Source organism: Pelobates fuscus, chromosome 6 (assembly GCF_036172605.1).
Source record: "Pelobates fuscus isolate aPelFus1 chromosome 6, aPelFus1.pri, whole genome shotgun sequence".
NCBI classification, from domain to species: Eukaryota; Metazoa; Chordata; class Amphibia; order Anura; family Pelobatidae; genus Pelobates; species Pelobates fuscus.
Genome location: NC_086322.1, coordinates 204,829,907 through 204,901,995, shown reverse-complemented (window position 1 = coordinate 204,901,995; position 72,089 = coordinate 204,829,907). Strand labels below are relative to the sequence as shown.

At 41.5% G+C, this 72,089-nt stretch overlaps 1 protein-coding gene across 2 annotated transcripts; it reads right to left on the bottom strand.

The window, feature by feature from the left end:
- Positions 1–31,611: 31,611 nt before the first annotated feature.
- LOC134565678 (cytochrome c oxidase assembly protein COX18, mitochondrial) lies at positions 31,612–59,002 on the bottom strand. 2 transcript variants are annotated; one of them, XM_063425312.1, is made up of 7 exons: positions 58,919–58,989; positions 51,377–51,861; positions 41,369–41,469; positions 37,685–37,851; positions 35,084–35,205; positions 33,210–33,317; positions 31,612–31,817 (listed from the first exon to the last, which is right to left on the bottom strand). In XM_063425312.1, the coding sequence occupies exons 2-7, from the start codon at positions 51,851–51,853 to the stop codon at positions 31,644–31,646; spliced, it is 1,149 nt and encodes a 382-aa protein (XP_063281382.1). In that variant the 5' UTR covers positions 51,854–51,861; positions 58,919–58,989; the 3' UTR covers positions 31,612–31,643. The 2 variants fall into 2 exon arrangements, with proteins under 2 accessions (XP_063281382.1, XP_063281383.1); XM_063425313.1 differs by lacking the exon at positions 51,377–51,861 and having other exon boundaries at positions 58,919–59,002.
- Positions 59,003–72,089: the final 13,087 nt, after the last annotated feature.

The window sequence follows — 72,089 nt, the reverse complement described above, 5'->3', positions numbered from 1 at the left end:
CACAATACAGTTAGAACGAAATAAAACACATCTATATATTTTTTAATTATTTTTTAAGTGTTTACATATTTATTTTTTTATATTATATATAAATATATATATATAACAATAATTATATATATATTTAATCAGTATCAGTCTACGTGTAATTTGATATTAATATATATATATATATATATATATATATATATATATATATATATATATATATAATGATATATATATATATATAAATATATATATATATAAACTAAAGAGTTTAATGTCGTAGTTCCTTACATGCCTTTACCTTAACCGTTCATGTATTATGTTATTCACTAGTCTCATCTCATGGGGCGACTCACACTTGATTTATAACTAGTGGAGGAGCTGCTGATATAAATACACAGTTGATAACGTGCAAGCTACACCCTAAACATGACACCCATCTTTCACAACAATCTACTGCTATATACTCATACCCTCAGTGCAACTAGCCATGATATACGCACGTTCAGCCTAGCATGCTCAACTATAACACACTTCTGTCTAAAAAAATATAATAATAAAAAAAAAGAATGCAGCTTCCGAATGAATCTAAAATGGATGCTGTCCAGGAGGTGGGAGGGTCTGCTGCTGATTGGCTGGAATGTTTCTGCAGACTGTGAGATACAGGGTCAAAGTTTACTCAATGATGACGAATAGGGGGCGGACCGAACATCGCATATGTTCGCCATCCGTGGCGAACGCGAACAAGCTATGTTCGCCAGGAACTATTCGCCAGCGAACCGTTCGGGACATCTCTACCAATAACCCAAAACAATGGGTGCAACTCGAAGCACTCTGTTTCCCTGTACCTATACATACCATACCTTGGCATGACAACGGCAGAACTCTTATCAACCACCCAACCATAACACCAACACTACGCACATGGCAGCAGATTAGACCGCTGCCAGATATCTCACCACACCCATCCCCTTTATACCCACTAACCTACAACCTGCTATTTTGACCTGGTATGAATCCATCTACGTTAAAAAAATATACACTCATCTAGCTATCTTAGGCTGGGAACCTTACTCAACGCCCAAGGGATAAAACCACCAGAGGAGATCATACCCGACACAATAGCCTCACCTCTATTACGCTTCAACGTTAATCAGCTAACACACTTCATATCAACCACACCACTCCTCCGCGGTGCAACAAGAGACTTATCCACGTTTGAAAACCTGTGCAATAGCGTAGGCCTCAAATCGAAACACATCTCAAAACTCTATAATCTACTTTAGAACGACACGTCACCCTAGTCCCCCATTCCTAGCCCAATGGGAAAGGGAACTCAACATTTCCTTCTCCGGCTCCGAATTCAAAGGCATCTTTACGAACATATTCCACTCCTCAATCAGCAACACCACACACGAACACAACTAAAAACGCATAGCTAGATGGCATTATACCCCATCACACTTAAGCCGCTTATTCCCTAACCTCCCGGACTCCTGTTGGAGGTGCCACCAACCAGGAGGCACCCCGGGACATATCTGGTGGCAATGCCCAGTCATCCAAACATACTGGCAAAGGATCATGACCTTGATCTCGGGGATAACGGAAACTAACCTTCCCCTATCACCCAAAGTATCCCTATTTCTCATATACTCACAACCGATGACCAAACCCCAGAAGACGCTAATCAACCACCTAATCATAGCAGCCAATATGATTATCCCGATTTACTGGAAAAAACAATCACATCCGACAATAAGGGAATGGATTCAAAAAGTGGAATCTATTAGATTAATGGAAGAGCTACATCTCTCACTGACCCACTCATATTCTAAATACACAACTTGCTGGTCGCAATGGCTAAACTTTATGAGCACATACCCACCCATACTGACCCCACCTAAGGGCAGGAACACACCCCATCCAAACCGCATTACCACCCTGCTACAAGAACACACCTGACGACCGAAGAGCACCCGACAACCGGACCTACAGAAGTAATTAGACGCACCCACCTGAACACATACAGAAACATCCTACTACTACACTCTGTATAAATAAACACAAAAAGAATTCAGCGCTAGTAATCACAAATAGCAACCCAAATGAAGGAAAACCCCTCGGGTCCTTCGGTGGATAGATATGTAGGGAGGGGGTCTCCGTCAACACCGTCTGGTAGTCCAGAACTCGGAAAGGAAAGACAGAAAGCGACAATAGTGCTCTCAATTTTGATGTGGTTCAGTGTGCAGATAAGAAGAGGTAAAAAACTCACATTTGAGGGAGCTATGGCCAGCTCTGGTGTGGATAGCGTACAGCGGTATAATCCTATAAGCGGGGATTACATATCCTATAAACGGGGATTATACAGCTGTACGCAATCGACACCAGAGCTGGCCATAGCTCTCTTGAATGTGAGTTCTCTACATTTTGTTACCTATCACACCCTGAACTTTCATACTATACCATTAGTCGCCTCTACCTCTCTTGTATTTTCATATACGGAACGGTCTACACTAGACGCATCCACAGAGGAACTCTATCAAGTATCCTAGACCATCTATTGGCACCCTATCAATACTTTACTGGACTATCTACCCTTATTTGGCGCAGCCCTTCCATATCTTTTTGTACACTCTGTATAACATGGGACACACTTATCTCCCCATACTCCCTTTGTCTGCCTAAGCTCCAGCTAATTTACCAAAGTTTCAAGAACCTAGACCATTAGCTAATCTATGAATATGCATGTCTTCACCTGACATTATCCTAGTAAATGTGATATGTGCAAACCTAATATACTGCGCTATTGTTATGTTATGCCTACAAATTAGAGCCTGGTGACGCTATTGTGGCGATACAGGCACTGTTGTACCTACTTACTCTTTACTAATAAAAACATATAAAAAATAAATGATGCTGAATTCTCTAACCAAAAAGGTTGTCATCAAATTCTGTAGATATATTTTTTTTTTTTTTTAAAAGGCCATGCTTTTTTGGAACAGTGGAATATTCAAAGCTATCATAACATGTATGAAAAGGTTATTGATTCAAAGAGAAATCTGATTGCCAATATGGAATTGTATTTCCTTTTTGTGGCATATTTGGGCATTGCTTCAAATGTGTTTTTTTTATGGTTTCAAAGAAGCTTTATTTGTGCCGTCAAACCAATTACAGCAGTATAGCAAGGTAAAGAAGTAACGTATGAGACACACAGGTCTCTCATAAAAACAATCAACAGTGTGATATAGCTTAATACAATCGAGTGGCATTGCTATTAAATCTATTAGAAAGCTTTAGTTCGTACAAGCAGAAATTACCACCAGGTAGCCTTACTGGATTGGGTGTAACGCATGCTGCATATTCGATCAATTTAATACAGGAAGGGATATAAGCTGTAGTCGAGGTACGCAGGTCTCATTTGTAATCACTCGACCTTATATAGTGACATATAGTAGTCGAATAGCCCTATAAGGTAGAGAAATGTTAAGGAGTAGCTTGTGTAGGCTTAAATTTGAACTAGTCCTTGGTGCCGATGTTGGTGTGAAAGGATGGAATCCTTGATGGGATAGTTAACTGTGGAGCCCGCCCAAGGTGTATCGTGTGTACAGGCTACTTACGACATAGTGAAGCCCTAGATGTATGCGTGTTCGAGTCCTATTATGTGTTTCGGAGGGTCAACCCTACAGGGCTTCGAAGATCCAAGAACCGGGATATTGTTAGTAGTTCGAGAGTGTCACAGATCTTGTGTTAGAGGTACCGGAGACTTCTAGCAGTAGTGTGAGTATAGACAGCTTTTACCTCACGCTAATCTTAGTGAATTTGTAACATCCTGAGAATGGGAATCTTGAATTAAGGTGATGATTACGTGTATCGTGATAATGGTATTTACGTAGATGTTGCTACCTGGGTTCAGCCGGGCTCGGCAGAACGAATGCTTGCTAGACATGGGGAGTGTGTTTTAGGGTAAGATAGTAAGAGTCAGAAGGAAATGGATGATAGGAGAGGTAGAGATGCAGCAAGGAGCGAGACCTGGGGAAACACAGCACGCGCAACATCCGCCCGCACCACATACCCGAACCAGGGTCGCCAGCGTTCTGTGTGTTTTGTGTAATTTCCTGTCAATGAAGCATGCAGCGCTTCTGCGGACTGGATCTCCACAACTCTATCCAGCCATTGTTCTACTATCGGGGTCTTATTCTGTTTCCAGAGGGCAGGTATTGTGGATTTAGCTGCATTAAGGAGATGATGGTAAATAGATTTTTTTTGTATGTTGCCAATGGAAAAGAGGTAGCGTGCAGAAGTGCATGTTCAATCTCGAGGGCTTGTCTCCCCTAGAATTTCTGATATCTCAATGTGGACCGCATGCCATAACAGGGTTATTCAGAGGCAATCCCACCGGATATGTGGGATCGTGCCCCTGGCCTCTCCACACCTCCAGCAGGCATCTGGGTCCGTGGGGAAAACCCTATGTGAGTATTCAGGTGTTCTGTACTAGGATAAGAGGCGTTTGTAGTTGGTCTCCTGGTCTCCTCTAGTGTTTACTGAGCTTTTGTGGGCCAATATCAAGATTTTCTCCCACTGAGGATCTGATAACTCTTTACCTAGAATGGTGTGTTTGAAGGCATGATTGCCTTTTAGATGTCCCACCAGTAGGTGCTGATATAGTGTGGAGATCGCCCCATCAAGGTTCGTTTTGTCATTGCATAGGCTTTCGTACCATGTGAGTTCACAGTGTATAGCAGTTCTGTTTGATAGGGTAAGGTAGAAATGTTTGCGTTGCGAGTACCGGAATTTGTGTAGCTGCGTCGGTGCGGTACCCTTGGCGAGTTCCGCGAGCGGTTGCAATCCGGCGTTGTGCAGTACTCTATACATGGGAATGTAATCTACAGCATCTAGGAAGTCCCAAGCCCTTGGTTAAAGGCATACCTCCAGGAGAGGATTATTCGTTACTGGAATCATTGGGCTTGGTTTCGGAGAGATGTGTGGGGTTCTGTAGACTGCATCCCATATGTTTGGGCCACTGGGCATGTCTGATGGTGTATATCCGGGCTCACCGGTCGAGTGTTCCACATCAGAGCGTGAAAGGGATGTTCCAGGTTCCTTGTCTAGCGTGGTCCAGAGTTTTTTCTTCGTGTGAGTATGCCATTCCAGTGTCATTTGGAGGGCCGCAGCCTGGTGATATCTATGGAAATCGGGCAGAGCTTATCCACCACCGTGTTTTGGGAGGCTCAAAAGATCATGTTATATGCGTGGCGGTTTATTGTCCAGGTGTACCATATGATCTAAGGACATGGTTAACGCGAGGGGGATTGTCTGGATTGTCTGGAAAAGGTACAGGAGTCTCGGCAAGATATTCATCTTAACCACCGCTATGCGGCCTGGCCAAGAAAGATGTGGGTATTGCCATTTCATGAGGTCTTGCTGTATGCGGAGTAATAGGGGTGCAACATTCTTCTGATAGAGAGCTAAGGGATCAGCTGTGATCCAAATGCCCAGGTATTGCATGTGTGAAGGGCACCAATGGAAGGGAAGCTAGGGCCGGAGGTTCTCCATCTCGGTAGTGGATATAGCGACCCCCAGCACATCTCATTTAGAAGGGTTGAGCTTGAGTCCTGCAAGCAGTTCGTAGGAGTCCAACAGTTGTAGTGGATGTGGTACTATAGCGTCCGGTCGAGTGACAAAAAACACGAGATCGTCAGCGTAGGCCGCCACTTTGTGGATTTTGCTGTGCCAATAGAAGCCCTCAATGTCACCCCTTTGCCTCACTGCCTCCAATAGGGGCTCTAAGGATAGGGCGAACAGAAGTGGCAACAGTGGACAGCCCTGGCGGGCACCATTTCAAATCGAGAAGCTATCCATCAAGGCTTCATTCACCCATACCCGTGAATTCGGCGAGTCGTATAATGCTCCAATCCAGTCCATCCATCTCATCTCGAAGCCATAGCCCCATAGGGTATGCATGAAGAGTGACCAGTCCACCCAGTCAAAAGTTTTCTCTGTGTCTGTGGAGAGGAGAAGCAGGGGTATCTCAGCCCTCTGTGTGAGATTTCGAATGGAAAGTACTCGTAGCGCGCTATCTCATGCTTCCCTGCCCAGGATGGACCCCATTTGATCCAGGTGGACTAGGCCAGGGAGCTTTGCTCCTAATCTTGTCGGCAAAACATTTTAACATTGACGTTAAGTAGGGAAATCAGCCTGTAGCTTCCACAGGATTCCAGATCCTTGCCCGGTTTGGGTAAGATAGTGATCGTAGCGGACAAGGATTCCTGGTTAAATCTTCCGCCAGAAGTTAGATTGTTAAGATCTTTGGTGAGTTTTGGGATCAAAATAGTGACTAATTTGTTGTAGTAATGAGCGTCAAGCCATCTGGTCCCAGAGCTCGGCCTGATCTCGAAGTTTTGATGGCTCCCTGAAGTTCATCTTCAGCGATTGGGGAATCGAGCATCTCGGCATCTTCTGTTGGAAGGGTGTTGTTAACGTATTGCACTAGGACTTCGGCTCTCGCCTGTTCTCAAGTGCCATCTTGGTCTCACTCCTGTGGTGGGATGTTATATAGAGAGGAGTAAAAGGAGCAGAACTCTGCTTGGGTATTTGGGTCGTTTGTCTGGAGGCGGTTTTGATTCTATGGTCTTGTGCTTGCGCCTGATGTCCTCGAAGCATGTGTGCCGACATTTTACCACCCTTATTAGCCTCTGGGCCACTGAATTGTTCGGTAGTGTTGGCTTGAGAGAATTGTGAGTAGTTTCCCTCTGGACTCTAGAAGCTTTTTATAGGCCGACGCAACTTGAGAGCATTTGTGTTGGGATCCAAGGCAAGAAATTGTATCCACCCGTTCTTTGATTCGTAGCCTAGACTCCGCCTTCTTCAGCGATCTGAATCAGAGAACACCTGATGGCGCTCTTGTGTGCCTCCCGTATGGTGACATTGGATTACTCACCAGGGGGATAGTTCTCGAAGTATGAAATCAGGACTTGTGAGATTTTCCAGATCCAGTAGGAGGGAGTCATTCAGTCGCCAGGACCGCAACCAGGGTCGGGAGGCAGGTGAGTCGATCACCATCTGGACCGGGCTATGATCGGACCAGGTGGATATTCCAATATGGGTGGACTGCAGGTGAGATGCTCTTGTTGGAGAAACAGCATATCAATCCTAGACTATCTGCAGGGTGTTTCACTCTCCAGCAATCGATGAGCCGCAGGGCTCGGAGGGAGTTGTGTATGCTCTGAATATGCTCTGAATATTCTCAAGCCATGTTTTTTTTATAGTGGCTATTTGAGGGAATACAGCTGTTGCAGTCTACAGATTTCTTAAATATCTTAGTATGTATCACATCTTTTATGTAAATTTCCAGATCCAAGAATTCTACTGCTTCCTTTGATTGAGTTAAAGTAAATTTTAAGTTGTAGGGATTAAAATTAAAATATCTTTTGAATTCTTCCAAAGAGAGTAGATCACCTTCACAGATAAAAAAAAATACGGCCATCGATATACCTCTGCCATAGGACCAGGTTTGCACTAAATGGGGAGTTACTCCAAATTAACTCATCTTCCCATAAATAGGTTTGCGTAAATAGGTGCAAACCTGGTTCCCATTGCGTTACCCTCTATTTGTAGATAAAACTTGTCTTGAGCCCAAAAGAAGTTGTGACTGAGAATAAAAGCAATAGATTGCACCAAAAAAATAATCTGGTCATTCTTTAATTCTGAGTATGTTGCAAAGGAGTATTGAATGGCCTCACAGCCTTGTAAATGTTCTTTAACTGTGTATAAAGAGGTCACATCAGCCGTCACCAAAATATATTCCTTTTCCAACTAATCGTGGGTAGGATCTGAGATGATTTGAGATGTATCCTTAAGATAGGATTTAAGTTGAGTTACCATTAGGGTATGGTTAGTGGTTGGGGTAGGGTTAGGGGTTGGAGTAGGGGTAGGGTAATTGGGTGGAGTAGGGTTAGGGGTAGGGTTAGGTGCAATATACATATAAGATTTTGAGTTTTATTTTTTATGTCTAATTTTAGACTTTATGTCCATGATATAACGGTTTAGTAGATCTAACACACACACTAAGGTCTATTTCTATTGTTTCAGTCTTGTTATATCCTATTGTTTATATTTTGCACGTTAATTTTCTATTTTCACTATATCTACCTACTCCTGGTCAGTTTATTGTGTTTTTTTTCCAGTAGAGTTTTATATTTTTAGGTTTGTTAATGCCAATGATTGTGGCATTACTTTGACTTCTCAATACACTAACAAACAGACTTTGTAGACCTCTCCATCTATATAGAGGATGACTTAATTAAAACAAAGACTTTCTTTAAGGCCATAGATGTAAAGTTACATCGAAAATAAACAGCTGTCACTTTAGTCCCTGGCTTGAAAATGTGCCCAATAGTTAATTCATTAGATACAGAACTGCACAGAACAAGGAGTCTTCATGAGCCAGACAGAGGTTATAGTGACAACTCGTTATGAAACCTTAGACTCCGTATATCAAACTGAGAGAGAAGAATTATTAAAGTATAAAATCAGAGATCCTAATGTAAAGGTTGATTCAGTCTCTTTTTTTTTTAATGCCAGTTTTAGCGTAACCAAAATGGCAAAGTTAGATGTATTATTAAAACATATTGGCATTTATTGTTAAATGACCCCGTTCTTAAAGAAATTCTACCGGCAACACTAAAAATTATACATAGGGGTCTGCCCAATTTCAAAAGAGTTTTACCTGATAATACAATTTTAAAAAGAAAAGATGTGACTAATAGTAAAAAAATTTTAATAACAATATACAGGTTTTTTTTGGATGCTCTAGATGTAGAGCATGCCAAATTATCAAATCAAAGATTCCACATCTCACAATTTGTAGTTAACGGTAAAAATGACACTATTAAGGACTGTATCACCTGTTATTCAAGTGGTATTGTGTACATGCTCACCTGCCTGTGCTGCCTAAACCAGAGGCGTAACTAGAAACCACCGGGGCCCTCCATGTGTCTCATTCCTCCGCCAGCCACTCCATGTGTCTCATTAGTATGCTGGGGCTGGAATGACGTCATATTCCGGCTCCCGGCATCACAGAGGGCGCTCAAGGGTGGGGAGAGGAAGTGACAGATCATCCTCCCTCCCCACCCCAGAATGCCACTTGCCTCCTCTCCTCCACTTGCAGGATCTATCGGCAGAGTAGGCACCTGCCATCCAGGTAAGCAGGTGCCTACTCTTCCTCACTTCCATAGTTAATATATGGTCTAAATAATATCTGTGTATGATTTATAATGCACTATAGTCTATTTGCATGTTATATTAATCTACATGCGTTTTCTGTTTTGTAGTTTGTTTAGTCTGTATAAATTGTTATGAACACAAAGATAAAGCACCGCGCTTACAGCAGTGTTAGTATCCAACAGCTCAAAATACATAGTAAAACCAAAGAGAACGTTACCTGCGCTCTGGCCTAAATCCCTATGTACATTTAAACAAAATGGAGGCTCTTTAGTTTTAATACCAATGGCCATTTGAATATAAGCTCACCTGCCACGTCAAGGCAAGCCCCAAAAGGTGAGTCCTACTCTAGCCATTAGATCCTTGGCTGCTATCAGCCAAGAATCTCCAATGAGGCAGGAAGGGGTATTTTATAAACCCTTTCAGATTTAATCCTTTATAGGGCTTCTACACATACAATAAACTTTGCTGGTATCAGACAAAGTGTAAACATCTCTAATGAGACATGAAGGGGTGTTTTTTAAACCCCTACATACTTATTAACCCTGAATAGGGCTATAAAACAAACAAATCACCTTGCCGGTATCAGCTAAAAGGCAAATTTCTCTTTTGAAACAGGAAGGGGTGATGCCCCTACATACTTATAAACTCTTAATAAGAAACAGTGGGTGGCTGGCAGCAATGTAACATAGCTGTGTGATACAAACATCATATACAAAGATAAAGCACTATCATATAAACAGAGGTTTGAAATTCCTTTATATTTTTGTGCTCCACATATTTTCTCTTCGGAACCATTGTCATTTAGGGGTCCCCACCTGCCGCTAGTGGGTGGGAGCTGGGAGTGACAATAGGTCCCCCTTTCTATTACTTAGAACTCCCTCCCACTGCTAATGGGTAAGGTATGGGGCGGACCCCGGTTGTCATTTAGGGCCCCCACCTTCTACTAAAGGGTGGGGGCTGTGGAGGTGTCCCCCATTGTGTGGAGGAGCCCCCACCCACTACCAGGGCTGCAATCAGACATTTTGGGGGCCCTGACACAGTTCAAGGTCTGCGCCCGCTGGGCCCAGTCCCCACTTCCCCCACAAGTCCCATTCTGAGTTTGCCCAAAAGGATGCCGTTTGTGGATGTGGTGTGTATAGTAGATAAAGATTGCACATTTGTGTAATGGATGTAGTGTTTGTGTGTTTTAGACATAGTGTGTGTTTGTGTAGTGGATGCAGTGTTTGTGTGTATTAGATGCAGAGTGTGTGTTTGTGTAGTGGATGTAGTGGGTCTACGGTGAGTGCTGTGTGTGTTTGTGTAGTGGATTTAGTGTGTGTATGATTAATCGAGTGTGTGTGTGTAGTGGATGTAGTGTGTGCATGGTGAATGCGTAGTATGCGTTGGTGTACTGGTTGTAGTATGTCTATGGTGAATGCAGAGTGTGTGTTGGTGTAGTGGATGTAGAGTGTGTATGGCGAATGGAGTGTGTGTGTAGTGGATGTAGAGTGTGTATGGCGAATGGAGTGTGTGTGTAGTGGATGTAGAGTGTGTATGGTTAATGGAGTGTGTGTGTAGTGGATGTAGAGTGTGTATGGCTAATGGAGTGTGTGTGTAGTGGATGTAGAGTGTGTATGGCTAATGGAGTGTGTTTGTGTAGTAGATGTAGTGTATTTACTGTGAATGCAGTATGTGTGTAGGGGATGTAGTGTGTCTATGGTGAAGGCAGAGTGTGTGTTTGTGTAGTGGATGTAGTGTGTATATGGTGAAGGTAGTGTGTGTTTGTGTAATGGATGTAGTGTGTCTATTGTGAATGCAGACTGTGTGTTTGTGTTGTTGTTTAATGTGGGGGGGGAGAGCATTTTTGGTGGAATTTACATTTATTTTAACACACTTTATTTTTTTCCCTCCCTCCCTGCTTCCTTTCTGGCCAGGGAGGGGGGAGATTGCATCCTTGGTGGTGCGGAAGTATGGTGGAGGGATCCAGCTTCTGTATAATATTTATCCCTCTTCTGGCTCCCCTACTCGGCCGATTGCTCCTAAAAGCTTTCTTTTGTTTGGAGGTGTCTGGGTTGTCAGTAGGGTAGAGAATTTGTTCCTGTGAAAACATAAATTTGGGCTCCGATGGTAATTGCCTCTTGGGCAGTTCTCTAACAAACCACATACCACAGGGCAGACTTTTTTTTACCACAATCTGTCATGTTTCTAGAAATTTCTCGATGTCTAACCACTACATTTGCATCTTCATTACTTTTATTTCTTATTGTTTTGGGCCCTTTATGTATTAGTTCATTATTTCAAATCTCTAATCTATTCTTAGTCCTATTTGTATTCTGACCGAGCGAAGTAGCTGAGACTCCGCCGAGGCCCCCATGCCCCAGTGGGGAATCCAAAACTCATCCCAAAATTCCACCAGTAGCAGTGCCACTGCATTACGATTCCCATACCTATTTAACCACGGGAAAATCGCAACGACATCCACCACCTTTGGCCCCAAGGCGTCAGGCTTCTCCCCCGCCTTTCCGCGCTTGAAACACTGGGAAGTGGGGTGGGATCTCCGGCAGACTGAGCATTCATGCTTGAACTCACAACTTGCTCCCCACTTGCACTGGCTCTCATTGAACTGCCAACAACCGAGGTGACGGGAACCGGCCGACGCAGACTGTGTCCCTGCCACGCCCGCTCCCCCCCCCCTCCCAAGAAAGGACGATAAGCCCCCTTGGTGCGCCCCTGGGCGGGTCATAATCGCCAGCCACAGCCCAATACCCATCTGGTCCCACCCCACCAGAGGGCGCACCCCAGGCCCCTGTACACATGACACGCATTCCAAATTGTATCCTGGTAGCAGAAGAGGGCCAAGCACTTGGCAGGGGCCTTCTCCCCTATGAACCCAGTTACCAAGCAACTTCGTGAATCTTCCAAAAACAAGCCTTTCCCTCTCTTTCTCCGATTCCTGAGCATCCTTGTCCACACCTGCAACCAGCAAGGGCATATCCAACGAGACTGTCCATGCAATCGACCCAGGCTCAGCTGGAATAATGCAGCACCAAGCAACCGAGCAGCTGTACACTGTGTGCAAGCTGAACTGTATGGAGCACCTGAGACCGTCACTCTAAGGGAAGAACCGCTGGGGACACTGCATGAGGTGAACCCCATGCAGGCCGCCTCAGATAATTGGCAAGGACATCGACAGGAGGTATATATGGAGGGGAAAAAGGTACAAGGGCTTCGTGACTCTGGGGCTACCTTAACACTAGTCCGGAACCATCTGGTACCTAAACACAATTTAACTGGAGACTGTGTTGCGGTACGGGTGGCAGGGGGAGCAATTTACAAAGTACCTACTGCCAAGGTACATTTGAATTGGGGAGCAGGGCACGGAAATGTGGAGGTGGAGATGATGCAAGACCTACCCGCTGACGTCATTTTGGGCAACGACCTGGGGGAGACTTCAGCTTTTGTTCCTCAAAACACTGTACAGGAAGCATATCCGGTTGTTACCTGGCAGCAGGCCCGCACCACAGCTCCGCCTAACCACTCTGAGGCTCAGGTAAGCAATGTACCCCCCATGTCCACTGTCATGCCCTGGGCGTCCCCCCTAAAATTTGGTTCTGAAGTGGCCCTAGATGCCTCCCTGCAGATCTACAAAGATCGCATAAAAAAAGACCAGGCAGGATTAGAAGGGGAGAGATACACCTGGGACAAGGGGCTGCTGTACCGTCACGCAGAAAAGGTAGTGTCCGGCTCCATACCCCTACCCATTAAACAACTAATAGTGCCTCGAAAGTATAGACTGGAGCTATCACTAATCGCCCACGACATTCCCCTGTCTGGGCACTTAGGGATCAGCCGTACTAAGCACAGAACTTCTTATGGCCAGGTATCTCACAGGACGTCAGGCGATATTGCCAGACCTGTGATACCTGCCAGAGGGTAGGGAAGAGGGGAGACAGATACAAAGATCGACTCTGTTCTCTTCCCATAATTGAGGAACCTTTCCGTAGGGTGGCGGTAGATATTATAGGACCCCTATCCAAACCCAGCCCCTCCGGCAAGAAATATCTCCTGACAGTGGTGGACTATGCCACCAGATACCCTGAGGCAGTGGCCTTGACGAATGTGCACGCAGAGACAGTAGCGGATGCCCTGATGCGAATATTTACCCGTGTGGGATTTCCCAAGGAAATTATTTCGGATAGGGGCACCCAGTTTACCGCCGAAGTCGCACAGCAACTCTGGAAGATATGTGGGGTACAGCAAATATTGAACTCCGCTTATCACCCCCACTCTAATGGGCTCTGTGAACGGTTTAACGGAACACTTAAACAGATGATCCGTACGTTCATAGACACTCAGAAAGACTGGAAAAGGTTTTTACCCCACTTGCTATTTGCCTATAGGGAAGTACCCCAATAATCCACCGGGTTCTCTCCGTTCGAACTATTATTCGGGAGGAGAGTGAGGGGCCCCCTTGATTTAATCCGGGAGCACTGGGAGGGAGAAGAGACTATTAACGGCACCCCCATCGTACCCTATGTGCTAGAAATTAGGGATCGCCTGGAGGTGCTGACCCAGACCGTACGCAACAACCTCCAGGCGGCAACGGCAGCGCAGATGGTACGATAAGGGAGCCAGGGACCGCAGCTTTCAGGTGGGGCAAAAGGTGCTAATCCTACGACCCATCCACAAGGACAAGCTGCAGGCTTCTTGGCAGGGCCCATACAAGGTGGTAGAGCAGATCTGTGATACCACCTATGTGATCGGTCCGGTCACAGGCACGGGAGGCAAGCGCATGCTCCATGTGAACATGCTCAAACCATACCACGAGCGCACGGAAGAGGTAACCGCGATCTGTGCACCTGCTACCGAAGATTACGATAATTTGCCACTCCCAGATCTCCCAGACCAAGAGGGCCAGAGCGAAGACCTGGGAGAAGTACAGTTAGGAGAGCGGTTAAACCCCCAGGAGCCCAGGTCCAAAGACTAATCCAGGAAAAGGGAGCCACTTTTTCCAACCTACCTGGGTACACTCCGTTAGTCACTCACAAGGTAGAAACCCTAGACCAGATTCCCCTTCGCCAAACCCCTTATCGCATACACGAATCAGTTGAAGGAGATTGAGGAAATGTTGCAGTTAGGGGTGATAGAGCATTCTGACAGCCCCTGGGCCTCCCCAGTAGTACTAGTAGTACTAGTACCGAAACGGGACGGGACGACCTGTTTCTGTGTGGACTACCGGAGGCTCAACGATAAAACAACCTCGGACACTGACCCTATGCCCCAGAAAGACAAGCTCCTAGACAAAATGGCCAGGGGCCAGTACCTCACCACAATAGATCTGTGCAAAGGGTACTGGCAAATTCCGCGAGCTGAGGACGCCATCCCCAAGTTGGCATTTGTCACCCCGTTTGGCCTGTATCAGTTTAAGATCATGCCATTCGGGATGAAAAATGCCCCGGCTACCTTTCAGAGGATGGTAGATCGGCTACTGGATGGGTTTCAGGAGTATGCGTGCGCCTACTTGGATGATATACCCATTTTTAGCTACTCCTGGCCCGAACACCTGACCCACATAGGAGCCGGACTAGACCGGATTAGGGAGGCCGAACTGACCTTAAAGCCCAGTAAGTGCCATATAGGAATGGCAGAAGTCCAGTACTTAGGACACAGGGTAGGAAGCGGGCTACAGAAACCAGAACCCGCTAAAATAGAGGCAGTAGCCAAGTGGCCAACCCCCTGCACTAAAACCCAGGTCCTCGCATTCCTGGGTACCGCAGGGTACTACAGGAAATTTGTAGCTAACTACAGCACCCTAGCAAAACCCCTCACTGATTTAACCCGTAAAAACCTCCCCAAGATAGTAGTATGGGCCCCAGAGTGTGAACAGGCTTTTCAACAGCTCAAGACGGCGCTCATTAAATCACCTGTACTTTCTGCTCCTGATCCAACTAAATGCTTTCTCTTCCTTACAGACGCTTCTATGTTTGGATTGGGAGCAGTACTGAGCCAAGTCGGAGCAGATGGCGGCGAGCACCCAGTAGCTTATCTAAGCCGAAAACTTTTACCCAGGGAAGTGAGCTACGCCGCTAATGAAAAGGAGTGCCTGGCTGTAGTGTGGGCCCTCAAAAAGCTGCAACCCTATTTATATGGACAACCGTTTACATTACTCACAGATCACAACCCGTTGGTGTGGCTGAACCGGGTGTCAGGAGACAATGCCAGGCTGTTGCGCTGGAGTTTGGCGCTGCAGCCTTTTGACCTTACGATCCACTATCGCCCTGGGAAACAAAATGGCAACGCTGATGGGTTATCCAGACAAACAGACATTGAACAGTGATCTGTGAGTACTCCTCCGGACATCCCCAAGCCGATCCGTTGGGATAAGACTGTGTATGCCGGCTTGGTTCTGGGGGAGCATTGTGGCAAAACTAGCCACTTAAGACTGTATTTTCTTAAATGTGTGCCTATAGCTTTAAGAACCAAGTGTATTTCTGCATAGTGTATTACATGCAAACAATAGCGTTCGTATGCTGGCGGCATGAAAGCCACCAGCATTCATATAATAGTTTCACAAACAGTGAATGTCAACACTCTTCGTGAAACGAACAAACTACCGAAGGGAGACCACACACAGGAAGTCGTGTGGCTCCCATTAAGGATTGCAACATTGTTGCAATCGGTAATTAGAAGGATTCAGGGTGGCCGCCATTCGGCTACCGATCACGCGGCGGTCGGCCATCTTGGATCCTTTGTTAGCCCAGCGGTATTTGGTTGTCAAGCGTCGAACTAAAATTGGCTACTCGACGGCACGAATACCGCTGGACTTCCAAGCCGTTCAGGAGCCCCGGTCCTTCGGTAATGTGTTTCCCTAAGTTCAATCGGTAGTTTGCATGTAACTTGAAAGTAATGTTTTTTTCGTGCGGCGTTCGGTTATTTATGCTGGAATCTGAGCGGTACTTTCACGAAATGTGCGCTCAGACCCCAGCTATCTACCGAACGTCCATTTGTTTAAATATAATGAATAATGTAAAAGTTATGCATTTTCATGTGAAATATTGGTTCTGCTGTACGGATGGATAATCCACTTAACTGTATATTCTAGTGGGAGTATCCCTCTCGTACAGCAGTGCATGATGGGATAAATGTCCAGGTTGTTCAGTTCCCCATGTAGTCCTCTACTGTACAACCCCTGTAATGTCAGTTGGGAAACCCCTTGCATGGGGAATCCCATAAATACTGTGACCTGTGATTAAAAGCTCAGTTGACTCCCAGCCTATGTGTCGTCTAGTTCTTGGGAAGGAAGGATTCTTACAACGCTACCGGGATTATTGTATGCTGTATTTATTTACCTGGATTATTTTATGCTGTTCCTGTTACCCAGCGGAGATACTATGGATTGTACTACCTCTCCGCTACAGGGGGGACCTCGCGATCACATGGCCGGAATAGCCGGCTTGTGCATTGCCTGCAGGGGGACTGCCTGAGCTCCCCCCTAGAGCCTGTACAAAAGTAAAAAAAAGTTGAAAAAAAAAGACAGGTGTCTCATTCCAGGACCCTATTTAGCCTTGACTTGCAGAGAGTCCCAGTAAGGAAGCATTTCCCAAGTAAGTGGATTAATCTCATAAGAGCAAGCATTAGGCTGCTAGAGTAGGACCTGCCAAGAATGGGGTACTTTGATGCAGTTGGCAGGCTTATGCAATGTATGATCATATAATGTAACCAAACCCCCATTATTTTCTACCTAGGTGAGGTGTTTTTAAATAGTACTATTTAGGATTTGAAATCTCTGTTTAGTTAATAAGCGAGTGCACTGGTTTGTATATTTTTTGTATTTTGGTCCCAGTAGCACCCTGTAATATATGCATGTTTAGGCGAGTGCAGCCCTCCTGACTTTGTATATGTATGTATATATATATATATATATATATATAATATTTGTGTTCGGGGCATTCTCATATGATATGGAATACTCTGGTGGAGAGAAATACAATAAAAGGAAATAGTCGGTTGAGGTGTGCCGAAACCGATGTATGCTGTAGGCCGGTAAATAAAGTGGGCTTACATACAAAATATAGTTAATGGGAGTGGAGGGTGGGGCTTTTCGTCTAGACCAACGAAGGTAAGTGAGGGAAAGGGGGGAGTCCCTTAAGTAGGTCTATAGCCCCTCCCACAACTTCAGGCCATGCCTTCCAATATACTGTACCTTGCACTCAAGCTACCAATTCTTTCAAGACTGGGTGCATTACCAGGGCCAAAACATCATAGATTCAAATAGTATGGCTGCACTCACGGATATTTCTTTAAAAATTAACTTTTATTCTGGTTCCATTAAAGTTAATCGACGTTTCAGTCCAACTTGTGGACTTTCATCAGGATTAATAAACATTAAAAAGCAAGGAGTACAATTATTGTGATAAATGTGCATAACTCACCCCAGGTGCTGATCGTGAGACTACCGGCGTCCCTCCCGATGGAATCAGATATAACAGGCTTTTTGTTCTTGCTTGTATAGAATGCATATAGCTTTTTGTGTATAGTGTATTAATATTTTATTAATTTTTATATTTTTATCTCTATAATATATAAATGGTGGCTTGTAATAGAGGTTCAGTAATGATTTAGATATGGAATATTAAATAGCTGCACTTATAACCAAAGATATATAATTGTTTTTTTGGTTTTAATTAAGTAGCAGATGTCTGTGTATATACCTTTATATTCCTCCCAGCCATCCATTCGTTATATTATCAATATTTTATATTTATTTATATGCCAGTATGTGTGTGTATATATATATATATAGTTATACGTTATTTGCACCTTAAGCACTTTAATTGTTACAATCACTTGTCACTTTATTTATTAGCACTTTAATATACTCACATTTCGATTTTGTATACCTTATGTACTTGCCACTTTATGGCACTTCTTTATGAAACCTTTAGATAGTTGCCTTATCAATATCGATCACCATGGATATTTAGATATCTTATATGGGTGAGAGCACTTACACTGTACAGTGATAATTAATAAATGCACACTATATCACATTTTTACACTTTCGATCAAGTCCAGCACATGCTTACAACTGTTATGCTTTAGAACAGTTGCTTTAGCATTGTGACTTACACGGGGTGAATGCTAAGCGTCTAATGTTGTCATAGTGACGCCTTTTGTTGCACCGCGTTTCCACGGTAACGACAGTAACGTAACGTGATGACGTCACGTAAATGGGAGGGGACACTGTTGCACATGCGCACTCCATCAGGAGGGACGCCGGCAGTCTCACGATCAGCACCTGGGGTGAGTTATTCACATTTATCACAATAATTGTACTCCTTTTATATGTGACATGTTTTTTAATGTTTATTAATCCTGATGAAAGTCCACAAGTTGGACTGAAACGACGATTCATTTTTTTTTTGTAAATCTTTATTTTTGACGTGCATATATGTAATACAAGCTGGCTAGAGGTGCCCCAAGAGCAGTCCTCTGGCTTATCCCACGTAAAACATGTGGGGCACACGAGTAATAAGCACAATTTTTATGTTTTTATCAGGCTTCAACAATTGACTTTAAACATAGCTTGTGAGTATAGTTAGGTTAGATCGTTGCAATAAACATGTTATAAGTCATCTTATCAGTGTAGTAATAGGTTATCTCTCGCTTTAGTATGTGTGTGACAGGTGATCTCTCGCTTTAGTATGTGTGTGACAGGTGATCTCTCGCTTTAGTGTGTGTGTGACAGGTGATCTCTCGCTTTAGTATGTGTGTGACAGGTGATCTCTCGCTTTAGTATGTGAGTGACAGGTTATCTCTCGTTTTAGTATGTGTGTGACAGGTTATCTCTCGCTGTAGTATGTGTGTGACAGGTTATCTCTCGCTTTAGTATGTGTGTGACAGGTTATCTCTCGCTTTAGTATATGTGTGACAGGTTATCTCTCGCTTTAGTATGTGTGTGACGGGTTATCTCTTGCTTTAGTATGTGTGTTGTTCTGTTAGACTGTAAGAGGGTATACAAGGCTTATGCACATAGTTAGTGAACAATAGGTGAGGCCTAAGCAGTAAGGATATTAGTGTGAAAAACCATAAGCAAAAACATCACACAGGTTAAAACGATAACATGTCATAAATTCAAGGCTAATAGGCTATAGAAGAGTAACATTTAGGCTATGCAAAACTTAGGCACATAGTAAATAAGTAGTGTGTAAGGCCACCGCAGAAAAAAAAAAAACATAAGTAATCCTCATCTTGGCTGTACAGTGAGGGCTTTCATAAAAAATTAAACATGCTTAATGAGAAAACTGACGGCATAAAGGTGTAGTTGCTGCACATTCTTAAGTGATTATGGTCAGGCTAAAGAAGATATCAACTTGTAAAAATATAGGTCACCTGCAGTTTGGCTGCTCGTTATGTGGTACGGTTGTCTAATGCTATATCTATATAGTGCTCTAGGTGAAATAGCTTAGAAAATAAACTAGACTAAAGCAGAACAGGGGAACACAACATTACAAGCTTAACTGAGGCCCCTAGGGTCTCTCAAGGTGACGGACTCTGTCCCCTCGGCCCTTCACTCCGCACGAATATGGTAAGGTATTTAACTCAGGATTGCAGTGGGCTAGTAACATTTATAAGCAGGCGTGTAGTGCCCTAGAAAATAGTACAGGAAATCTGCTAAAATGCTAGGGCACGCTTATGGAGTTGTCGACATGCTTGGCAACATAAAAAAAAAAAAAAAAAAAAAAAAAAAAATTAACAGTAAAAATTAAGTAAGAGGTCAGGCCTAGGTAGCGAAGTTAAGAAAGGCAAACGTGACTCTAGGCTGGCATTCTCATGGTATCATAGTAGTTAAGGAGCGTCCAAAGTCCATAATGAAATATTAACTGAGTCACTATACATAATAAGAAAAGCAGTGTGCAGGGTCTGTACGGCATAGCGGCTGCAGGGATGTGTAGCAGGCCTGCAAGTCAAGTGCAGTCCGAGCTTCAAACAGTTCAGTTATATCCCCGAAAGGGGTGGTTGCCAGCAGGTGGGTGCTTCATACCTGGTGTAGGTAACCCGGCGACGACATATAACAGGAATGCAGGTTTGTTCTCAAGCTTGGGCCGTCCGCCAGTGTCCCCTACTAGTGTGTCAGTTCCAGTCCCGAGTCAGCCGACTCCACACAAGGGCCATGTGGGAGAAACAGTCCCTGCAACTGGGGGAGGCCGCAACTCTATTCCGGTTTGTTCGCGTGTGGCAAGAAGCTGTATTGCGGACTGGTGGGTGTTTGTGTTCCGGGATTTCGTAGCATAGGCATGCTGGTCAAAGGTGTTGTGTATGTTGGCCCCCAGGGTCAGGGGATCGCCTCTGGTGGCAATCAGTTGCGGATGTGTGGCGGCCGCCTGCCAGCCCCAGGTTTTTGTGAAGGCCTGCACCATTAATCCACCAACTCGGTAACTCTGTGAGGCCGGGTTGATCCTCAGTCGGGAGCCGTGTTGAGCTAGGGTGTTACGCCACCGCCTGCGGTGGCTTGCTCTGCGGCGGTGTGGTCGATGCTTGGGAGGGTAGCTCCTATCGGTCTTCGGCCCGGGAAGGCTTGTGGGGCGGCTTTTGCCAGTTGCCGCTGTAGCCCCTGGCCACTGTCCCCTTTGGGGGTGGTTTGGGAAGTATGCTTGCTTCGTTGGTGGGCCATAATTACGTGGGTCGGGGATGTGGAGGGGGTTAAAGCCCTGTGGGGTCCCCTTCTCCCTCTTACCCGCTTGTGGTTGCACGCTTTTCTGTTCCCCAGTTGCTGTCTTCAAACGTTCCTCTAGTTTCTCCCAGAATCGGGTGAAGTGGTCATCGATGCGTTGTAGCACGCCATCTATTATAGTGTTCCCGTCTAGATTGGGCTGTTGCCTGTTTCTGACGGTAAATGCGTCCGTCGTGTTGTGAGGGCTCGCTGGGCGGATAACTACCTTAGATGTAGCCATCAGCAGGCTGTGCGGTAGGTGAGGAGTGTTAATGCGGACCGAGATAACCCCCGTCGGTCCAGTGGGGGGGGGGGAGGTGTTCCCCGAGGTGTCCAGCTGCTGTTAGTGAGTCCGGGGAGCGGCCGTCTCCCCAGGTCTCTTCCACGTGTAGGCCGCAAACTTCTTTCCAGTAACGATTTGGTCGGGAAAGGTACCGTTCGATTCGGCAGCCTCTCCCGGGTCTCGTGGGATAGTTTGCGGTAGGCAAATGTCGTTTTTGGGGCTGGATTACCCCGGATTGTGTCCCCAGATGCAGGAGCCCTAGTCGGGCACGTCTGGTCTGCTACGCGGTTAGGCTCCGCCCCCCCACGACGATTCATTTTAATGGAACCAGAATAAAAGTAAATTTTTAAAGAAATATCCGTGAGTGCAGCCATACTATTTGAATATATATATATATCTCTATCTATCTAATTACTTTTATATACACATACACAATCCATTATTCTAAGTGTATTTTAATACTTACCTTATATACTCTAGTATAAGCCGACCCGAATATTAGCCGAGGCCCCTAATTTTACCCCAAAAAACTGGGAAAACGTATTGACTCAAGTATAAGACTAGGGTGAGAAATGCAGCAGCTACTGGTAAATCTCTAAATAAAATTAGATCCTAAAAAAAATATATTAATTGAATATTTATTTACAGTGTGTGTGTGTATGAGTGCAGTGTGTGTGTGTGTGTGTGTAAGAGTGCAGTGTGTGTAAGAGTGCAGTGTTTGAGTGTGTGATGCAGAGCCTTGGTGGGGGGTGGGCATTTTTATAATTTTTTTATTATTTTATTTTAATAGTTTTTTTGTTATATAATTTTTTTTAATTATTATTTTATTATTTTGTTATTATTATTATTATTAATATTTGTATTTTTTTCGTCCCCCTTCCTGCTTGATACATGGCAGGGAGGGGGGCTCTCACTCCCTGGTGGTCCAGTGGCAATGGCAGTTAAGAGGGGGAGGGAGGGGGGCTGACAGGAAGCACTTACCTCTCCTGCAGCTCCTGTCAGCTCCCTTCTCCTCTGCGCCGGTCCATGCAGCTCCTCTGTCAGCTCACAGTGTAAGTCTCGCGAGAGCCGCACTATGACCCCGCGGCTCTCGCGAGACTTACACTGGGAGCTGACAGAGGTGCTGAAAAGACCGGCGCGGAGGAGAAGGGAGCTGACAGGAGCTGCAGGAGAGGTAAGCGCTCGCTGCCAGCCCCCAGTCTGTATTATGGCAATGTAAATTGCCATAATACAGACATTGACTCGAGTATAAGCCGAGTTGGGGTTTTTCAGCACAAAAAATGTAATGAAAAACTCTGCTTATACTCGAGTATATACGGTATATTAATATTCAAATACACATAGAATGATGTTAAATATATATATATATATAAATATATATATATATCATTATAATTATATATAATAAATTGAAAAGAATATATATATATATATATATATAATTATATACTGGTTTAAATATGTTCTAACTGTATTTAGAAATACATACTATATACATACATACATACATACATACATACATACATACATACATATATTCATTCAATTCTAAAATTATAGTTATAAAATATTTTACATAATTAAGTCATTTTATTGTGACAGTTCACCAGGAGTTGGAGCCCAGTTGCAGGAGATGGCACAGGAAGGAGGTAAACACCAACAGCGCAGTACAGATTAAGGGGAAATCCAAAGGCAGGGTCAGACAAGAAGCAGAAGTTAGGGCTGGCAGCGGAGTAACGTAGTCGGTAAAGCAAGCAGAGGTCAGAGTCCAGAAAATCAGTCAGTAGCGAAGCAAAGATCCATCAGGAAAAACTAAACAGGCAAAATTACCAGATACTAGGTTTTAGGCAGGGCTGGCTTTTACAGCCTGCTAATTAGATGCAGCTGACCCTAATTGGAAAAGGGCAACAGGTGGATCTGCACTGCTGATTCCAAGCAAGGGGTCAGGAAGCAGAATAATGCTAACAGAAACTGAAGCCCCCTGGTGGATATCAGAAAACCTGACTGGGATGCTGGAGCTGTGAGTTCAAACCCAGCCAGGTCTCATAAAAGGGAAGTCACACCTTGCAGTCTGCAGGGTTCAGGCTGTGCCCAGGCAGAAAGTCCAGAGTATTTGGTTTGCAAGCCCTATATTTAACCCTGTAATTTTCCAGGACATCATAAAACCTGTACATTGTGGGTTAGTGTTTCAAAACAGTAAAACCTATAACATCGATGATATCATCAGTGAAAGTGTTTTTTTTTTTTTTTTGCATTTTTCACACACAAACGGCACATTCACTGATGATATAATTGTTGTGATACATTTTACTGTTTTGAAACACTAATATTTGTGTTCGGCAGAGTCTCGCGAGTAAAACCGTACCCTCCATGTACAGGTTTTATAGTGTTTTTAAAGTTACAAAGTCAAATATAAGGTTTGCATTTCCTTTTTTTTCACATTAAAATTTGACAGATTGGTAATGTTGCTATGAGACCGTATGGTAGCCCAGGAATGAGAGTTACCCCCATGATGGCATACCATTTGCACAAGTAGACAACCCAAGATATTGCAAATGGGTTATGTACAGTATTTTTAGTAGCTACTTAGTCACAAACACTGGCCAAAATTAGGGTTCACATTTGTTTTATGCATTTTTCACACACAAACAAATATAAATGCTAAATTTGGCCAATGTTTGTGACTAAGTGGCTACTAAAAGAGACTGGACATACCCCATTTGTAATACTTTGGGTTGTCTACTTTTGCAAATGGTATGTCATCATGGGGGTAATTTTCATACCTGGGCTTCCATTTGGTCTCAAAGGCAACATAACCATTCTGGCAAATTTCAATGTGTATAAACTGAAAAATGTAATGTGCTATAGGCATGTGCATGGGGAAAATTTTTGGTTCGGTTCGGCATTCCGAAATTCGGGATTTTCACAATTCGGGACTTCAGGAATTCGACACTTCAACACTTCGGAACTTCGACACTTCAGAATTTCGGAATTTCGTGACTTTGGCACTTTGGGACTTCTATTGCAGTCGCTTAGTAGATAACTCCCTAATACCGTAGGAATTAGGGAGTTATCTACCAAAAGGCTGAAAGACCTAAATTGGTCTTTCAGACAAATTTACTAATACTAAGTAAAAATTACTTGGTATTAGTAAATTTTGCCCCTACTCGCTATACCGCGAGTAGGGGAATGTCTAGTAAACAGTGAGCAGCCTGCTCACTGTTTTAAAAAATAAATAAAAAAATAGGGTCCCCCCTCCGGAGCACCCACTGCTTTTAAACTAAAGGGGGACCTATTGCCCCACCGGTCCCCACCCCTGAGCGCGGGTGGGGGCCCTAAAGTAAAATGATGGGGGGGGACCTATTGTCCTCCCCCTGGCCCCGACCCCTGAGTGGTGGGTGGGGGCCCTAAATACTAATAGGGGAGGAACCTAATGTCCTCCCCCTTGACCCCCACCCCTGAGCGGCAGGTGGGGGCCCTAAATTGGAATAAGAGGGGGACCAAATGTCCTCCCCCTGGCCCCCACCCCTGAGCGGTCTGTGGGGGCCTTAAATACTAATTAAGTAACCAAATCAGAGAGTTATGAGTCAAATTACACAGCGTGGGAAAATTCCAAAGACCTTTCCCACGCTGTGTAAAATGACACAGAGCACTCTGATTGGTGGATTTCAAACCAACCAATCAGAGTGCTGTGACAGGTAAATGTAGAGACTTACCTGTCAGTCTCTTCATTTACCTGTCAGAGCACTCTGATTGGATGGCTTAAACCCACCAATTAAAGTGCTCTGAGCCTAATTGCAGGGTGGGGCAAGGCTTTATAAGCCTTCCCCTGCCTTGCAGAGCTCAGTCTGCGCCTAGCCCTCCATGGGTGAAGAAGGATTATGTTTTTGGGGTTTGTTTTTTAATTGCGTCGGTTATTATGGTTTTTTATTTGGCCTTTTTTGGGGCTGAAAAAATAATTTTAAAGATTTTAGAAGAAAGAAAACATTGAATGGTAAGTTTTTTTTTTTGTTTTTTACAGGTTCTTGGTTAAAGGCCCCCCCCCTCATTATTTTTAGGGTGAGGGGGGTAGGTAGAGGGTTATTTTTGGGGGGGGGGCAGGGGGTGACTAGGGGTTTGGGGACCCCTAGTCACCTGGGAGGGGGGTTGATATTTTTTTAGGGCCCCCACCCGCCGCTCAGGGGTGGGGGCCGGGGGGGAGGACAATAGGTCCCCCCCCTTGGTATTTAGGGCCCCCACCCGCTGCTCAGGGGTGGGGGCCAGAGGGGAGGACATTAGGTCTTTCCCCCTTATTTTACTGTAGGGCCCCCACCCACCGCTCAGGGGTGGGGGCCAGGGGGGAGGACATTAGGTCCCCCCCCTTTTAGTATTTAGGGCCCCCACCTGCTCAGGGGTGGGGGCCAGAGGGGAGGACATTAGGTCTTTCCCCCTTATTTTACTGTAGGGCCCCCATCCACCGCTCAGGGGTGGGGGCCAGGGGGGAGGACATTAGGTCCCCCCCCATTATTTTACTGTAGAGCCCCCACCCACCGCTCAGGGGTGTGGGCCAGGGGGGAGGACATTAGGTCCACCCCCCTTATTTTACTGTAGGGCCCCCACCCACCGCTCAGGGGTGGGGGACAGGGGGAGGACATTAGGTCCCCCCTATTAGTATTTAGGGCCCCCACCCACCGCTCAGGGGTGGGGGCCAGGGGGGAGGACATTAGGTCCCCCCCCTATTATAATTTAGGGCCCCCATCCACTGCTCAGGGGTGGTGGCCAGAGGGGAGGACATTAGCTCCCCCCTATTCTGATTATTTTACATTAGGGCCCCCACCTGCCGCTCAGGGGTGGCGGCCGGGGGGGGCAATTGGTCCCCCCTTTAGTTTAAAAGCGCGGGTGGGGGCTCGGGAAGGGGGACCTTTTTTTTTTTTTTAAGTGAGCCAGAGGCTGCTCACTGTTTAGTAGACATGCCCCTACTCGCAGTATAGCAAGTAGGGGCATAATTTACTAATACTAAGTAATCTTTACTTAGTATTAGTAAATTTGGCTGAAAGACCAATTTAGGTACTTCAGCCTTTTGGTAGATAACTCCCTAATTCCCACAGTATTAGGGAGCTATCAACTTATTCATTCCTGTCATTACACTGACTGGCCAAGTAACTTACATTTTATATGAATGTATGTTACTTGATTGTTGTAAGTGTTGCAAATGCTTACAGGTGAATCCTGGCTATGTTTGTATACTTTTTATTTAAAATTGTATACAATGTAACATTCTTCTTCTTTCACTGGGTAAGTATATTAGTACTTAGACAATACTGTGCTTCGGAACTTCGACACTTCGGCAACTTCGGAAATTCGGTAATTTCGGAACTTCGGAAGTACCCGAATGTCCGAATTTCCCAAAATTCGTCCGAATTCATATTCGGACCGAAACGAATTGGACATGTCTAATGTGCTATATTTGACCCTGTAACTTTCCAAAACACCATAAAACCTGTACATTGAGGGTACAGTTTTACTCGTGAGACTACGCTGAATACAAATAAGTGTGCTTTATTACAGTAACAGCTAACAGTATTGTGACATTCACAGTTAAAATGCCATGCAGAACTAAAAAAATTACATTTCTTAATTTTTCAATTGTTTCTATGTTTTATTCATATTACATTATGTTTAATATACAAATATTTGATGTGACATGAAATCCCTGTTTCTCCTGCACAAAATGATATATAATAAGTGTGGGTGCACATAATATGAAAGAGGTGAATTACGCCTGAACAGACCTATAGCGCAAATTCCAGGTTTTGTTTATATTTTGTTTTGATCACAACTTGTACAACTGCCTCAGTAATTAAGGGGTTAAAACCCCTGTGTGATATTCAGATTCCAAAGTTATTGGGCTAAATTTTAGATTCACTTTGAATTGTGTGTTACTTGAGTGTTACTAGATAACCCTGTAAATGTCATTGTAATTTTGGCTGTAAGTTCACCAATGTTGCTTAATAAAATTGAACACTAGATGGCACTGTTTTACCATTCAATGTATTTTAACTTACACATGCTTACTAAAGCGGAATGCAATGTGTCCCACACTGCAATCTGTAAAGCAGCGCTCGACTGATAAAATAACTTTCTGCAGTTGTTATAAGTGACTGTGATTTTTTTAATACAGACCGTATTATTGCCTATCTGATCATATCGGACTGTAACAGCTATTCATACAAAGAGATTGCTTTCCTGCTTTATTCTGATTGGGAATGAAGAGCTGTCTACATAGCTTGTTTGCTGTTAAAGCGGCACTGTCATAACCGCATCTGTTTTTTTTTAATCCCCCCCTCCAGACTCCACTACATCTAATTGCCCCTCTAGTCACCTCCAAATGCCGCCGATATTACTTATTTTTTCATCTTTATTTCATGTCCGGAGCTAGGTCCTGAGAGCCGCCATCTTTGTGTGGGCAGGTGAAGACCCTGTGGGACACGTCATCTGCCCAAGGGAGATTGAATTCTCCCGAATTCCCCTACTCGCTATGCCGCAAGTAGGGGCATGTCTACTAAACAATGAGCAGCCTGTGGGTGCTCACTGTTGTAAAAACAAAAGCCCCCCCTTCCAATAAATGGCCCAAAGTGGGGCATCTATTAACTAGCTGGTGAGGGACATAGTGCCCTCCCAAGTAGGGGCTATTCAACTAAATGGGGGACATAGGGTCCCCCTTGGCCCCCACTAATGAGTGGTGGGTAGGGGCCCTGAATGACAATAGGGTGGGGGGACCTTTTGTCCTCACCCCCCGGTCCCCACCCACCGCTCATAGGTGGAGGACCTAAATGCCAATGGGGGGGGGGGGACCCATCTTCTTCCCCCCCGGTCCACAACCATGAGCGGTGGGTGCGGGCCCTAAGAGATAATGGAGGGGATCTATTGCCCCCAACCATAAGCGGCGGGTGGGGAAACTAAAAGAGAAAGGGGGGAGGACCTTTTGCCTCCCTGGCCCTTCATCCATGAGTGGCAAGTGGGGGCCCTAAAAGACAAAGGGGGTGGAGGACCTATTGCCATCCCTGGTCCCCACCCATAAGGGGCGGGTCGGGCCCTAAAAAGCAAAAAACCCTTGGGTTGACAGGTGGGGGCTAAATGAAAAAATAGTCCCCCAGGTGACTAGGGGTCCCCAATCCCCATTTACCCCCCCTCCCCCCCCCCCCCCACCACCAAAAAAAGCCATAAAAAATTGTGAGGGACGGACGGACAATAAAACTAAAAAATATATATAAAAAGGCATATGCAACCAAGCCTAGGATACTTGAATCCAGCTGATTGATTATTACATAGGCTTGAGGAACACTTCGATTGCCATAGGGGTACTTCATCATGGCTTCAAGGTTGGGGGAGCGGAGTCTGGGCAGTATTCGGGCACTCACTCAAATACTCCATGACCACACACAACTGCCAGCCTGCTCAGGCCAACAGGGGCAAGGCCCCAAGGCATCATCCACACAGATGGAGCCACACCATCCAGGCCCTCTGTCTCCTTACCAGAGATGGACTTGGACTCTCTGTGTGTTCCGGTCTGTGGATCAAGGTTGCTGGCCTATAACCTGGCCTGGGGCTACAGGGATGTCTCACGCTGCTTCCTGAGAGTAGACACCTCCCAAGCTCTCCACCTTCAAGTTCTGTGCTTCCCGGCTCAGGGAATAGGCTAAAAGCTATTGGGCCATCAATTAGCATAGCCCCTTTTATGCCTGAGATGTGGTTTTGCACACTCTTAGTGGCCGCCACCTTGATTTAATGTTTTAATTAATTTTGACATGTCTTTTGCCTTTATTTTGTCATACATAAGTCTGATAGATTTTTTTTTTTTACGGAGATGAGGTGCAGTCCCATTGGTACATTCCCTATGTGTGCACCTCAAACCTGTTGCTACGCCTGTGACACCTTATACTGATGCATATATGACGTGGTTAATGCTTTCCAAATTGCACACTGTATCTTCCTTACATGTCTGTCCATTCCGACCTAAACTTCCCCGCAAAGCTTCAGACGTGTAAATCAAGCCTGTTTACCTTTATTTCTCTAATATAAAAAGTGCTGTACCATCGACATTTCGTAATCATTTGGTTATTCTGCCTTGGCATTTATATTGTGAATTGGTTGTGCATTCTTGACTGTAATCCTGAGCACTACAAAAATAAGGAATATAAAAAAAAATCCTTTTTTTTTCCAAACTAGAAAACAACCAACACTAAAGTGAGAACTCAAAATGAATTCAACGTTTATATAAAATTTAAGGTCAAAGTAACTGAACTGAAAGCTTAACAGACTTCTTCCAGTTTTACTATTTTGACTTTAAAGGGGCACTATAATCACCTGAACAACTACAGCTTAATGTTGTTGTTCTGGTTGGTATAGTCAATCCCTGCAGGCTTTTTGCTGTAAACACAGTTACATTGACTGCCACCGGAGGTGTCCCTTAGGAACAGACAGTCACCAGAGGTGCTTCCTGGGTAAATGCTGCACAACGTGCATGGAGGCACTATACGTTCGCCGTAGGGATGCATTGAATAATTGTGAAAGCATTGGATTGGCTGAGATCATCAATTCTGGAGGCAGATCAGAGATGGGCACAGTGCTGGTGGACCCTTGCGGTGCAGGAATAAAGATGAGTTTTCTACTTATTTAATGTGGCCAGGACATCAAAATAGTGTTAATGATGTAGGATCACATTTGTTTTTCTGACCCTATAGTGTTACTTTTAAGGGACACTGCAGGCCCCTAAAACACTTCTGCTTGCTGGAGTATTGTATGTGGGAAGAGTGTGTCCGCTTATTTCATGGTACAAAAAGTGCAGATTTCAATAGATAATTAATTGTGACAACTCACTGGCTGACAATCATAAAAACAGTCTTATCTGGTTTGTATAGCTCAGTGGAGCTAAGCTCAAAAAGCAGGCAATTGCCCAGAGTATCTGTCTTTACAATACTTCTCATTGATCTGTATTAGTAAGTTTGTGACTTCAGAGAAGATATCTACATTTTTTTAAGCTGTTTTTAGATATACCCACCAAATAATGCATAAATAAATGCATGTATATTTTCATTGGGGGGACATCACTAAACACTTATTTTTATTTAGGCAATGGAGTTTTCCTTTAAATTTGAAAATCACCGCTGGTAAAAATGCCATGGAGTCTCCAGGTTTGCCTGGTGAATAACTTCTAAGGCTTTGCTTGCACGGTAGGACTTTGAATTTTAAGTCCTATAATTATTTCAGTTTACAAAAATACTGTTGAAGAGAGCATAATTATTGAAAACACAGAATTAGGAAAACCCCACAGCTTGCAGACCTACTGCTCTCTGCTCAGGTCTCATGCAAAGTGTATAGATGGCTGCAGAGGTACTAAGTCCTAATGCCCCAATTTTGTGTCTGGACTAACCTGCAAGTCCCATCTGCACAAGATTAACTACAATTGTGGTATTTTTATTTTTTTTGCCTCAAAACTTTGCTGAATTCTCGGAAAAGCAGGCTAAATTAAATAATGGGATATACCTACAAATCATGAATCTATGAGGTAATGATGTATTGAATTTAGACATTTTTGGGAGAAGTTTGATAATTTGCAAATGTATAGCCTAATTTATTTTGATTAAATAGCAGTTTTATGACAAATTCTGATAGTTTACAGGTCGGTGGAACATTTGCAGCTCAAGATCAACTCCATGATATATAAATTAATTTGTAAACTGACTTGAAACCTACCCGATGTATATAGTTAATATATTCTTGACACATCTTGTATAATCAGTGCGTGGTATATTTAACATTTACATTAGAAAGGAAAACCATTATGAAGAGGACTTTTTATTTTTAATTAACTAAGCGAATCCAATTTGCAAGTGTCTTGGATTCTTTTCAAAATGTAGTAAAACTCTTTTATGGCCAAATGAAGCATAGCATGATATGCGTGTGAGCATAATTACATGCCTTAAGTATCGGTGCCAGCACGTACCTAAGTAGTGCAATTTAATAGCACGCATGAAAACACTTTTACTAAAGGCAGAAATTAAAAACTGCGTGTTTATCCAGATGTTTGTCTGATGAAAGTTATGTCTGTTGCTTTTCCATTAGTCTTCCAGTGTGCCTTAATCCACATACATACGACAAAATGTTATAGGAAGCCAAGAATAATGCTTGGCTAAAACCATAAAGCAAACAGTTGTCAATTTGGGTTATGTTTTGGCTTCCTGGGAAAGAATTTGCTGCAAACATTTTACATATTTGTATATGAAGATGCAAGTGTGTTTTTACCCGAACGTTTAAAATGTAGATTGCCTTTGAGCTGATTTGGACACCCACCTTTATTTATCACACAGTAAATATCCAAAGAAAAAAAAAAAAAAGTACCTAGAACAGCAAGCAAGACAGGTCTCAATAGAAATAGAGGCATGTATTTATTTTTAAATGTATTAATGATAAAATATATCATTTCTTTTGAAGGTATTTGCTAACAAATGCAGACAGTATGTCCTTGTAGGGAGTGTCAGAATCTGACTTCAATTTTGGAATTTTGAAAATCCGCCGGAGAGTTGGGGATCGGAGTAGAAGATTGTGTGTCAAGCCTACGCAACTAGAGGAGAACCAGTACAGTGCCATGGACTGAAAAAGATGACAGGAATGGTTTCAAATCATAAAGCACCTTTACCAATAATTAAACAACAAAAAAACATATATATATATATATATATACACACACACACACACACCTCTCCAAAGCATTTACAACCTCGTATTTATAACACTCGGCATACACAGATTACATTTATAGATTACTAGTCAGTCTTCTGTGTCAATCTGATTGCATGTGTTTTTCAGCTTAATTTCGCATCAGTTACATACAGATTTTTTTGTTCCATCTTACACTGACTTCTAGTACCATCTTTATTCCCCTACTGCCTCACATTTGTAAGATGTCCAGTAAATATATCAAACAGCAATATGACCATCCCCTCAACATCTCTATTAACAGTCTCTTCTGTTGCCCTCTCCTCAGACTTAACTACATCTACCCGAGTAGCTCCCTCCCAATACACGGCTTGTGATGCTTACAAGGGAGAGGATCACTAGAGGCCTGTGCTCCATCCTGCATAGACTTCATCAATGTTATTCTGGCCATTGTGTATTGTGCAGTAGTGCTAGTGAAACTATAACAACATATTCCTATGCTTTCAGTCTGCACTGAGTGCCACAATTGTAGTTGTTAATTAGATTGTGCATGAAGAGGCTAAATTAAAGGTTTCCAATAAAGTTACACCAGGCTAGTGTATGCCATGTTATATATGTTGTGGGGGTACACCTCAGCCACAGGACTTTTGTAACTACTGTTGGCAACAATACCTTAAAATAAAGAGTCCTGATGCCTCCATCCCATAGCTTTCAGCAACAACTACACCAATGTCATGTCAGAAGAGGAAAGTATTAGCCGTCACTCACTATTGCACTGTTTAAACATATACACATGTGCCCTGCGTAAAAACTAGGGATGAACAGATTAACAGTTGAGCCAAAAAAATTCGGCTGGGGGTAACAGTGGGGGTTGTCCACCTCTTGTGCCACTCATATTGAAGAGGGGGCACCTGTGACCCAGCACACACTATCTTTTGTTTCCAGCTGTTTATTTCTTCAACTCTCGTGAGCTCCGACCGTCAAAGCATGGGTTAACACGACAACTGTCTCCGATGCATACCAGGCTGGAGAGAGGTGCTGCCGGAAACATAAGATAGCGTGGGCTGGGTCTCAGACGGTATGCCAGCTGCACAAAGCCACTGGACCACCAGGGAGTGTAATGTCCTCCTCTCTGGCCACTGGTAAAAGGCAGAGAGGGGGGAATAAAATAAATATGTTCTCAATGATTTATTAAATATAGTAATAATTATACAACCAAAAAAAAAAAACAAATTGGCCCACAAAAATGCGACCAATAACTGGTATTGGCACGGATATGATATGGGGTCTATCCCTAGTAAAAACACTCAATTTCCAATAACTTACAGAAGGAACACTGGCAGCAACTGGGACCATTAAAATGCATATTATGCGAATAAAATTGGTCAATATTTTCTGGAACTTAGACAGGTTGATTTTTCGTAGAGCAAAAATCTGTAGGGATAAACAAGAAAAAAAATAAAAAATAACACTAGACTGAACCATGTATTAATGCAAATAAAATAAAACAAAGACAGATTAGACGGACAAAACATTTCTTAACATGCACATTTTTTAACATTCTAGAATGTGTAATATATTAAACGATGAATGAAGAAGAAACAAATCTCCTAGAATTCACTGTTATTTTCTATGAATGAACTATCCTAATGTTTTCACAAAAAAACTAAAATATATAACCAATTTCACAATATCTGTTTTACAGTTTTATTTAATGCCACATCTTTCTTTTAATCTTTATTCAGCATTTTAATATCTTTCTAACAACGCAAGGTCCATTCTCCCCTGCAAACATCTACGCATTAAACTGGGCTCATGCACACGCTATCAATTGACTATCTGGTGTCAATAAGAGAATTATGGGGATATTATTCATTATGATAATCTGTAAGACAAGCTTGCATGGCTAAAATAAATTATTAGAAAAAAGTCTAGGTAGATTTTCTGAAAGAAACACTGCGTAGGGAAAAAAAATAATATATATATATATATATATATATATATATATATATATATATATATATATATATTAAATACTAAATAAAGGGAGCACTCTAGGTCTTCTCTTCAGTGAAAAATAGTATTTACTGTATCAAAACAGAATACATTACATGTGCAAACAAATCGACGTTTCGACCCTGCTGGTGATCTTGATAAAGACCCCAGCAGGGTCGAAACGTCGATTTGTTTGCACATGTAATGTATTCTGTTTTGATACAGTAAATACTATTTTTCACTGAAGAGAAGACCTAGAGTGCTCCCTTTATTTAGTATTTTATATTTGGACGCGGGATATATATATATAATAAATATAAATCAAACAACATTATGTTTTTGTATTAGGATAGTAATTCCTTCAAGCTCAAGTTCTGAACCAGTTAATAAAGTTAAGGGTCACAATTGATAGGATTACAATATATAGATGTGTTTAGAAAATACACAAAAAAGAATTCCACAAATAAAATGTAAAATATATTAAAGACAAAATAACTACCTCCACAATTCATAAAGCTGGTGCACTTGCACAAAGAAATAACTCCTACCTGGACAGAACAAAGGTTCACCAATCAGTTGCCTCTTATTATGGACTCTGGAGTAGGATGCTGATCCTATTCCAGGGGTAGGCAACCTTCAGCACCCCATATGTTGTGGACTACATCCCCCATAAGGGACTTCTGGGTTCTTAGACGACTTTTGGTAGTCTAAACGACACTGGGCGTACTCACGTCGCTGGATTCCCCATAGGAAAGCATCCAACAATGCTATACTATGGGCAAATCCTAATGCGAGCGCTGCCATTGCCGTGCATGCACATTAGGTCTCCCCCGCTGGCTAGCATTGGTGGGGGAGGAGCGTGGGTGGAGTCTGACCCAGAACAGAGGGACATCAGCGCTGGATTCAGGTAAGTGTCTGAAGGGGTTTTAACCCCCTCAGCGACGTCGGATGGGGGGCACTCCAGGATTCTACAGTGCCAGGAAATGGCTTTGTTTTCCTGGCACTAGAGAATCCCTTTAAGTTTATGTACTAAAAGTCAATTTAGATGTATGGAGTATGGAGTATGGGGATAATCTCTGCACCGTTTGCAATTAGGCAAAGTTATTACAGTGCTCAGAGTGATCCCTGAATTTCAATAAATGATGGCACTATTATAGCAAAAATATCATATATTATAATAGACTCCTGTTAATGTATTGTCTCACCTCCAAATTCAACAAATTAACAAGTCCCAAGGAAACTGGAAGAATCCATGTGGAATCTGGAAGAGTAAGATCAGGAAACCAGAGAGCTCCTCCTTCTTCTAGTTGTCTATGAAGTGCTTCTCCTAGGGAAGAACAGACAAAAAGCTACTAATTTTCATGCATAACATTCCTTCATAATGTTAAAGAGGCACTGTCATGGCCGCGTTTGGTTATTTTTTTAACCCCCCACTCCTGACTCCACTACATCTAATTGTACCCCTAGCCACCCCCAAATGCCTCTAGGTCCCCCAGTTTACCTTTTTTCAGTTTTTGTCTTATATCCGTACTTAGGTTTTAAGCAACGCCACCTTTGTTTGTGCAGACGAGGGCCCTGTGTGACACGTCACCTGTCCACACTAGACAGCGCTATGAAATTCACACACGTGCCCAGTTAAACACTTGGGCATTTGCGATTGTCCGAATTTCAGGCAGGAATTTCGGCTATTCATTAATTCGTCAGAAAAATGAATTAATGAATAGAAATTTCAGACGAACAAAGACCAAATGTGTTTGTTCTTTCAGTTTACTATGGGCTCACAGCTCCCTCCTCTTAATATGTTAAAAAAAAAAAAAAAAAAAAGAAGCGGCAGGGATCTATTCTAAATTCTCCCCCCCTGTGGGTGCTCAATGTTGTACAAAAAGAAAAGGGTACCTATAGGGGCACATATTCAAATAACTAACAGGGGGACATAATGTGTCCCCCCGATCCCCCACCAGTGCCCAGCATTCAACTAAACAGGACTGTGACAAACTCCCCTTTTCAAGTGAGTTTGCACGAGTTCTTGGAGGGGACTACTTGTCAGTTGTTTGCCTTGTGACTAAGGCCCCTTTAATTTACTGTGATTAAAATGCTAATTGTGCCTATTGGGACTTGGCACAATGTACTTTAACTTTTGAAGTAGTCGAATACAGCCGAAGTTTTGAAGTGGCCGCCATTCAACATTCAAACACGTGGTGGCAACGGCCATTTTATTTAGTTGAACGAGTTCATTGAACTCGAATCGGACACGGGACGGCACGAACACCGCTGAAAAGTTACCTTCTCTGGGACTTCGACTGCACTTTAACATGGACTATGTGTATTCACCATTCCGTTCGGTAATTCGAACGGTGCTTTGACTGTTTTAAATAGACCAGCTGCACAGCCTAATTCTCTGGAACTGTTTTGGGCATGAAACCATGCGTGCGGTCGGTCAAAAGAGACTTCCAGGAATTTCCTGAACCCCTGCTCTGATCTTGGTGATTTTTGGTTATGTTGTTCACCCAGATCAGGACTTTCATGGGGATATATTATGTTTTGGGGTACTTATGGGACTTTATAAAATGTGTGTTTTTCTGCCTGTGGATAATTAGGTTATTGTATTATCTACCTTAATTGTATCACAGGCAGAGGGGAGGGATTGTGTAATGTATGTGGGAGTGTCGTTCATTGTTACACTGTTTTTATTGGCTTGCATGTTATGTGTCCTGTGCCCCACAAGGTCCACCTGGGTGTCAACCTTGTTGGGAAAATCGTATAAAAGACCAGTGTATCCCATTAAACTGAGATTGCAGGAGGTTCAATGGGGAAAGTCCTTGTAAGGACTAAAGCCAATTCCCCGTTCGGTTCCAGAGTTCCCAGGACTGAGTGTCGTCCAGCGCCTGGAGGTATCAGAGCTAATTTCCCCTTCTGCTCCAGGAGGGAGGTGGCGGTTCCTAAACGTAATGCCCCACAACCATGAACGGTGAATGAAATAAAAACTAAAAATAGTGAGGGGGGAAAGCAATAAAACAAAATACACGGAAATAAAAAAATTACTTAACATTAGATGTCTTTGGCTTAAGCCAACCAATAAGAGTGCAGAAGGGCCCCTGCAGAAGGGGGGTTTTAATATTTTCTAATTACCAATACCAAGTAATCTTTACTAAGTAAAGTAGGCTGAAAGACCAATTTTGCTCTTTCAGCCTTTTAGTAGATGGCTCCCTAATACCGTGGGAATTAGGGAGCCATCTACTAGGCGGCTGCAACTTGCAAGATGCAGCCTCAGCACTGACTGGATCGGAATTGCATTCATTCAAAGGAAATTCTGAACCTAACAATAAGTACCGAATGTCGTCCTAACACACATTGGCAAACTGTACTCTTTCTGTTCGTATGAAATTCGGTAGTTTCACCAGCGTCTTTTCTATATGACAGGACGTTCAAACGGTGAATGAAGCAACGCGAGATCATGGAGGAGAGGTGAGTATTGTGGGAAAATTTCTTTGACCACAACAAATGGAGCACACTTAAGCTCTTCCTTGGGTCAAAGATGGTCAAGCATAGGAAAAATACATAAGACAACTACTTTATCTTATGTTTTAAAGAAAACTAGATCACATAGGAAGAAAAGAAGAACAGATCCTGAGAGATGAAGAGAAGAGGAAGAGATTAAGAAAAGGTTCGTTTGGCGTGACAGTGCCGCCTTTAGTGAATATAGATGGCATGCTGTTACTTTAACCACTACAGTAGCCACTTTTAACTATGTAAAATGTCTTGGGGTTTTGCAACAATTGTACTTTGCAATTTCAGTGCTGACCTACCTCCACTTGAAGCTGATGTACAAAAGCTGATCTTTCTCAGAGCAAGAGAAACAAATAACCACATAGGGATCTGGATCCATATTATCAGACTGGCCTTGAAAGGATGACAATTATCTCTAACATAGAGATCTGAGATAATTCTTCTTAAGTTTTTGGTAAAATGAAATCTGTTGAAAAAAATAATTTTAGTTAACATTATTGATGTTAACATATTCTTTAACCCATTAAGGACACAGCTTCAAAAGCTTACTTTAACCCCTTAAGGACACATGACATGTGTGACAGGTCATGATTCTCTTTTATTCCAGAAGTTTGGTCCTTAAGGGGTTAATTTGATGTAACACATACGTACATTCTCATTAATTATAAAAAAATAAGGGGTGGGGGTGGGAATGAAAAAAAATATATATATACATACACATTTTTCCCACAGTTTATGCAATAACAACATGTGCATAATATGTCAAGATTAGGAAAAGTAATTCAAAATAAGATCATTTGTGTGTCTGGATTTATAGAGTACATGATATGCATAGGGATTTAAGCTTATTTTGAAAGTTACAGGTCACAAGGACTGAATAAAATTTCAATGTGACACACTTTTAGAAGTTGGTATGTTTGTCTTGTAATTTTAGCAGCCACCACAAACAAAACAAAAAAAACAAAAAAAATTGCCACACAAAAGTACATATTTATATAAAGTAGACATCACAGGCCATTTACCTAAGGTTATTTTGACACTTTTTACATTCTCTGTTAAGTATTGGAGTAAAATTGTGTTTCTTTATTTTGGCAAGTACACATAACAAGGTTTTTGTAAAGTGTATTTCGTAAAACTGGTGTGAGCTATTCCTGTATAGAACCCCATATTGTGTTCAGCTACATCTGCTGAGTACAACAATATCCCCATTGTATGCCTTTGCCACTATTCTGTAAAGCTACAATGCCATATAAGAAGCCAGGCTATTTCAGTTTCTGTAGTTCGAATTTTTATAAAATGTATTTGATGGGCCTATGTCTCATTTTGTGGACTTATAGCAGTTTAACGGTTCAAATAACCTCACAAAAGGCTTCCATTTGAGAAAGCAAACACTCCAGTGTAATTTATATTGTGTGTCACTTAACTTTGCCTCAGCGCTGGTTCTGGCACCACCTCTACTCAGCCCTCACCGTCAGCTGGTGGGGGAAGACCTAATGCGCATGTGTGGCAATGGTCACACTCACATTAGTATTTCCCCCAGAGGTGGACTGCCTTGGCTCTCAGGCAGTCCCCAGGATTGCAACCACCGGCGTGGGATTGGTGGGGACTGGGTGTTTAGTCCCCAGGACGGCAGTGACACTCAGGGGGACCCGCCCCTTAAGGACAGCATAGAACACCAGCCGTCCTTAAGGGGTTAAAATGAAACATTTTTAACCCCTTAAGGACACATGACATGTGTGACATGTCATGATTCCCTTTTATTCCAGAAGTTTGGTCCTTAAGGGGTTAAAGGGACACTATAGTCACCTGAACAACTACAGCTTAATGTAGTTGTTCAGGTATTATCTATAGCTCCCTGCAGGCAATCTAATGTAAACACTGTATTTTCAGAGAAAATACAGTGTTTACATTGATTGATAGGAATACCTCCAGTGGCCGTCACTCAGACGGCCACTAGAGGGACTTCCTATCACGCAGGGCCCTAAAAAGGCCCTGTACACGTCAGACGTATTAAAATACGTCTGACGTGTACAGGAGAGAGAAGGCACTGTGTGCGCGCCTTCTCTCTCCAGCTTGTCAGTGGAGGAGGGGGGTGGGCAAAGACCGCAAGCTGAGCTGTCACTCAGCTCAGCTCGCAGCCGCGCACACCGCGCGCATGCACGGTAGTGCGCTCAGCACTTCATGAATGCCGCCCTCTGAAGTATGGAGAGTCCCTTTAAAAGTACCCCTGGAGAGTCCCTTTAAAAGTACATTCTGTGAACTTTGAAAGTGCCGTTTCGTGTAGTATAGATGGGTGCACAGAATCAGGTTTGTTGTATAAATTGGCCCCAGCGGCACACCTATAACATGAATGTTCAGCTCATGTTTCATATACATACATACATATACAGGGAGTGCAGAATTATAAGGCAAATTAGTATTTTGACCACATCATCCTCTTTATGCATGTTGTATTACTCCAAGCTGTATAGGCTCGAAAGCCTACTACCAATTAAGCATATTAGGTGATGTGCATCTCTGTAATGAGAAGGGGTGTGGTCTAATGACATCAACACCCTATATCAGGTGTGCATGATTATTAGGCAACTTCCTTTCCTTTGGCAAAATGGGTCAAAAGAAGAACTTGACAGGCTCAGAAAAGTCAAAAATAGTGAGATATCTTGCAGAGGGATGCAGCACTCTTAAAATTGCAAAGCTTCTGAAGCGTGATCATCGAACAATCAAGCGTTTCATTCAAAATAGTCAACAGGGTCGCAAGAAGCGTGTGGAGAAACCAAGGCGCAAAATAACTGCCCATGAACTGAGAAAAGTCAAGTGTGCAGCTGCCAAGATGCCACTTGCCACCAGTTTGGCCATATTTCAGAGCTGCAACATCACTGGAGTGCCCAAAAGCACAAGGTGTGCAATACTCAGAGACATGGCCAAGGTAAGAAAGGCTGAAAGACGACCACCACTGAACAAGACACACAAGCTGAAACGTCAAGACTGGGCCAAGAAATATCTCAAGACTGATTTTTCTAAGGTTTTATGGACTGATGAAATGAGAGTGAGTCTTGATGGGCCAGATGGATGGGCCCGTGGCTGGATTGGTAAAGGGCAGAGAGCTCCAGTCCGACTCAGACGCCAGCAAGGTGGAGGTGGAGTACTGGTTTGGGCTGGTATCATCAAAGATGAGCTTGTGGGGCCTTTTCGGGTTGAGGATGGAGTCAAGCTCAACTCCCAGTTTCTGGAAGACACCTTCTTCAAGCAGTGGTACAGGAAGAAGTCTGCATCCTTCAAGAAAAACATGATTTTCATGCAGGACAATGCTCCATCACACGCGTCCAAGTACTCCACAGCGTGGCTGGCAAGAAAGGGTATAAAAGAAGAAAATCTAATGACGTGGCCTCCTTGTTCACCTGATCTGAACCCCATTGAGAACCTGTGGTCCATCATCAAATGTGAGATTTACAAGGAGGGAAAACAGTACACCTCTCTGAACAGTGTCTGGGAGGCTGTGGTTGCTGCTGCAAGCAATGTTGATGGTGAACAGATCAAAACACTGACAGAATCCATGGATGGCAGGCTTTTGAGTGTCCTTGCAAAGAAAGGTGGCTATATTGGTCACTAATTTGTTTTTGTTATGTTTTTGAATGTCAGAAATGTATATTTGTGAATGTTGAGCTGTTATATTGGTTTCACTGGTAAAAATAAATAATTGAAATGGGTATATATTTGTTTTTTGTTAAGTTGCCTAATAATTATGCACAGTAATAGTCACCTGCACACACAGATATCCCCCTAAAATAGCTATAACTAAAAACAAACTAAAAACTACTTCCAAAAATATTCAGCTTTGATATTAATGAGTTTTTTGGGTTCATTGAGAACCTGGTTGTTGTTCAATAATAAAATTAATCCTCAAAAATACAACTTGCCTAATAATTGCGTGTGCGTGTGCGTGTGCGTGTGCGTGTGTATATATAAAATAAAAAGTAACTTACTTAGCAACTTTATCATTCCAACCATGTTGTTTGCCGTAAACTGAAACCTCATAACGTAAACGTCTCGTTAACTGTTCTATCTCAGGTTGCAACTTTTCCACCTAGCTGGAGAGAAACGGTAAAAGTTTTAAAGTGATTAACAACAGAAAAGCTAACTTTTTTTACCTCCTAATACAAACATATAAACCCAGGCTGAAGACTAAAATCCATAAACTAAACAAGAAGTGGCCTATAGAGTTCTAACCACTATAAATGTGTTTTTAGGGTATCACCATGCATTACTAAAAACTGCATACCACAGCATAAAACAAACTTACTACCAAATATCCAACTTATGATTTTGCAGAAGAAGCAAATTGCATTAGTTTGGTTTGAAATCAGGCATTAATGTATGCATAAAACAATATTGAGCACAAGAGGTTTCTGGGATGACTAACTTTAGTACGCTGTATTTAGTACACGGTCAGAATATAAGACACACTCATATTTGAACTAGAGAATTTAGAAGAAACAAAATTAAACAACCAGTATTGTAATTACAGTACACTTCAACTTATTTAAAGCCATGGTAACCTTGGTTACCTGTACTAACAGTGCTTGGATTCTAAAGTGCCATGCTAAATAGTAATTGGCATCAAATGTACACATTTATGATGCTACTAAAACTTGTACAAGAGTGGGATCAAATCACTCCCCTTGTTTTAACCCTTGCTCTATCCCACACTTGTTAACGTTTTAGTAGCATCATAAATAAGAATAACAAAGTAAAAATGCAACTTCTATTTTGCATGGCACTTTATAATCCAAGCACTATTAGTATAGGTAATCAAGGTTACCGGACACGCTTGCTGCGTTTCTCTGACAACGCAAATGTCGTCATCACGTTCTCAGTCACTTTTAGGGGCACAGCACATTCACGCATGCGCACTGAATCCAGCAGGAAGCAGTCATTCATGCACTACACCTGGGGTCAGTCTATTTCCATTATTTTTTGCAATATAAATATATATATTATTTAACGGTTTGTAATGTATTGATCCTGATGAAAGTCCTGGAAAAGTTGATTCCACCTTTTAACTTTATGGGGGAGAGGGAGAGATAATGTGTGTGTGCGCAAATTTGTTGGGTGGAATAAGGGAGCAACTTTATATGGTTTTTTTTAACAAAATAATTAAAATGCTTTGTTACATCTTATTACCCCACTCTCTGCCTCTTATCTTTGGCTAGGGAGGGTGACATATCGATCCTGGATGGTCCAGTGGCAATGGACTCTAGCCTGTACCTCTTACCAAATCATGGCACTGTTTATTATCAGAGCATTGACATGGTAACCCGAGGCAATGCTCTGAATGGCCAGGCTCACTGGAGAAATATTTTCAGTCTGCACCTGGCAGACATGCAGACTAGAGTCTCATGTGCTTCCCCGACCACAGAAAGCAGCACTGGCACGGTGAGAGAGATCTTTGATAGTTCTGAATCAATGTAAACTTATACAGGGTTGGCCAAAATTCAGAGTAGGGTGAGGAGTCAATACCTTTTTATTAATGAATCAATTTCAATGATATTATGTACAATGAATGCTTAACTTATGGAGATTTGTTTGACTAGGTACAGAAGATTACATCTTTTAAAGGAGTTCCATTTGCCGTTTTCTCTGGATAATTTGATATTCCTTCCTGAAATTAGCTATGATGAATCACCCAAGAGTTATAATACAGTTGTGCTCAAAAGTTTGCATACCCTGGCAGAAAGTTTGGCATTTATTTTGAAAATGCAACTGATCATGCAAAAAAGATATTTTATTGAAGGATAGTGATCATATGAAGCCATTTATTATCACATAGTTGTTTGACTCCTTTTTAAATCATAACAGAAATCACCCAAATGGCCCTGTTCAAAAGTTTACATACCCATGTTTTGCCTTGTTACAGACACACAAGGTAACACACACAGGTTAAAGTGGCAATTAATACGGAAAATTTTATCATACTTACCGTAATTTTCTTTTCCTGGCTATTATTCATGGCAGCATCACTTATGGGTAGCTCCGCCCCAATCAGGCACAGGACAGGACAAAATCAATTAATCCAGACCAGACTGGGTATAAAAGGTCCCTCCTCCTTCTATCCCACAGTCTAGTCCCAAAGCCAATTCCAATAATAAGGGAGGGTTGCTGATGCTGCCATGAATAATAGCCAGGAAAAGAAAATTACGGTAAGTATGATAAAATTTTCCGTATTCCTGGCTAATCATGGCAGCATCACTTATGGGTAATACCCAAGCTTCACCCTAGCGTGGGAAATTAACAGAAACTCCAAACCAGATAATGCTGAAAAAAAGTTTAATTTAGATAGATTCCACAGAGGACAGAACACCTCTACCAAAGGCCGTAGAGGAAGAAGCCAAATCCAGTTTGTAGTGTTTGATGAAAGTGAGAGGAGAAGACCACGTAGCTGCCTTACAGATGTCGTCAGATGGAACTTCTGCCCAATTAGCCCATGATGTTGCTAAAGCCCTTGTAGAGTGAGATTTGATCTTGCTAGGAGGAACAAGGTCTTTCAACTGATAAGCCTTGACTATGGTATTGGAAATCCAACGTCTCAAGGTGGAAGTAGAGGCTGCCTCCCCTTTCCTGGGGCCAATCGGAAGAACAAACAGCTGTTGAGACTTCCGAAATTGAGTAGACACTTCTATGTACTTAAGTAGGCACTGCCTGACATCCAATTCATGAAGTTTCACTTCCTCTGGAGTAGAAGGAGATGGATAAAAGGAAGGAATAACAATTTCCTGTAAGATGTGGAAATTCGAGACGACTTTAGGCAGAAACTCTTGTCTGGGTCTCAAGATTACCCTGTCGTGGAACACTTGAAAGTGATTTTCATCGCAGGAAAATGCATGAATTTCAGACATGCGCTTTGCCGTAGTAACAGCCACCAGAAATAATGTCTTATATGTCAATAAGACCAGACCCAGCTCATCTAATGGAGCAAAGGGGTTTTCAGACAATGCCTCCAGTACCATAGGTAAATTCCACGGAGGGGAGTAGTTCCTATTTGGAGGCCTTATACGGATGGTAGCTATAAAGAATCTAGCAATCAGAGGATCTGATGCCCAGGACTTGTTGCAGAGAGCAGATAAAGCCGAAGCTTGGACTTTAAGAGTACTAAGACTCAGTCCCTTTACCAGACCTGTATGAAGAAAGTGTAGAATATTGATGTTAGATGGTTGGAGAAAATCCACATTATGGTAGCAGGAAGAGGTTGATACCTTTCTGGATTTTAGGAGCGTAGACACCACAGCTTCTGAGATCCCTTGAGCTAGTAGTCTCTCCTTTTCAAGAGCCATGCCCCCAATTTCAGCTGGCTGGGGTTGGGATGAACAGCTGGTCCCTGAGTCAAGATGTTTGGGCTGAGAGGAAGAGGCCAAGGAGGTTCCAAGCTCATCTTGTTTAGCAAGGGAAACCAAGGTCTGCGAGGCCAGATTGGGATTATGGCAATGACTTTGAGGCCTTCCTTCCATACTTTCCTCAGTAGTCGGTAAATCATAGGTAGGGGAGGGAACGCGTACCCCAGATCGAATTCCCATGGAAGAGACAGGGCATCCTGTCCTACAGCTCGATGATCTGCATGAAGGGAGTAAAACCTCTTCACCTGAGTATTCTGGTATGAAGCCATCAGGTCGATCTGGGGTACACCCCACCTCAGGGTGAGCAAGTGAAAAATTTTCGGGTGCAGTTTCCATTCTCCTTGGAGAATCCTCGTTCTGCTGAGGTAATCTGCCAAAAAATTCTCTGGTCCCGGAAGATAAACCGCTTTTAGGCCTTGTAAATTCAGTTGCGCAAACCTCATTATCGGAGATAATTCCATCAAAAGAGTATAGCTTCGAGTGCCTCCCTGATGATTTATGTAGGATGCCACAGCTCTGTTGTCTGTATGTATCCTCACCCAGGCATTTCTTATTAGAGGACGGAACCCAATTAATGCCTTGAGAACAGCTCTCATTTCTCTTAAATTTGAGTGAAGTTTTGACTCCTTCCATGACCAAGCTCCTTGAATCCATGATTCGTTCAAATGTGCTCCCCATCCCAGGAGGCTGGCATCTGTAGTTATGGTCATCCAAACCGGCTCTTCCAGGGGAAACCCTGAATACTTCTGGCCCAAACCGGATAAAAGAAGCGAAGTCTGCCTCCTATAACATCTGGCTGGGCCAGCAAACGTTCAGAAGCTTTTATTAGCTGGTCTAGATCCTCTTCCTCTGACCGGTTTTGATGAAGTGGACTGATAGTTTCTCCAATTAGAATTCCTGGAGTATTCTCTTCCGGGCCTGTATGCTCTGACATCTCGAAAGGATCGGTCTCTGAATTTTTTATCCTTCCCGTAGGAAGCACTAAATCTTCTCTTCCCTTGGGGGAGAAAAGCCTTTCTTCCATCTGCTGCTTTATGGATAGCATCTTCCAAAACTTTGCCAAATAGAAGGTCACCTTGAAAAGGGAGCGCACATAGAGAGGCCTTAGAGGCGTAATCTGCCCCCCAAGAGTGAAGCCATAATGCTCTCCTGGAGGCTACGGACAGTGCCATACTTTTAGCCACCATTTTGGTGAGATCCAGGGAAGCTTCAGAACAGAATTCTGTGGCCAGTTTCAAATCTTTAAGGCCCTCCAACAGGTGTTCTCTACGGACTCCCCTAGTAATATCTTCTTCTAGATTATTCACCCATATTTTCAGAGCTCTGGACAAGGTGGTAAGGGCAATGGCTGGGTGTAATGCTGATCCCAAGGCCTGGTATGCCTTAATCAGGTCAGCGTCCAAACGCTTTTCCATTGGCTCCCTTAAATATGCCATTGAATCTATGGGAAGAGTCGTTCTTTTTGCCATGTGAATGACCGCTGCATCAATTTTCGGAACCGAAATCCAAGGTTTGCAGTCCTTAGGAGCATACGGGTATAATCTAGGAATTTTGTTCTTTAGAGTTACCTTCCTCTCTGGTCTATTCCATTCTTCACCGATGACCTCCTTGATGGCCGAATGTACTGGAAAAGAGGGTCTGTTAGGCTTCAGATCTTCAAAGTATCTGTCGGACTCCTTCTCCCTGCTCTCTTCTGGAATTCTTAACATGTCTCTGATAAGATAAACCAATTTATCTACAGATCTGGAGTCCAGTGATTTTGAGTCACACTCATCCTCCTCTTCCTCAGAATAGTCTTCCATCATATCAGATTCCTCTTCTGATTCCACATAGCTTTCCACTCTGGGACGCTTAGAGATATTCATCTTACTAGAGGCTTTAAACCCTTCAGCAATCGCTTCAGATATCCATTTCTTTAAGTCAGTCTGAGGGGAACTGTCTTTCGCTGCTTCCGTCAGGCAAGATCTGCACAAATTATTCCCTGGAGGAGCCACTTGGTTGCAGTTTGCACATCGGTTAGATTTCTCTCGATATTTTCTGGGAGAATTTTCTTGAGATTTTTCTGGGCTGAAATAGAGGCCAATATGAAACATATTATAGGCCTGTAATGGCACTCTTTTCCCCCCTTTAATATAAAAGAATATATGCGGCTCACCTATGTCTTCTAGAGCGAGATCTTGAGGCAGAGGGAGAAGCCATCTAGAAAATAATACGCTTATTGCAGAACAAATTTTAAAGTAAATTTAGGAAAAAAGTTAAGATAAATTAAAGTAGGATTTTTACCTTAAAAACCAGATTCTGGAGGAAAAAGGCAGCTTTCCTTGTCACCAGATGATCAGGGAAGAAGCAAGGATCAATTCTGAGTGATTTTAGAATTTTGGATTTTTTGGCGCGATATACCTTTAAGCGCGCAACCATCCCGCGCATGCGCAGTATCGACCGCGTCCGGCGGCCGTTCTGCGCATGCGCCGGTAATCCGAACACAGAAGAGACAGGATCGGAGGAAAACACAGCCCCTGTCAGCCAGTCTTACCCAGAATCAAAGAATGAAGCAGGTAAGAGTAACAGAAAAACAAACTGAACAAGGAATTCGTTAGTTTGAGCAGAAATATTAGAGAATAGGACTCAGACCTTTCTCTTCCAGGGAAATCCCAGAACCAAATAGAAGAAAGAGTTATAACCAAATAAACTTACCCTGGCTTCTCCAAAACACTGACCTCAGGGGTTGGATGCCATAAGGGGAAATTTTTAAGGCAACAGCCGACCCCACATCACGATATATAAGCATAATTTCTCCCATATAGTACAGATACTAATCTGTACTAAACTCAGTTAGTCCTGCCCGTGCAGGCTGTTTACTGAGTTCTTCAGATGAAGAGAGGCTGAACTTCTGGAGGCCCATGGTACACATGGGAAGGTGGCCCAAAATAAAATATCCTGTGTGTCCTGAAAGGACAGGAAAAAAGACTGTGGGATAGAAGGAGGAGGGACCTTTTATACCCAGTCTGGTCTGGATTAATTGATTTTGTCCTGTCCTGTGCCTGATTGGGGCGGAGCTACCCATAAGTGATGCTGCCATGATTAGCCAGGAAAGGTGAATTTCCCACACCTGTGGCTTTAAAAATTGCAATTAGTGTCTGTGTATAAATAGTCAATGAGTTTGTTAGCTCTCACGTGGATGCACTGAGCAAGCTAGATACTGAGCCATGGGGAGCAGAAAAGAACTGCATAACAAGGTAATGGAACTTTATAGAGATGGAAAATGATATAAAAAGATATCTAAAGCCTTGAAAATAACAGTCAGTACTGTTCAATCACTCATTAAGAAGAGGAAAATTCGGGGATGTCTTAATATCAAGCCAAGGACAGGCTTGGGGGTGACGAGACCAAAATAGAGCTTTATGGTCACAACCATAAGTGCTATGCTTGGAGAGGGGTCAACAATGCCTATAGTGAAAAGAATTATAAATACAGAAAACGGCTCAAATCGGGAGGGTAGTAGTTAGTAAATACAAATAACTCAATATAACTAGTGGGCAGCTTCACAACTAATACGAGCGACTATTAAAGACAAAGAATCAACTATAAGATAGTGTGAGCACTCCAATAATAAAATAACTCAATAGATATAATAAAGTCCACCACTTCAGCAATGAATATGTTAAATAAAAAAACTAAACATAAAAACACTCTTTTACTTAAAAATATGGCACGCATATAATGCCCATTTATTATAAACAAATAATTAAAAACGAAAGAACACAAAAGACAATGAATACAAAAGTAGCTATATATAGACCAGCAAGAAATAAATGCCCCGATAACAGCCGGATACAATTAAACAGGCTCCAATGACACAATGTAGCCTTTCAAACTGATGCATAAATAAATGTATCCGACCAGTTATACGAGTGTAGCATTGTATACACGCACTTTGTAGAAATAGGGGTTTCCCCAAAAGTCAAAAATATATAGCTCCAGCCCCTCCTTTTATTATTGGATCTTACTATAGTGAAAAGAATACCAAACCCACTAGTGGGTCACTGATGTTTGGGAGAGGGGGTTGAGCTCTAAAGGCATGGGGAATCAAAATTAATTCAGCATGATATCAGAAAATACTGGCAGGCAATTCACATCCTTCTGCACAAAGGCTACCCATTCGATGCTCTTGGGACTTTCCAGCATGACAATGACCCTAAGCAGAAGGCCAAGTTGACTCTCCAGTGGTTACAGCGGAAAAAGGTAAAGGTTCTGGAGTGGCCATCTCAGTCTCCTGCCCTTATGATCATCAATCCACTCTGGTGATCTCTCATACATGCGGTTCATGCAGGACAACCATACTTTGCATGACCTGAAGGCATTTTGCCATGTTTTGTTTTATGATTGTACATTCGGTTATAACCTACAGTTGAATATGAATTCCATAAAAAAAAAAAAAAAAAAAAAAAGCTTTGCCTGCTCACTCATGCTTTCTTTAAAAATGGTACATATATTACCAATTCTCCAAGGGTATGCAAACTTTTGAGCACAACTGTATGGTACGTCCCCTAACATATTGAATCTTGGGGCCCTTAACCGCCGCTCATTGGGGTGGGGGGAGGGCGCCAATAGGGGACACTAGGTCCCCCGTTTAGTGGACACCACTCGCGATGAATGAGTGGGGTCTCGGGGAGGGGTGGGACACTATGTTCTCCCTGTTAATTATTCTTATAGGTGCCCCACTATTGGGGGCACCTATAAGGGGCATTGTATTAGAGTTGTGGGGGGGTCTTTTTTACAATGAATTAGGGATCGACCAATTATCAGTCTGGCCGATATTATCGCCGATAGTCTGTATTTTCAGCAATATCGGCATCGGCCAATAAAGATACCAATATTGCCAATAATGCAGATGAGGGCCGCCATCAGGGTCCTGGAGGGCCTGCGGCAGTCCTGGGGGGCCCAGCACACTCTTACTTACCTTCCCAGCAGCTCCCTTCAGCTCCCCTGTGTAAATCTTGCGAGTCCCGTGGCCGTCAGAGCATTGCCACGGGTTACCATGGCACTGTGCGAGTTAAACAGGGGAGCTGCTGAGAAGTGAAGTAAGAATGTTGCTGGGCCCCCCAGGACCGCTGTGTGCCAAGCAGGGAATGCCATATCCCCCCTCCATGGCCAGGTAAGAAGCAGGGAGGGGGGACAAACAAAATGTAAAAAAAGTTACAAAAATAAAAATGCCCCTCCCCCCTCCCTATTTTACACACTACACAAACACACACTCTGCATTCATTAAATACACACACACACACACACACACACTGTATTCACTATATACATACACACTCTGCATTCATTATATACACACACACTACACAAACACACACACTGCATCCACCACACACACACACATATATATATATATATATATATATATATATATATATATATATATATATATTCTTGAAAACAAACCATTCTGACTGGCATGTATATTTTGTGCATTTACCTTAATAAAAAAATAAAAAAAAGATTTGCAAAAAAAAATAATAAAAAGAATAATAAACATGTTCAGTTAACAGTAGATTAGTGTAGAAATTGTTTATTTTTTTTCAAAATGGTAAATGTACAAAATATCGGTAAGTTATCGGCCTGATATCGGTAAGTTATCGGTATCGGCTCAAAAAAATCAATATCGGTCGATCCCTACAACGAATACCGTATGAATTAGGGAGCTATTTACTAAGCATCTGCAAGATGCAGCCACAGCACGAATAAGATCGAAACTACATTAATTCGAATGAAATTTCAGACTGAACAAAAAGTACCGAATTTCATCCTAACACGAATGTACAAACTGTTCTCATTTTGTAAGGACGAAATTCGGTAGTTTCGCCAGCGTTCGAACAGCGAATGAAGCAACACGAGAAAATGGAGGAGATAGGAGTATTGTGGAAACATTTCTTTGACCACAGGAAATGAAGTGGGCTTAGCCACTCCTCTAAGTTAAAGCTGGTCAAGCGTAGGAAAAATACATAAGACAAAGTAGTCCCTACTTTGTCTTATGTTTTAAAGAAAAATCGATCAGTTAGGAAGAAATGAAGCATAGATCCTGAGAGATGAAGAGTACGCGATTGGGGAAAGGTTAGTTCGATATGACAGTTCTGCTTTAATGTAAGCCCCCCCTCACCCACCGCATTGTTTTTATTTATTTTTTAATGTAACAGTTGGACTTTTTACCTGAAGTCCATCTGGTATGGCTGCCTGACTCCACTGCCACAGCCAGAGAGGTTTTGCTTAGCTCATTGGCTGAGAGTGTTAGCTGATCGCTCTCAGACAATGAGCAAAGACCTGCACTGCAAGGATTAGCTCAGAGAGAAGACTTCTGGCTCTCTGGCTGAGGAAGTGGAGGCAAGAAACTGTGCTAGTGGACCACAGGTAAGTAGTCAAACAGTTCTAAATTGTTTTGAATACTTTCATTGATTGGGCTATAAAGCATGCCTGGCACCATAGCCACTACAGTGTGCTGTAGTGCTTGCCAAATATGTTAAAGGAATATTGCAAATACATTTCATCATATATCCAAGTCAATTAAACATTGAATTTACTCCAATCATATTAAATACCCACCTTGGCCAATATGTGCATCTGGTATACAGACAATGGGAGAGTGACTACTGTTCTGAGTGCTATAGTAGCACAGATAATGTTTGCCCACCATGGCAGTCCTGTAGCTTCCTGGAGGGTAACCAAAACATTTTCTGCTAGGTGAACAGGGGCAGAATCTGCCAAGACTTCATATAGGCCATGTCCACTATTTGGATTCCCAGGGGAGGTAGAGGATAGTGGGGCTGACAACACTATACTCCTGCTCTGTTGAAGCCATGACAAACTGTGTCCGAAGAAGGAACTTCTGGAAGAAGCATGAGACTTTATAGCAGATGTAAATGGTTTGTGCCGATTCAAACCTAAATTATAGCTTTTGAGAGAAGGGCTTCCACAAACCCTTGTATGTAGATAATGAACATGAATCGGCTTATAGCACAAATGTATTGTAAAGCTTTTGAACCAGACAGCCCTGTTTGTAACACATCGGCATATCGCCATCTTAAAATCTGAGAAAGAAAAAAAAAAATATTACAGTGAAGGCAGTAATGAGAGGTATAGGTTCAATGTTAATTAAATGGGGGAATTTTATCATACAAGCATCAATGCTGTGTTTATACAAATGTTTGAACTCAGAAAAGAACTTGAGCAAGTATCAGTGGTATAAAAAAGTGTTATGTACCACAATATCTTAACCCCTTTAGGATCAGTTATATAATCTATCAAACCAAACCTTTAATAGATCTTATCAAAATGGAATGAGTTAGAACTCAAACAGCATTAGAATGGTTTGACAAGCCTGCAATTGCCTCCTTTGTAACTGGATGCTATTGCGATGAGATTCCATTAGTTCCACTGAGCTAGACCCTGCTCTAGCTCATAGGTTGAAAGCTTTCAGTTAACAAATGAAGCCCCGAACCTTTGGGCTAAGCTCAGTGTAGAAAGTACAACTATTGAGTAGGCACGGGGAAGCGGGGTGGGGTGGCGAGAGACCCCAGGAGAGCTGTTAATCATGATGCATTGAGTATGGTGCTTGAAGAGTTCCTAAAATAAAATCCACAATGTATTCACCCTATAGAGAGCATTCTCCAACAATAATGTACTACTGAATTACATAAATAGACACAGGACATACAAATGTCTACACATTTCATTTTTAAACTTTATCAAGTCAAATCCTATCGAGTGCAAACGCTCTTATTTGAATGGAGGGTAAAATACCTAAAATATACACTCCCCAAAATTAGAACCATGTGGTTATCATTTGTATGCAATTCTAAGTGGCAACGCCATGCCCATGAAAGTTGCAATTATACAAATAAGACAAACTTTTTAAAATTCATTTAAATATTAGAGCTTGCAATCGATAGAATTTGTCTCGATAAAGTTTAAACAAAATGCATAGACATTTGTTTTTCCTGTGTCCAAGTCACTATGCGGTGAATAGATTTGAGGATTTTATATTGCCAATGATACCTGCTTTGTTTCTTTACTAGTGTAAAAGAAACCTTAACACACAAGGTGCAAGTGAGGTGAGATGTTTTTAGTTGCTCTCTAAATAGGTGCAGCTTCCCCAGTGTTTAAAAACCACTTAAAAAACACGATTTAGAATATGAAATACAAACAGATAGGGGGCGCTCCAAATAGTGAAAGGCAAAAAATACTTGTACACACTGGTTCTTCAGTTCATATGTACACCACCTAAATATCAGAGATAATGGCACATAGCATAATACTGTATGGTGGAAAACTGATTAAAAACAGTGTATCGATTGCCAACTCACAATCTGCAGAGCCACGTATAGTAGGCTCTGACTATAATCGCTTGCTCTGTTAGCTCAGGAAATACACCTCCGCTTTCGATGTCCAGAACTCAACTGATCCCAGGAGTCAGCAAAGACAAATAATCGGTAGGTCCAAAGTATTTCAGAATGCTAAAAATAGCTATTTATTTAAGAAGTATTATAAAATAAACAATAAAAAGATCTATTGTATACAGAAGTAAACACTAACGCGTTTCGACCCGATGGTCTTTTTCAAAGTGTATTGTCCAACTGTCCGGACGTCCTTTAAATATCCTTTCCAGATCGTCATCTTTGGCGCCAACCAGATTTTCCCGCCAATCGTTCATTCAATATCTCCGTTTCGTCTCCATTTCCGGCTCTCAGTGATGACGTCTTTCCGTTTCCTGTTGCATACGGCGCTTTTCTTTGGCATCCGCCGGTGGCATTATGGTCTTAATCGCCATCTTTGAATGTCCACACATTGGGCAACACTCAGTTTTATTCACTCGTTAATATTGCAACAAAGTCCCGAAATATAAGAGTGTTTAGTCAATAATCATTATTGTACCACATATACAGTAACATAACAGGCTCATCCTGTATATCCCAATATTCTAACACAGAAATTCTATCATAATAAAAAATATGTATAAAATTATCAGATAAAATTGACTATAATACCAATCATTATTAAAACGTCAAATATATATGGGATATATGAGAAATATATATACTCTCACTCTAATCACAAAAGGAAAAAGAAGAAAAAAAAGGGGAGAATGTTATTATCATAGATATCTTAATTCATTATCTTCATCTCTTATATTAATGCACTCATTTCAAAGTCGCAGTTTAGCCCTTTCGGTGCTAAGGTGTCTAAATTAAAGATCCAGCCCATTTCACATAAGCTGAGGGCTGCATCAATATCCCCTCCTCTCCAATGACGTGTAATATTTTGTATTGCATAAAATTTTAACCCTTTTGGATTTTTATCGTGGTGCTCCAAAAAATGCAGCGAAACACTATGATTCCTAAAGCCTCTTCTGATGTTGTACATGTGCTCTCGTACCCGAGTGGCCACACATCTAGTGGTTTTACCCACATATTGTAGACCACACGGGCATTCGAGCACATATACAACATTTTTGGTTTTGCATGTCATAAATGATCTAATTCCGTATTCTTTAGAACTGGACTGAGAGGAAAAAGTGGTAATCTTCTTTGTTGAATTGCCTAGTGATTTACACCCCATACAATCTTTACAATAATTAAAACCTTTTGCAGATTCTCTGCTAATACTTATAAAATCCTTATCCGATTTTTCTAAAAAGCTGTTGGTTAAGACTTGTTTTAAATTTTGGGCTCCCCTATATATTAGTTTGGGTTTTTCTCCTATGTACTTATTAATCTCATTGTCTTGTTGTAACAAATACCAGTTTTTTCTGAAAATCTTCTTGATTTGAGCATGATTCTTGTTAAAATCAACAATTAAAGGGACTGCATTAGAGTTCTCCTCATCTTTTGGTTTTTTTATACTCCAGTAATTCTTCTCTGTTCATCTGTCTAACCTGCATAATGGATCCATTTAGATCATTTTCAACATATCCTTTTTCTAAAAACTGTTGTTTGAGAGTCTCCGCTTGTAAATCATATTTATTTATTTGTGAACAATTCCTCCTTAATCGTAGGAATTGTCCCCTAGGGATATTGTCTAGCCAGGGGCGAAAATGGCAACTGTCTTTTTCGATGAAACTGTTCACATCTACTTTTTTAAAATATGTACATGTCTCAATATCCGTGCCATCCCTATAGATACTTAGATCCAAAAAGTTGATTTCTCTGTCATGGATTTCATGGGTAAGTTTAATGTTCCAGGTGTTATTATTTAGGTGGTTCACAAACTCTAAAGCAGATGATTTCTCACCCCTCCAAATAAAGAAAATGTCGTCAATATACCTCCTATAGAGGACCAGGTTTGCCACCCAGTCATGCTGAGAGAAAACAAACTGCTCCTCCCAATGGGACATGAACAGATTAGCATAACTGGGGGCAAACCTGGTCCCCATAGCAGTACCTTGACACTGAAGGAAAAAATTTCCCTCAAACCAAAAAAAAATATTGGTGAGGATCAATAGGATCGATTCCAAAATGAACTCAACTTGATCGCTGTGATGTGATTCTGACAATTCAAAAAAATGTTTAACCGCCTCACACCCTCTGGTGTGTTCAATACAAGTATACAAACTCGTCACATCACATGTGACGAGCCAAAATTGTTCTTCCCATTTTATATTCTTCAGAAGCTGGAGGAGACTCATTGAATCTTTCAAATATGATGGGCATGTTCTCACCAGGGGCTGTAAAAAAGTGTCCACATACTATCCAAGTATGTGGACACTTTTTTACAGCCCCTGGTGAGAACATGCCCATCATATTTGAAAGATTCAATGAGTCTCCTCCAGCTTCTGAAGAATATAAAATGGGAAGAACAATTTTGGCTCGTCACATGTGATGTGACGAGTTTGTATACTTGTATTGAACACACCAGAGGGTGTGAGGCGGTTAAACATTTTTTTGAATTGTCAGAATCACATCACAGCGATCAAGTTGAGTTCATTTTGGAATCGATCCTATTGATCCTCACCAATAATTTTTTTTGGTTTGAGGGAAATGTTTTCCTTCAGTGTCAAGGTACTGCTATGGGGACCAGGTTTGCCCCCAGTTATGCTAATCTGTTCATGTCCCATTGGGAGGAGCAGTTTGTTTTCTCTCAGCATGACTGGGTGGCAAACCTGGTCCTCTATAGGAGGTATATTGACGACATTTTCTTTATTTGGAGGGGTGAGAAATCATCTGCTTTAGAGTTTGTGAACCACCTAAATAATAACACCTGGAACATTAAACTTACCCATGAAATCCATGACAGAGAAATCAACTTTTTGGATCTAAGTATCTATAGGGATGGCACGGATATTGAGACATGTACATATTTTAAAAAAGTAGATGTGAACAGTTTCATCGAAAAAGACAGTTGCCATTTTCGCCCCTGGCTAGACAATATCCCTAGGGGACAATTCCTACGATTAAGGAGGAATTGTTCACAAATAAATAAATATGATTTACAAGCGGAGACTCTCAAACAACAGTTTTTAGAAAAAGGATATGTTGAAAATGATCTAAATGGATCCATTATGCAGGTTAGACAGATGAACAGAGAAGAATTACTGGAGTATAAAAAACCAAAAGATGAGGAGAACTCTAATGCAGTCCCTTTAATTGTTGATTTTAACAAGAATCATGCTCAAATCAAGAAGATTTTCAGAAAAAACTGGTATTTGTTACAACAAGACAATGAGATTAATAAGTACATAGGAGAAAAACCCAAACTAATATATAGGGGAGCCCAAAATTTAAAACAAGTCTTAACCAACAGCTTTTTAGAAAAATCGGATAAGGATTTTATAAGTATTAGCAGAGAATCTGCAAAAGGTTTTAATTATTGTAAAGATTGTATGGGGTGTAAATCACTAGGCAATTCAACAAAGAAGATTACCACTTTTTCCTCTCAGTCCAGTTCTAAAGAATACGGAATTAGATCATTTATGACATGCAAAACCAAAAATGTTGTATATGTGCTCGAATGCCCGTGTGGTCTACAATATGTGGGTAAAACCACTAGATGTGTGGCCACTCGGGTACGAGAGCACATGTACAACATCAGAAGAGGCTTTAGGAATCATAGTGTTTCGCTGCATTTTTTGGAGCACCACGATAAAAATCCAAAAGGGTTAAAATTTTATGCAATACAAAATATTACACGTCATTGGAGAGGAGGGGATATTGATGCAGCCCTCAGCTTATGTGAAATGGGCTGGATCTTTAATTTAGACACCTTAGCACCGAAAGGGCTAAACTGCGACTTTGAAATGAGTGCATTAATATAAGAGATGAAGATAATGAATTAAGATATCTATGATAATAACATTCTCCCCTTTTTTTTCTTCTTTTTCCTTTTGTGATTAGAGTGAGAGTATATATATTTCTCATATATCCCATATATATTTGACGTTTTAATAATGATTGGTATTATAGTCAATTTTATCTGATAATTTTATACATATTTTTTATTATGATAGAATTTCTGTGTTAGAATATTGGGATATACAGGATGAGCCTGTTATGTTACTGTATATGTGGTACAATAATGATTATTGACTAAACACTCTTATATTTCGGGACTTTGTTGCAATATTAACGAGTGAATAAAACTGAGTGTTGCCCAATGTGTGGACATTCAAAGATGGCGATTAAGACCATAATGCCACCGGCGGATGCCAAAGAAAAGCGCCGTATGCAACAGGAAACGGAAAGACGTCATCACTGAGAGCCGGAAATGGAGACGAAACGGAGATATTGAATGAACGATTGGCGGGAAAATCTGGTTGGCGCCAAAGATGACGATCTGGAAAGGATATTTAAAGGACGTCCGGACAGTTGGACAATACACTTTGAAAAAGACCATCGGGTCGAAACGCGTTAGTGTTTACTTCTGTATACAATAGATCTTTTTATTGTTTATTTTATAATACTTCATAAATAAATAGCTATTTTTAGCATTCTGAAATACTTTGGACCTACCGATTATTTGTCTTTGCTGACTCCTGGGATCAGTTGAGTTCTGGACATCGAAAGCGGAGGTGTATTTCCTGAGCTAACAGAGCAAGCGATTATAGTCAGAGCCTACTATACGTGGCTCTGCAGATTGTGAGTTGGCAATCGATACACTGTTTTTAATCAGTTTTCCACCATACAGTATTATGCTATGTGCCATTATCTCTGATATTTAGGTGGTGTACATATGAACTGAAGAACCAGTGTGTATAAGTATTTTTTGCCTTTCACTATTTGGAGCGCCCCCTATCTGTTTGTATTTGTTTCTTTACTGTTTGAGGCATGATTGTTCTATTAGGACCAAGGCTTATGTCCCACTGATATGGAGGACTGGTTGCTATTGATATGAGGGTATCAAGAATAGTACTTTAACTGTCATTTACATTTTTTTGTTCAGTTCATATAATAGGCTTCTCAGTGTTATGTCCTTTTGCTGTGAGGCAAATGTAACTGTATCATACCTACCTATATTTCAAATGGACAAACAGGGACAGTTTCATTTTAGGGTTGGGATTGTGACTGTATTGAGAAATTATTGCAACTACGATATAATTTACAACAAAAACAGTTATCACAGACTGATTTCTAAACACATTTATTATAGTTTTAAGACACATTACTGTATTATTGCAATGGTGATCTGTTATATACTCAGAAACACCAACAGTATGGAGCTCCTAGAAAAGAGGGGCATATGGATTTTGGTCCTAAATAGGGACACTTGGATAGTATGTGTGTACAATTTAGCTATAATACACCTACTGAGACACATGAATGTACAATTGTTATGATAATTTATTGCAACCACACAAAATGAATGCTTTTGAGTAAACTTTAAAAATGCTGCACGTGGCATTGGTGGGGGAAAAAAAATTAATACAAATATTTTTAGCCTTTGAGAATGAAATGGCTTTTAACATGTTATCTGTGGTCTTATTACGATCCCACTGGGTCCCATTACTGCAACGAGCTACACAGTAACCACAAGCAATGCCCTCCCCATGCTACCCCTTCTCCATCCATGCACAATACATGGCTATCATAGAACTCGCCAAGGAAAACGTGTTTAACAAAATGAAAGTCATGACATCTAGATAAACAGATAGCTCACCCAGGGAATGTCCGACAAAAGCCGCCTGCACCAACCACCCAGGCTCCCTCCAGAGGGCAGTGTCGGGTACATCAACGGGAGACGGGCAGCCTAGCTTCACTGTGCGGCAATCACGTGACCAACTAGCGACCGCTCTGTCTTTTACTCTATGACTTTGGGAGGAAAAGGAGCTCATTACAGACTTCCTCGTTGAGATATGCCACTGGACGTACATACACGTCACTGGCTATACAGCTTTGTGCTTCTTGAAAAAAAAAAAGCAATAGGTCAGTTCCAAAGGTCAAGCGTGTAATTCTATCGGTAGAATCTTGTGTCATTGCCCTGCTCACATTTGCTGTCATTATGAAGCACAGATAATGTACATTATAGTCTATGTGCACTCTCCTGGATACATAATAGACACAGTTCCATACTTAACAAATCACAAATTGATAAAGTGACGCAAAATCAGTGTAAAGGTCCTAAGTGTTAATTTAAATATTTACCAAGTGTCACCTGCTGCATCCAATTGAGTTGATATTTGTGCGCAAAATATCAATTACCAAATAATTTTAAAATCTAAAACCTTATAGTGAACACAATAGTACTATCATTGTGTTTCAACAAAGTGTATCATGTAAATATATATTTGCAATTAACCCCTTAACACCGCAGCCAAATGTACAAGTTGTGAACAGAACAAAACGTAAACAAAACCTGGCATTTACGCTATATGTCTGTCCAACCGTAATTCACCTCTTTCATATTAAATGCACCCCCCCTTATTATATATCATTTTATTCAGGGGAAACAGGGCTTTCATTTAACATCAAATATTTAGGTATTGAACATAATTTAATATAAAAAATTTATTAAAAAATGGGAGAAAAAAAGAATTTTTAAATTTTTTTTTGTTCTATGTGACATTTTAACTGTGGATGTCAAAATACTGTTTGCTTTTACTGCAATACAATACACATATTTGTATTCAGCGATGTCTCACGTGTAAAACAGTACCCCCTATGTACAGGTTTTATGGTGTTTTGGGAAGTTACAGGGTCAAATATAGCACGTTACATTTGAAATTGAAATTCGCCAGATTGGTTACGTTGCCTTTGAGACTGTATAGTAGCCCAGGAATTAAATTTACACCCATAATGGCATACCATTTGCAATAGTAGACAACCCAAGGTATTGCAAATGGGGTATGTCCAGTCTTTTTTAGTAGCCATTTGGTCACAAACACTGGCCAAAGTTAGCGTTAGTATTTGTTTGTGTGTGAAAAATGCAAAAAACGCCAATTTTGGCCAGTGTTTGTGACTAAGTGGCTACTAAAAAAGTCTGGACAAACCCCATTTGCAATACCTTGGGTTGTCTACTATTGCAAATGGTATGCCATCATAGGGGTAATTTTCATTCTTGGGCTACCATAGGGTCACAAAGGCAACGTAAGCAATCTGGCGAATTTTAATGTGAAAAAAATGAAACACAAGCCTTATATTTGACGCTGTAACTTTTGAAAACACCATAAAACCTGTACATGTGGGGTACTGTTGTACTCGGGAGACTTCGCTCAACACAAATATTTGTATTTCAAAACAGTAAAAAGTATTGCAGCAATAATATCGTCCGTGTAAGTGCTGTTTGTGCGTGAAAAATGCAGAAAACGTCACTTTTACTGGCGATATCATCGTTGTAATACATTTTACTGTTTTGAAACACTAATATCTGTGTTCAGCAAAGTCTCCCGAGTAAAACAGTACCCCCCATGTACAGGTTTTATGGTGTCTTGGAAAGTTATAGGGTTAAATATAGTGCTAGCAAATTAAATTCCCTATACTTTCGGCATGGGTTGTCAGGCAGGTCCCGCTAATTGTAATTAATTAGGATACCTAATTATGTAAAATTATTACATAAATATATGTGTAGAATTAATATATGTATATATATACATATGTGTATATATACGTATATATATATATATAATTTTTTTTAATATTTTTATTTATATATAGGTATATATATAGTGATATATACGTATATATTTATGTATATAGATATATATATATATATTATGATATATATATTATTTTGTTCTACGTGTATTTTGATATAAATATATATATTAATATCACAATACAGTTAGAACGAAATAACACATCTATATATTTTTTAATTATTTATTTTTAAATATTTTTTTAATTTTATTTTTTTACGTATTTACATATATATTTTTTTATATTATATATAAATATATATATAACAATAATTATATATATATATTTAATCAGTATCAGTCTACGTGTAATTTGATATTAATATATATATATATATATATATATATTTATTAATATTTAAATACACGTCGTGTATGTGTAAATGTGTGTGTGTGTGTGTGTGTGTGTATGTGTATATATATATATACTTAGATCATATATATATAATATATATGATCTAAGTATATTTTATTTGTAACTGTAATTTTTTTAATTTATTTTTTGAACTAATATTTTATATTTTTTACAGGACAGGGGTCAGAGACAGTGTCAGCCAGTGATTTCACATCACTGGCTGACACACAGGATCAGTGATCACAGTGACTGCCTGTCACTGTGATCACCTCCTGCAGATTGGGTAATTGACCACAGGGGGGAGTGCCTGGGTGGTACAAGCACTCCCCCCTTCCAATCTGCAGGGGGATCACTGTGCCAGTTACATGTGTCAGCCAATAGGCTGACACATGTAACACTGATCGCAGTGACAGCCTGTCACTGCGATCAGACTTCGCAGATTGCGGTCACTGACCCCAGGGGGACTGCCTGGGGGGCCAGGTAAGTCCCCCGACCGCGATCTGCAGAAGGGGAAAGCCGCCGGCCGCATGTGTCAGCCGATTTGAAATCGGCTGACACATGCTTAATACTGGTCGCAGTGACAGCCTGTCACTGCGATCAGAGACTGCAGATCGCGGTCACCGGCCACAGGGGGGGTTGCCTGGGGGGCCAGGCATCCCCCCCGACCGCGATCTGCAGCGGGCGATTAGCGCCGGCCACGTGGGCGGCCATTATGGCGAGGACGTAATATTACGCCCGCCGGCGTTTAGAGCCGGTTCCTGCAGGACGTAATATTACGTCCTCCGGACTTAAGGGGTTAAACAAAAGATATCTATCTCAATGACAATAAAATGTGTCAAAATAATCATATATACATTAGTTAACCCCTTAAGGACAGAGCTTCGGAAGCTTGTCTTTCACTTTATGACAACGGCATTTTTTGCTGTTTGCGTTCAACTGCAATTTGCATTTGACTAATTTATTGCACCGATGCATATTATATACCGTTTTTTAAAGGACAGAAAGGGCTTTAATTTGATGTAACATATATATATATATATATATATATATATATATATATACATGCGTATTTATTATAAAAAAAAAAACAGAAAAATGCAAAAAAAAATTAGGTTAAGGAAAGTAATTAAAAAATAAATTAATTTAGTTGTTCTGATTTACAGAATATATAATGTGTCTGGGATTTTAATTTTTTTTTTTGGTAGTTACAGGTCACAAAGCACAAGGAGTAAAATAAACTTTTAGTGTGGAGCGATTTTAGAATTTGGTATGTTTGTCTTGTAAGCTTAATAGCCATAAAAGAAAACAAAATTGCCACACAAAAGTATATATTTATATAAAGTAGACACCACAGGCTATTTACCTAAGGTTGTTTTGACACTTTCTACGTAGCCATTTTACCGCCAACCTCTGCTAAATATTGGAGTAAAATTGTGTTTTTTGGGGGTTTTCGCACACAAACTTATAACAAAGAACTTCTCATGTGTATTTTGTAAAGTTGGTGTGTGCTATTCCTGTACAAAGTTTTATTATGTGTTCAGTTACTTCTGCTGAGTACAACGGTGCCCCCATTGTATGTCTTTGGCACTATTTCGTGAAGCTACAGTGCCATATAGGAGACCTGTCCTTTTCAGTATTCACAGTAGAATTTTGAGAGATGGATTTAATGAGCCTATGCTTCCATTTGGGGTATTATAACAGTTTGACTGTTCAAAAAACCCCCACAAAGGCCTACCATTTGTAAAAGTAGACACTCCAGGGTATCTCATAAGGTGCATATTGTGCCTTAACATGCCCCCATTTTTTTACCATTACATGCCAAAGTATGTGGTAAAAAATAATTTTGTGCATTTTTTTCATACGGATTGCATATTTGCTGGGCATTTTGTATATTTCATATGTGCCACTAAGTTCAAACCCCCCAAATTATGCTCAGCTAAGTCTTCTGAGTAAAAGGACACCCCCATTGTATGTCTATGGCACTATTTCGTGAAGCTACAGTGCCATACAGGAGACCTGTCCTTTTCAGTATTCACAGTAGAATTTTGAGAGACGGATTTAATGAGCCTATGCTTCCATTTGGGGTATTATAACAGTTTGACTGTTCAAAAAAAAAAACACAAAGGCCTACCATTTGTAAAAGTAGACACTCCAGGGTATATCATAAGGTGCATATTGTGCCTTAGCATGCCCCCATTTTTTCACCAATATATGCCGAAGTATGTGGTAAAAAATAATTTGAGGCATTTTTTTACATACGGATTGCATTTTTGCTGGGCATTTTGTATATTTCATATGTGCCACTAAGTTCAAAACCCCCAAATTATGCTCAGCTAAGTCTTCTGAGTAAAAAGACCTCGCCAATGAATGTCTTTGGCACTATTTTGTGAAGCTACAGTGCCATATAGGAGACCAAGCCATATCAGTTTTTACAGAACTTTGAATTTTGACGCTGGGCCTATGTGCAATTTCCAAGCATCTTCGCAGGTTTTAAATTCAAACTACCCCACAAAGGCCTACCATTTCTTAAAGTAGACACCCCAGGGTATTTCAAAAGGCATATTTTGAACCTTAGCGTGGGATAATTTTTCCGCTAGCTTGTACCAGGTGTAGTGGTAATGAGCGTTTTTTCTGCCTTTTTGACACACAGAGTGAGTTTGCACAGTATATTTTGCTAACCTTATGTGTGCTACGACTGTATAATACTTCATATGTTGCTCAGCTATGTCTGCTGAGTACAAAAATACCCCCGTATGTACCTTTGCCAGGTATATGTGGACATCGGAGGGGCACATTTGGGACACAGCCATTCCATTTTTTTTCAAACTTTAAATTTTTACGCTGTGCCCATGTCCCATTTTAGAGTATTTTACCAGGCTATATAATCCAAATACCCCATAAAGCCATACCATTTCTTAAAGAAGACATCCCAGGGTATTTCAAAAGGCATATTTTGAACCTTAGAGTGGGATCATTTTTCCGCTAGCTTGTACCAGGTGTAGTGGTAATGAGCGCTATTAAAGGTATTTTTTAACTTTTTAAAACTTTTTTTACTTTTGAAAACTATTTTTTAAACTTTTGTTTTGCTTATTAATTTTTTTAAAAGTTTCCTAAACTTTCATAAAACTTTTTTTTACAGATTTAACATTTTTCTAAGCTTTTTATTTTACCGTTAACCCCTAACTAGCAGTAAGCAGCACTAATAGTAAATTCCCCATTTTCCCATAACTCCCACCCACCCCAGCTAGCAAAATATTTAATTATACAATATTTATGTCAGACCTTCCGGCATTCGCTAACCGTGGACTTCCGGGTAGACGGAGCGCGGCCACTCCCCCTCCTCTGACGTGGTCGCTCCCAGGATACATAGGGAGACCGCGTCAACACCACAGTGCTGGATCAACTTGAAAGCTCCCGCGAACTTCAAATTCTGAATTACCTATTACCTCTACTGTGTATCGGACCCGGACTGTTTAATCGTTTGCCCTCCTTCTCCTCTCCTACGACCTCGGAACTGTTTTTGGATATTCTCTTGCCTGCTGTAACTCGATCCACCCTGGGAATCTATCTCACCAATTTTGGACTATCACTCCTACAAAAGCTAAGTAAAACAAATTGGCTCAAGCTGGATAATACCTATCTTACTTCTCTGCTTGCTCACTATCACCTCCACCTAAACTAATAACTTTGTTCCAACAATTACTAATCAATCAACTGCCATTTATTATTTCTATTTGGGAACTCCTCTCTGGTTGGACTAATTCTGCCTTATCCTAAACCCACTGCAACTCTGCTGCTGCTTATTTTCTGCAAGGAATTAAAGAGACAGTTCAAATTGATTATTTCTTTATTTAAAGCAATAAAACATTCTCAGTTAAGTTATCTGCAGTTGTGTTCCATCTTGCCAATAATTGAGCGTTACAGATTGATCCAGCCTCTCTAATGGATCCAGCAGATCTCACTTCTGAAATCACAAGATTGAATCAAAGAGTGGATACGCTTACTCAAGGCATGCAAGATCTACAGATTACCAATGAACGAATCCTTACTTATGTAAGGGACTTGCAAACACATACTCCTCATACAGTTACACACTCGGCTAGTGACCCTGCTGTCTCCAACCCCGAAAAGTTTTCTGGAGACAGGTCCCAATACCGAGAATTTATCAATTCCTGCAAATTGTTGATTGCCTTAAAACCTAGATCATATCCCACCGAAAGATCTAAGGTTTGTTCTGTTATTTCATTTTTAAGAGGTGAACCCATGGCCTGGGCTCATTCCTTTCTGGAGAATGATGACCCCATATTGGATTCTCTGGATGAATTCTTTGAAGCCATGTCTCTTCTTTACGAGGACCCTAATAAACAAGCGACTGCAGATCTAACCATTAGAACACTGCAGCAAAGAAACAGGCCTGTCGAAGATTACATTGCTGAATTCAAACGATGGGCACCAGAAACTCAGTGGAATGACATAACCCTACGTAACCAGTTCCGTATTGGGTTATCTGAAGCTGTCAAGGATGAACTCTCCAGAACTGAACTACCTACTACACTGAATACTCTGATCCAACTGTCAATCAGCATTGACAGACGACTTAGGGAAAGAAAAGCTGAGAAATCACTCACTAGCTCCCTATGGAAAAAACCCTTCACTTCTTCAAGGGCACCTGAGAAACCTATAACTCCCACAGAACCTATGGACATAGGGGTTTTGAGAAGTCCTCTTACTCCAGAAGAGAGAACCAGAAGAAGACAAATGAACCTCTGCATGTACTGTGCCTCACAAGAACATGTGGTCCCAGAATGTCCTCTATTGAAACGTCCCAGAGGCGGTAAGCATGGTTCCACCACGACTGTAATGAGTGTACTTCCTTCTAAACCAACCTCTCATTTCTCCTCTGTTTCTCTCATATTACAGTGGGACAAAGAAAGAATTACGACTGAGGCCATTATTGATTCCGGTGCTAATGGGGTGTTCCTGGACTCATCCTTTGTTACAAAAAATAAAATTCCTTGTGTTCAAAAACGTAATTCCGTCTCTGTCCGAGTTATTGATGGCTCCTTAATATCCTCGGGGCCCATTCGCTTTGAAACTGTTCCTTTAAGAACTACTACTAATTATATCCATTCTGAGTTTCTTGTTTTTGATGTTATAAATTCTCCTCTTTATCCACTTATATTAGGAATCGACTGGTTACGGACTCACAACCCCCATATTACATGGGCTCCTTTCTCTCTCACCTTTAACTCTGCATATTGTAAGGGAACATGTCTCCAACACATCCCCATTTTACAAGTTACTGAAGAATCCACTATACCTGACATCTATTCTGAGTTCGCCGATGTATTCAGTAAAAAGGAAGCGGAGACACTTCCTCCTCATCGACCCTATGATTGTCCGATTGACCTTGTTCCTGGTGCTCCTATCCCTTTTGGACACATTTATCCTCTCTCTGAATCAGAGTTAAAAACCCTCAAGGAATACCTGGATGAAAACCTCCGTAAGGGGTTCATTAGACCTTCCTGTTCACCAGCCGCTTCCAGCATGTTTTTTGTGAGAAACAAGGACCAGACTATACGCCCCATCATCGATTACAGGTCTTTAAATAAAATAACTATCAAGAATCGTTACCCTCTTCCCCTGATCAATGAACTGATCGAAAGATTAAGAACAGCTACCATCTACACTAAACTTGACCTTCGTGGGGCATATAACCTTGTTAGAATCAAGGCCAATGATGAATGGAAAACGGCGTTCAGGACCCGATATGGCCTTTACGAGTATCTTGTCATGCCCTTCGGGCTCTGTAACGCCCCTGCAACCTTTCAGCATTTCATAAACGATATCTTCAGAGATCTCCTGGATGTTTGTGTCATCATTTACTTAGATGATATTCTCATCTACTCCAACAACCTTGAGGAACACAGGAAACACGTGAGATGGGTATTATCCAGATTAAGAACACACAAATTATACGCAAAACCAGAAAAATTTATTTTTGAAGTCAATGAAATCACCTTTTTGGGATACGTTATCTCCCCTCATTCAATAAGCATGGATACCTCCAAAATAGATTGTATTGTCAATTGGTCTACTCCTACTAATACTAAGGACTTACAACGTTTTTTGGGATTCGCCAACTTCTACAGGAAGTTCATTAAAAATTACTCCAATGTTGCTCATCCACTTAACCTGCTCAATAGCAGTAAACGTTCCTTTGCTTGGAACGAAAAAGCTCAAGCAGCCTTTGATGAATTAAAACTGAGATTTACAAGTGCCCCCATTCTCCAACTCCCGAATCCTGCTTTTCTCTACGTCATGGAAACAGATGCTTCTGACACAGCTATCGGGGCTGTCCTTTCTCAACACCAAACGCCTCAAGATCCTCTCCATCCAGTAGCTTTTTTCTCACGATCTATGTCTCCTGCTTAACGAAATTATCCTATAGGAGAAAAGGAATTATTAAGTATTAAAGCAGCATTCGAAAACTGGAGACACATACTTGAAGACACACACACTCCTGTAATTGTTTATACTGACCACAGGAACCTTGAATATCTTCATTCTAACAAAACTCTCTCTGCCAGACAAGTAAGATGGAATCTTTTCTTTGCCCGGTTCAATTTTCAAATTATCTACAGACCTGGATCCAGAAACAAAAAGGCAGATGCCCTGTCCAGAATTCACCAAGATCTTCCTGTAAATGGAACTCCCCCACCTAAAATCATAGGTATCATTTCGTCATTAATAGATGATATTAAACAGCTTAAGGAAGAAGATCTTGAGCTTCCCAAACAAAACAAGCTATCAAAAAAGGACGGTATCTACTACTTCAAGAACAGGTTATATATTCCTCCCTTATTTAGGAATAAAATACTCTCCTTGATTCACGATTCCCCTTTGGCTGGTCATCCTGGTACAAGGAAAACACTGGAGCTGTCTAAAAGATATTACTGGTGGCCTCGCCAGGACAAAACCATAGAATCTTATGTCAAAACCTGTCCAACCTGTCTGAGATCAAAATCTGACCATCATCCACTATTCGGTCAATTATTAAGCCTACCTATCCCTGAAAGACCTTGGCAGTCTATTTCAATGGACTTTTTGGTTGAACTCCCTCCTTCGCAACATCATAACACCATTCTAGTAGTGGTAGACCGTTTCACCAAAATGTCCCATTTTATTCCATTGAGAAAATTACCCTCTTCATCTGAACTTGCCAAAATATTCATCGACAATATAGTGAAACTCCATGGACTTCCTGAGGAAATCATTTCAGACAGGGGAACACAGTTCACCTCCAAATTCTGGAATGAGATGTGTTCCTCCCTCAGTATTCAACGTAAATTATCTTCGGCCTATCATCCCCAAACCAACGGACAAACAGAGAGAGTTAACCAATGCGTTGAACAATACTTACGGTGTTACTGCTCTCACTTACAAGATGATTGGATCACATGGTTACCAATGGCTGAGTTCTCGTACAACAACTCTGTACACGCTAGTAGCAAAATGACTCCATTCTTTTCAAATTTTGGGTTCCATCCCTCTTCATTTCCTGATCAAGGGCTTCCTTCTTCTAATCCCTACGTCTCCAACCATAACGCTTTCATGTCTGCCCTCTTCCTCAAGTTACGAGATAACCTTAAAAATGCATCATGTGCTCAGAAAAAGTTTTTCGATACTGGTAGACGACCTCCCCCTACTTACAACGTTGGGGATCTCGTATGGCTCTCTTCAAAGAACATTGTCACCAACCGTCCCTCAAAAAAACTGAGTTCTCTCTTTCTTGGCCCTTTTCGTATTTTGTCGATTATCAACGAAAACGTGGTCAGATTGAAACTTCCGCCTACCATGAAACTTCATCCAGTCTTCCATGTGTCCTTGCTTAAACCACACCACTCCGACCCTTTCCTGAGGGATGTTCTTACCACTCCTGATCCCATTCTGGTACAGGGAGAAGAAGAATACGAGGTCCAGAGGATCCTGGATTCACGAATCCATCGTGGTTCCTTACAGTATCTTATTCGGTGGAAGGGCTACGGAGTTGACGAAGATTCCTGGGTGTCGTCCTCCGCGGTACATGCTCGTCGACTTATCAACGCGTTCCATGCTCGCTACCCGTCCAGACCTCGTTGACTGCATCCGGTGGCTGCTTCTTATGGGGGGGGTTCTGTCAGACCTTCCGGCATTCGCTAACCGTGGACTTCCGGGTAGACGGAGCGCGGCCACTCCCCCTCCTCTGACGTGGTCGCTCCCAGGATACATAGGGAGACCGCGTCAACACCACAGTGCTGGATCAACTTGAAAGCTCCCGCGAACTTCAAATTCTGAATTACCTATTACCTCTACTGTGTATCGGACCCGGACTGTTTAATCGTTTGCCCTCCTACGACCTCGGAACTGTTTTTGGATATTCTCTTGCCTGCTGTAACTCGATCCACCCTGGGAATCTATCTCACCAATTTTGGACTATCACTCCTACAAAAGCTAAGTAAAACAAATTGGCTCAAGCTGGATAATACCTATCTTACTTCTCTGCTTGCTCACTATCACCTCCACCTAAACTAATAACTTTGTTCCAACAATTACTAATCAATCAACTGCCATTTATTATTTCTATTTGGGAACTCCTCTCTGGTTGGACTAATTCTGCCTTATCCTAAACCCACTGCAACTCTGCTGCTGCTTATTTTCTGCAAGGAATTAAAGAGACAGTTCAAATTGATTATTTCTTTATTTAAAGCAATAAAACATTCTCAGTTAAGTTATCTGCAGTTGTGTTCCATCTTGTCAATAATTGAGCGTTACAATTTAAATTAGTTAATTAAATACATTTAACCCCTGAGGGTTAAACAATAAATAAAAGTTAATTGTCAGGGGTTTAAAAAAATTAGATCACAGTATAATACTGTGATCTGTGTTTTGATCACTGTAGGCAGTGATCGACTGGCAGGGAAGGGGTTAATTTTTATTTGGACTGGGTAAAGGGTTTATTTTTTTAAATTTTTTACTTAAACGTTATTAAAACTTTTTTTAACTTTTTAAAGCTTATTTTAAAACTTTTTTTAACGTTAACCCCTAGTTAGCCTAACACTAAATCCCCCAATTCCCCACTAACTTCCACCCTCCCCAGCTAGCTAAATTTATAATTTTAAAATATTTAAATTAATTAATAAAATAAATTTAACCCTTGAGGGTTAAAAAAAAAAAGAATTAACCCTCAGGGGTTAAAAAAAAAAAAAAATCAGATCATAGTAAAATGTAATCCCTGCCAATTGATCACTGTAGTCAGTGATCAATTGGCAGGGAAGGGGTTAATTTTTTATTAAAATGGGTAAAGGGGGGTGGGATTTTAATTTTACTTTTTTTTTTTTTTACACCAGGGGCAGGATCAGCACTGATCCGTCTCCCTGCACTTCACACTGAACTCGGAAGTGCAGGGAGGCGGAGGTGAGTATACAGAGCACATGTGCTCGCTCTGACATGCTGTCAGAGCGGGCACATGTGCTGGGGCAGCCGGATCCGGTGCTCCCGGTCTGCCTCTAATACAGAGGCAGACCGGAGCACCATTAACCCCACGATCGCCGCGATTGCGGCGATCTGGGGTTAATTTTAGCGCGTGACGGACAAGGTCCGTCACTCGTCATTAAGGCAATCCCTTGAGTGACGGACCTCGTCCATCACTCGTCCTTAAGGGGTTAAGGACACACCTTCAGAAGCAGGACACAAGCAATTTTTGCATTTTTGGCTGTTTGTGTTCAACTGCATCTCTCTCATTTATTGTACCAACACATATTATATACTGTTTTTTTAGACAACAAAAAGGGCTTTAATTTGATGTGACATATACATATATAAATTCTCATTTATTAAAAAAAAATAAAAATGCAAACTAATGGGGAAAAAAACAAGTTTTGGCAATAATAATGTGTGCATAATATGTCCAGCTTAGGAAAAGTAATTTAAAATCAATTAATTTATGTGTCTTGATTTACAAAGTGCATAATATGTGTAGGATTTCAGTTTATTTTGAAAGTTACAGGTTACAAACTACAAGGTCTAAAATAGAATTTCAATGTGAAACAATTTTAGAAGTTGGTATGTTTGTCTTGGAAGTTTAACCCATTAACCCCTTCAGGACGGAGTCAATAGTGCATGTTCTGATCAAAACAAAACGTAAACAAAAACTGGAATTTGCGCTATATGTCTGTTCAACCGTAATTCACCTCTTTCATATTAAATGCACCCACACTTATTATATATAATTTTGTTCAGGAGCAACAGGGCTTTCATTTCATATAAAATATTTATATATGAAACAATTTATTATGAATAAAATAAAAAAAAAACTGTAAGAAATTAGATTTTTTTTTTTTAATTTGTAGTTCCGCCTCACATTTTAGCTGTAAATGTCATAATACTGTTAGGTTTTACTGCAACAAAATGCACATATTTGTAATCAGCGATGTCTCACGAGTACAACAGTACCCCCCATTAACAGGTTTTATGGTGTTTTGGAAAGTTACAGGGTCAAATATAGAACGTTCCATTTTCAAATTGAAATTTGCCAGATTAGTAATGTTACCTTTGAGACGGTGTGGTAGCCCAGGAATGAGAATTACCCCCATAATGGCATACCATTTGAAAAAGTAGACAACCCAAGGTATTGAACGTGGGGTATGTTTAGTCTTTTTTAGTAGCCACTTAGTCACAAACACTGGCCAAAGTTAGCGTTCATATTTGTTTTTGTGTGAAAAAAGCAAAATACTAATATTTGGCCAGTGTTTGTGACTAAGTGGCTACTAAAAATGACTGGACATACCCCATTTGCAATA

Bases quoted from the DNA above. Each gene is read 5' to 3' on its own strand.
- LOC134565678 (XM_063425312.1), bottom strand. From the start codon at position 51,853: ATGGCGATATGCCGATGTGTTACAAACAGGGCTGTCTGGTTCAAAAGC. The intron at 37,852-41,368 runs GTAAGTTACTTT...TTTTTTCAACAG, and splicing joins TGGAATGATAAAGTTGCTAA to ATTTCATTTTACCAAAAACT. The intron at 33,318-35,083 runs GTGAGACAATAC...TTATCCCTACAG, and splicing joins TTAATTTGTTGAATTTGGAG to ATTTTTGCTCTACGAAAAAT.